General features: G+C 46.9%; 1 protein-coding gene across 1 annotated transcript; it reads left to right on the forward strand.

The window, feature by feature from the left end:
• The first annotated feature begins 3,044 nt into the window (after positions 1 to 3,044).
• Positions 3,045 to 45,589, forward strand: MARCO (macrophage receptor with collagenous structure). Its single transcript, XM_008062234.2, has 17 exons — positions 3,045 to 3,086; positions 18,315 to 18,416; positions 18,984 to 19,208; positions 20,405 to 20,440; positions 23,802 to 23,828; positions 23,972 to 24,016; positions 27,760 to 27,804; positions 28,107 to 28,214; positions 31,942 to 32,040; positions 32,144 to 32,179; positions 32,655 to 32,753; positions 32,846 to 32,908; positions 41,596 to 41,640; positions 42,593 to 42,691; positions 43,198 to 43,242; positions 43,800 to 43,976; positions 45,324 to 45,589. Exons 1-17 carry the CDS (start codon positions 3,065 to 3,067, stop codon positions 45,452 to 45,454), a joined length of 1,404 nt encoding a protein of 467 aa, XP_008060425.2. The 5' UTR covers positions 3,045 to 3,064; the 3' UTR covers positions 45,455 to 45,589.
• The last annotated feature ends 25,886 nt before the right edge of the window (positions 45,590 to 71,475 follow it).

Here is a 71,475-nt window from a genome sequence, read left to right on the forward strand (position 1 = left end):
CCTGCTATACATTAGAGCCACCCATGAGACTTTTATTAAGATCAGAACCTCAAACTGGGGGTGGGGAATTGGCATGTGTGTTTTCAGAAAACTCCTCTAGTGTGAACCTCTGTATTAGAGCCACTGGATTAAACCAGGCTATTGAGGCAGGGGGTCCTGGATTCAAATTCTAATGCCAGCACTTTCTAACCATGCAATCTGAGGCTAGTTGTGCAAATGTCTAATACATTGGCATAACGATAAATTCTGATTAAGAGATAATGATCTATGAGCTATATATTTATGCCGAGGCTCAGAAAAGTCAACCAAAGTCACATTTAGTGCATGTGGGGAAGGGATGAATATCAGTAATTTCACGTGGTTGAAAAGCCAGCCAGCAATTTAATGAAATAGTTGAGTTTGGGACCCAAGTCTGACTGACCCCATGATCAGAGCTGAAATGATTACACTTGACATCCACTAAATGCTCTCTCCAGAAACATGGGGCCCTCAGTAATTAGCCCCCAGTACTTTCTACTGCTCCCCCTTCTGACTCCCATGAGAATCAGAGCTGAGCTGACCAGACAGAGCCAGAACAAGGAGGCACAGCCAGCCTAAGTGAGCAGATTCCTTTGTGTGTGGAATTTCCTTCCCACTGGGGAAGCCCCTGACGCCTCTATTATCTGGCCCTGTCCACTCCCAAACTTCTGACTGGAGCTGTCACTGCCTTCACTTCCTCACTTCCAATTCTCTCCTTTATCTTTTTGGTCCTGGTTTCTACTCTTAGGCATCTGCTGAAACCAGTGAGTTCCTGAATGTTGAAACTGTGGGCGCCACAGGGGGACCTCTGTCTTGCAAAGTACTACCAGTAGCTCACTTTCTGGAGTTTCTTTCCCCTTTCACTTTCTACCACACCACAAGCCAAAGAAAGTGACTTAGCCTGACCCGGTCTCATCTCCATCCTTCCTCCACACCTCTTCTGTTCCAAATAGGCCAAAAGTCTTACAGTTGCCTGTATAGAGCTGTCCCACCTCCGCAAGGCTTTACTTGCTCCCCATCCTACCTGGAGGGCCCTCGCCTTATCTTGGTCTCTGGGTCAACCCCTATTCAGTTCCTTAAACCCAACTCTGGTGTTTCCTTCATTCAGATATTAAAGCTTTTCATGATATTCTCACCCCTGCGTCCCCTGCCCCCAAGCACATATGTCCTTTCGGGTGTATCAACCATCGCTGCATTTTTCACAGCAGTGTTCTGGAATGTAGTCGTATCCACATCCACTTGCACACTAGACTGTGAGCGTCTCTGAAGCAAAGGTCCGTTGTTCATCTCCCTGGCACTCAGCAACTCCACAGGGTCTCTAGTGATAACAATAGCAACATGATCACAGTGTTATTAATAGGGGGAGTACCCCAAACGTGGAATTTATTTATAAAAAATTGTGTATTTGTTCTTACATGTTTAAATTTCAGTCTCCTTCAGCCGCATACTCTGTTTTATGTAGCACATCTGTTGAGACGCTTTTTCCACTGCTCTAAAACAATTTTTGGATGTGTCGGTTTTGATGCCGTTTAGGGCTTCTGCTGATTTTTATTTCACCTCTTCCACATGGGCAAAATGTTTTTCTTTGAGGACTTTCTTCATCCAGGGAAACAAAAACAATTACTTGAAGTGAGATCAGGTAAACAGGGAAGGTGGGATATGGGGGTCATGCTGTTTTTGGTTCAAAACTGCAGAACATTCAGCATGGTATGGGCAGGTGTGCTCATAAATCACCCATCATGAAATGGGCAAATGCACTGAAAAAACCTCCCCCCCAAAATTCACTGAAGCTGAATGCAACCTCTTCCAACAATGCTAGCTGGTGCACTGATGCTGATGGGTTCCTAGAACAATTACTTAGTGAGGGAAGCCTATACTACAAAGGGTCTGCTCTCCAAAAATTAATTCTGGTTCTTTTTGAGTCTCCCTTGTACATATCAGCAGCATCCTAGCCACCTTACACAATCTGACTCATTTAAAACTCATTACAATTATTAGTATCTTTCTTATTTTGCAAACAGGAAAGTGAGGCATTCAAAGCTCACAGGACATGACTACACCCACACAGATCCTATGTGGAAGGGGTGAAATTGGAAGCCAGGTATTCTAGCTCCAAGTATCTATGTCTCAACCATCACACTGTACAGCATCCCTGGTGGGGATGCCTGACAGGAGGGAGAGAAGAAAGAGGTCGTTCCTCTCAAGGAACTCAGATCTCACTAGGGCCAAGGCAAACACACATGTGTACACACATGCATGCACACACACAGAGAACATGGGAAAACTATCAGGGAAAGTATCAAATGCTCAAATCTGTGGTATAGAACAGTGCTTTGCAAACTTTAATGGGTATGGGAATCCCCTGGGGATCAAATTAAACTGTAGATTTGGATTTCTACAGATCTACAATTTCTACAAATGGGATATGACCTGAGACCGCCATTTTCAACAAGTTCCCAGGTGATGGTGACATTGCTGGTCTATGGATGGTGCTTTGAGTACCAAGAATGAACTCGAAAGGTTGAAGTCGGTCAGAAGAGGGAGATTTCACTGTGAACCAGAGAGGTCCTGGGACTGTGAGCTGGGTCTGGGATGATGGAAAGGCTTGGACAGCCAGAGGGGAAGGAGAGAAATGTCCTCCCTGGAGTCATCCAGCTCTTAACTCTCAGTTCTCAGGGCCCCAGGAGCAGGGAGGTGGTTTCAGGATTCATAACTTATGCCCCAAATCCGCCTCTACCCACCTTAACAAGCAGGAACTCCACATGTGAATAGTTCGTTTTTGAAAAATGCCCAATCCTGATCACGCCAGGAAACATTTCATAAATTCAGAAATCAGAGCCAAAGGGAAGTACTGCCAGGTCTACAACTAGCAGAGCAGTTGAGTGGAAAGGCTCTTTCCCTGAGTGGTTCCTCTTAAGGGGAGTATTTCTGCTGGCTCTAGGACTTTGGCCATCTATAAAGCTCAGCAATGGAAAATAAGGAAATTCTTAAGGGGGAAGAGTTCTTGGATAGCACTCAAGAACAAGCAGCTTTTGACCAAACTGCGATGGAGACCTTCGAAATCAACGGTAAAGTACTTCTCCCCAGTAATGAAATTGCTCAGGAATATAGTCTTTCTGCTGGTGAGATATAAAAATAGACAAGTCAATAGAAAGTCTAGGTTTGTTCTACTGCTGCATTTTACACCTAACCCCCACTAGTACATGTCTAGGATGCTTCAATTTTGAATTTCTGGAATGCTAATAATAGGTGCTGTATTTTTAGCATATAAGTTTTTATATTTTTTGGCTTCACACTTCCTTTAAATGATATTTAAATATTTTCCCTTGGATAAATGCCAGTGCTTATTAAATGTTCCTTTTTTATGATTGTATTATTCTGACGTACAAGTTGGGTGATGAAATAACAATGAAAACGGGGCAATGAAAAAGTGCCACCAAACTGAAGATGAGTGCTAAATATTTTTTTAAATAGTTTTAAATTTTTTGGAAATGATTTAATGAGATTTCTGTTATAACTGATGTACTGGTCATCAGGGAACACTCTTTCCATTTCATGTTGACTGGAATATGTTCATAGCTTCATAATCAGTTTGTATTTGTTTAAACTCAGGTTTTAAAAATTAAGTCAATTCTATTGTCTTTATTTTCTCACTCAGTGTTAAACAAATGATGCATTTTTTTACATCTTCTAGAATTTATAGCATTTAAAGTCACGTGTGGGCTTGCATTCTACAAGTGAGCTCTGATTTTCCATTCTAGAACATTCTCTTGGAATCATCTTCCAAAATGATGAGTCATGCACACTCCCAGGCTTTACTGGAGGTTGTCAATGTAGGAACCATGGCAGCTCTGACCCCTGGTCTGCAGTCTCTCTTATTCAGCATCTGTCTGTGCAGCCCCTGCCTGGAATATATGGGGGGAAAAGACAAAGTATCCAGGGCTCTGCCTCTTGGAATTTATGGTGTGGTAGCAGAGAAAGGCTATAATTATCATTGGCTGTTCAGAACTTCTCAGAACGCAGCATTCTAGATACATGACTTTTTAAGGTATAGAAGACATCAAAGTCAGCTGATCAGACACACTCAGCATCTACTACTTGCTGGGCATTGCACTTAACCAGAGAAAATAGACATGAATACCCATGGCCTCTGGCCTCTGGTAGGAGGGTGACCATGTGGACCACCCATTAACTGACCATTTCTATATGTGGTAACTGAAATCCTCACAGGACATTATGGAAGGTTCTAACGTGGTATGGGGCCCTGGAGGTCAGATCTGACACCTCTTCTAAAGTTGAAAGCATAAAGGGGATTGTTAGAGAAAGAAGACAGTGCTTAGGGCAGAAGTGGGTGACGCATGTTTATATCGTACTCACAAGGAGTATGCCAATATGCTCTATACAGGTGGGCCAAAATTGCAAAGGGGAGGCCAGTGGGGGATTGAGGCTGGGTCTCAGTTCAGACTTCTCCCTGAGGGCTTATGTATGTGGGGCTGAAAGGCGCAGATGTGCGTGTGCGTTGCCCACTGTCCTAGATGGGGGAAGACTGGAGAAGGGAGCAGAGGACAGAGAGGAGCTTGGCAGCAAGAGGTGATGAGGGGCAGTGGCTGGAGGGAAGGAAAAGAGGGAATGCTCCAGAAAAGACAGGTCAAGGGGACTATAATGGTCGGTCAGGGCTGGGGAGGGAGATGCCAGAGTCAAGGGCAATCTCAGACTTCTGATGTGGATGGTGGGTGTCACGAACCAAAAATCCAACCAAAAAAGCAAAAACGTTCATGGAACGTTTTCCTAGAAGCAGTCACAACATTTGGCCTTCTGATACAAAGATCATGGAACACATGGAACTTTCTAAAGGAGTGCCCTTATGAAGGGTAGTCGCAGTGAGGCTCTGGAACACAGTAACCCCCCAGGGCGCACTGTAAGAGAACTCCCCTCAGCACTGAATGTGCCAGACCTCTTATTTACTTATTTTTCTGTTTACTGAATACTTATTTAGGCCATTATGACGTTGTCGCCTTTTGAAAAAATTCTATCTTAAACTTTTCACAGAAGGTTCACCAAAAACACCACTGGGGCACATCTGCAATGTCATTTTCCTCATGCATCTTTCTCTATTGTTGCTAGTATTGAAATATAAAATGCTGCCTTTCCCTGATGATAAGATATTAAATTTGGTTTTTTTTTCTTTTTGATTACCCAAGAATACCAGATTAGGATGTTTTAATTACACATTGCAGAAACTTTTAGAAGTGGTTCAAGTAACTTTTGGAATATGGCCACTTTTTAAAAATTAATCTAAAAAATGGTGTTGAGTTTACATTTCCCGGACTTTCTACCAGCGAAATAAACATTGCCTCCTTCCCTCTGTTCATGGCATTTCTCCACACCTTCATCCCATCCAGCCTTGCCCCCCGAGAGAAAAACCCCTTTATTCTGTTGTCTGGGGTCGAGGTCCTCTTTTCCTTCTTTCTTTTTCCAGCATATTAGAGTTATGATTAACAAATGAAAATTGCATACATTTATGATGCACATGTGAAAACTTGATGTATGTGTCCATTGTGAAATGTTTACCACGAAGACTGCTTTAGTTCCCTGAAGGGCCTCGACATACTCTTGACATCTGTGCCCCTCAGAGACCTGCAAATTCCCAGATCTTTCCTCTAGAACGTTCCGCCCCATCCTTCACCTCCACAATGGGGCGTTTGAACTTGAATGAGAGAATTTACATGTGTCCCCATTGACAATATCATTCTGGGAGGTGTTGTTTCTACCTTTCTGAAAATTAGGAGCATGCGTCTGGCATGAGTCTTCCTCTAATACTTCTGGTGTGTCTAGTTTCTCTAGGAGAACATGCCAGGCTGTGGGGTGTGTTCTGTCAGGAACTCTTACTCCAACTTAACTATTTCAGGCTTCACATCTTTCTTCATGATATTCTTTCCCACCAATTTCAGTCTCAAGGATGTTCTTCTTGACAGAGATGATCCAAACAAAATACAAGTAGAGAAGTTAAGGGCTTCTTTTTAGTCACTGTTTGTTTTAATGAACATTAATGATTGGCTCTCAGTAGGGAGCCTAACTGTCCCTTCTTCTCACTCTGAAGAGCCTTTAAAAGACCTTAACCCTCAAGTCCTATCAGATTTCAGTCTGGCTGCTGTGACTGTCATTGTTGTTGCGACTTCATTCATTGCATCATGCCCATGTTTTCAACATCTTTCAAATATCTGACTTTACTGTAGTCTTTTTAAAACTTTTTGTTGTGTAATAGTTATAGATTCACAGAAAGCTGCAAAAAAAATGTACAGAGAAGTCTTTCTCACCCTTGATCCACTTTCTCCCAGTGGTAACATCTTGCAAAGCCTTAGTATAATAGCACCAGCAGGAAATTGACATTGGTGCAATCCACAGAGCTTATTCGTTCATTTGACACATGTTCATCCGTGTATATGAATATAGTTCTATGCAGTTCTATGCTAAATTGCCCCACATGCCTCTCATTGCGGGCCACCCCTCCCCCCACCCCAGCCTGCCACAACCACTAACCCCTGGCAACCACTAATTAGTTCTCTGTCTCTGTAATTTTGCTATTTCAGGAATGTTATATAAAGGAATTGCACCGTATGCCACTTGTGAAAGATCTACTTTCTGTCGCATAGCATAATTCCCCTGAGAGCCATCCAAGGGATGCATTTCCATAGTTGGTTCTTATCGATGAGTAGCACTCCATGATATGAATGTACCATGGTTTAACCATTCACCCATTGAAGGGCAACTAGGTTGTTTCCAGTTTGGGAGCTTTTGCAAATAATACTCCTATGAACATCTATGTAAAGGTTTTTGGGTGAATTTAATTTTTCATTTCTCTGGGATAAACTCCAGAGAGTGCAATGGCTGGATTCTAAGTATATGCTTGGTTTTACAGGATGTAGTAGATCTATTTTCCAGTGTAACTGTACAATTTCACATTCCCATCACTAATGTACAGTGATCCAGTTTCTCTGCAACCTTGCCAGCATTTGGCATTATCACTATTTTTAATTTTAGCCATTTTCATAGGTGTGCAGTGATATCTCATGGTAGACTTAATTTGCATTTTTCTAATGGCTAATGAGGTGAATATTTTTTCATGTTCTTGTTGGCCATTTGTATACTCTCTTCAGTGAAATGTTTTTTCATGGGTTTTGTCCATGTTTTATTTTGATTTATTTTATTTTATTTTACTTTCAAGGAGTCCATGTGAAAGTTTGTTACATAAGTATATTGCATGATGGTGAGGTTTGAGCTTCTAATGAACCTGCCTCCACTTGGTGGTGAGCATGGTACTTGATGGGTGATTTGCAGCCATTATTCCCCCTCCCTCACCCTTCAAGTAGCCCCAATGTCTGTTGTTCTCCTCCTTATACCCGCGTGTGTCCGGTGCTTAGTTCTCACTTATGAGTGAGAACATGCTGTATTCAGTTTTCTGTTTCCTTCTTTCCTTCCTTCTTTCCTTCCTTCCTTCCTTCCTTCCTTCCTTCCTTCCTTCCTTCCTTCCTTCCTTTCTCTCTTCTTTAGAGTTGGAGTTTCACTCTGTCTCACAGGCTGCAGTGTAGTGGCATGATTACAGCTTACTGAATCTTCAACCTTTTGGGTGCAGGAGATCCTTCCACCTTAGCCTTCTGAGTAGTTGGGAGTACAGGCACGAGCTACCACACCCAGCTAATTTATTTATTTACCATAGAGATGAGGTCTTGCTATGTTGCATAGGCTAGTCTCCAGATCCTAAGATCAAGCAGTCCTCTTGTTTCAGTCTCCCAAAGTGCTGGAATTACAGGCGTGAGCCACTAAGCCTTGCATGCTTTTTGACTTTTGAATCATAGTTATTCTGACTAGTGTGATATGGTGTATCACTATAGTTTTAGTTGCATTTCTTTGATGAGGCTGACAATTATTCCACTTGTTTATTGGCTGCTTGTATGTCTCCCTTTGAGAAGTATATGATCATGTCCACTGCCCACTTTTTAATGGGATTGTTTATTTTTTTCCCTGTCAATTCATTGAGTTCCTTATAGATTCTAGATATTGGGCTTTTGTTAGATGCATAATTTGCAAATATTTTTTCCCATTCTGTGGGTTGTCTTTTACTCTGTTTATTTATTTATTTACTCATTTATTTTCTGTGCAGAAGTTTTTTAACTTGATAAGATTGATAAGGTCCCACTTGTCAACTGTAGATTTGACTGCCTTTGCTTTTGCGGACTTGGTCATGAATTTATTGCTTAGGTCAATATCCAGGAAGATGTTCCCTAGGCTCTCTTCTATGATTTTTATAGTTTGGGGTCCTTGCATATAAGTCTTTAATCATTTTGGGTTAATATTTTTATATGGTGATAGGTAGGGGTCCAGTTTCATTCTTCTGCTTACGGTTAGCCTGTTTATTTGGCACAATTTGTTGACTAGGGTGTCCTTTCCCCAGTGTTTGTTTTTGTTGACTTTGTCAAAGATGAGTTGGTCAGTGATTTTATTTCTGGGTTCTGTATTCTATTCCATTGGTCCATGTGTCTATTTTTGTACCAGTACCATGCTGCTTTGGTTACTGTAGCCTTGTAGTAAAGTTTGAAGTCTAGCAGTGTGATATCTCTGGCTTTGTTCTTTTTTTTTTTTTGAGTTCGAGTCTCACTCTGCCATCGAGGCTGGAGCGCAGTGGCACGCTTATGGCCATCGCACCCTTGACCTGCTGGGCTCAGGAAATCCTTCCATATTGCTGGGACTCCAGGTACCACTACCACACCCGGCTAATTTTTGATTTACTGTAGAGATGAGGTCTCGCCAAGTTGCCCAAGCGGGTCTCGAATCCCTAGACTCAGGCAATTCTCTCACCTCAGCTTCCCAGAATGCTGGGATTACAGGCTTGAGCCACTGCACCTAGCCTGTTCTTTTTTTTTATTTCTCTTTTTTGATCTTAAAGATGTGGGGTCCAATTCAGGATTGGGCGCCTAAGCGCTCATCATACGGGTGAAGTTTGGGCTTCCCGTTGATCCTCACGTCACCTATTTTGGGACCAGGTACACTTATTGATGTTATGTGCCCCCCACCCCACTCCATCCCCCACCTCCCCTGGCAGTGTCCTGCTACTGCCAATCCCTCTCTTGTAGTATGATGATGAATGTTCAGGATGCACTTATGAGTGAGATCATGTGGTACTCAGTTTTTTGTTTCTGTGATAGATCACTGAGTATGATAGACTCTAAATCCAAGTTGCCACAAAGTCCAGAATTGTGTCTTTCTTTATGGCTGTGTAATATGCCTCATGTATGCGTACCACGTTTTTTTTTTATCCAGTCCACTTTTGATGGGCAGTACAATTGATTCCACGTTTTTGCTGTGGTGAATAGTACTGCAATAAACATTTGTGTGTAGGTATCTTTTTATTCTTTTCACTTAGGATTGCTTTGGCTATTTGGGCTATTTTTTGCTTCCATGTGAGCATAAGCATCGTCTTTTCTAGGTCTGTGAAAAATGTCCTTAATAGTTTGATAAGGATTGTGCTGAATCTGTAGATTGCTTTAGATCATAGGGACATTTTGACAATATTGATTCTTCTAATCCATGAACATGGGATAGCTTTCCATTTGTTTGTGTCTGTTATTTCTTTCAGCAGCATTTTGCAGTTCTCATTGTAGAGATCTTTCACCTCTTTAGTTAGATACAGTGTAAGGTATTTTATTGTGCATGTGTTGCTTTTTTAATGGAATTGTGTTTTTTATTTGGTTCTCAGCTTGTTTGTTGTTGTTGTCTAGAAATACAACTGATTTTCAAGTGCTGATTTTGTATCCTGAGATTTCACTAAAGCCATTTATCAGTGCTAAGAGGTTTTTGGTAAAATATTTTGGGTTTTCTAGGTACAGAATCATATTATCTGAGAAGTGAGATAATTTAAATTCCTCTTTTCCTATTTGGATACCTCTAATCTCTTTCTTTTGCCTGATTGCTCTGGCTAGGACTTCCTATACTATGTTATTCCAATACTATGTACTTCCAATACTGTGCTTCTTATGGGGAATGCTTTCAGTTTCTACCCATTAAGTATGATGTTGGCTGAGGGTCTGTCATAGGATTTTTAGGAATAATCCTTCAGTGCCTTGCCCATGTTTTAACCAGATTTTTTCCCCTACTATTTAGTGAGTTCTTTATATATTCTAGGTACATGTCCTTTGCCAGATATGTGGTTTGCAAATATTTTATCCCAGTCTGTAGCCTGTGTTTTTATACTCATGTTCTTTTACAGAGCAAATCTTTTAATTCTGATGAGATAAAGCCTAACATTTTTTTTCTTTGATGGACTGTGCTTTTAATGTCAAGTCTAAGAACTCTTCACCTAGTTTCAGGTGCTAAAGTTTTTCTCCTATGTCTTATTCTAAATTTTTTATTGTTTCATATTTTACAATTGTTTATAATTTTTCCCAATTTTTATTTTTTAGAGACAGCATCTCACTATGTTGCCCATGCTGGAGTGCAGTGACTATTCACAGGTGCAATCACAGCACACTCCTGAGATCAAATAACCCTCCCACCTCCGCCTCTTGCCTGGCCTATGATCTGTTTTGAATTGATTTTTGTATAAGATATAAAGTTTAGACCAAGGATTTTGTTTTGTTTCGTTTTATTTGTTGCCCATGGACACCCATTTACCTCAAAACTATTAGCTGAAAAAGCTATCCATTTTCCCAGTGAATTGCTTTTGCCAAAAATCTGTTGCACAAATTTGTGTGGGTATGCTTCTTGGTTCTTTATTTTATTCCATTGATCTGTGTGATTAACCCTTCACCAATACTACAGTGTTTTGATTACCATGGCTACATTGTATCAGGTAGAGTTATTTCTCACATTTTATTCTTCTTTTCAAGATCGTTTTAGCACCTCTAGGACCTTTGCCTTTTCATATAAATTTTAGTATCAGGTTGTCTATGCTTACAAAAAATTCTTGCTGAAATTGTAATAGGAATTGAATTTCACCTATAGATAAATGTAGAGAGAACAGACATCTTTACTCTATTCAGAGTTACAATCCATGGAACAAAGTATGTCCCCCCATTTATTTACGTCTTCATTTTTTTAAATCAGAAATTTGAAATTTTCAGCATACAGATTCTGTACATGTTTTATTAGATTTATATCTAAATATTTTATATTACTTGGAGTAACTGCCAATACTATTATGCTTTTAATTTTCACTTCCACTTGTTTGTTGTTTATATAAATAAATGTGATTTATTTTTATGTGTTTATCTGATATCCTGCAACTTTGGTAAATTTATCTATTAGTTCTAGTTGGTTTTTTGTTGTTTTTTTTGAAAACTTTCAGTGCTTTCTATGTTGACAATCCATGTCCCCTGCAAATAGAAACATTTTTATTTTTTACTTTCTAGTCTGCCTTTTATTTATTTTTCTTGACTTATTGCACTGACCAGAACTTTCCAGCATTATATTGAATAAGAAAGCAAGAACAGACATTCTTCTCTTGTTTCCAGTCATAAGGAAAATGCATTCTTTCATTGTTAAGAATGATGTCAGTTTTAGATAGTTTGTATATGCTTTTTTTTAAGTTGAAAAAGTTTTCCTCTATTTCTAGTTTACTGAAAGCTTGTACTGTGAGCTCATTATTTATTATAAGTTATAATAGTAAATTATGAGAGTTTTTTAAGTTATGAATTGGATTTTGCAAAGTGCTTTTCTACATTAACTATATGAATTTTCTTCTTTAATTAATTGATCTGGTAGACAGTATTGATTGATTTTTAAAAAGTGAACCATATTTTCATATCTGGAATAAATCCCGCTCATGACTCATTATTATTTGTATACATTAGTTGATATGATTTACCAATTTTTTTTTTGCTGAAGATTTTTGTGCCAAAGTTCATGAGAGATACAATCTTTTTCTTTCTTTTTTTTTTTTTTTACTACCTGGTTTTCATATTAGGATAATACTGACCTCATAAAATTAATTTAAAAGCATTTTCTTCTCTTTTATTTCCTACAAGAAATTATGAACAATTGGTACTAATTATTATTTAAATGTTCATTGGAATACCCTAGTAAACTACCAGGGCATGAATATTTTATTTGGGGGAGTTTCTAAATTAAAAACTAAATTTATTTAATGGGTATAGATATTCAAATTATTTCATCTGTGTTGATTTTGGTTGTTTGTGGTTTTTCAGGAACTGGCTTATTTCCTTTACATTGTCAGTAATAAAATTAGTAATAATATTTTCTTATTTTCTTTTTAATAGCTGCAGGATCTGTAGTAATATCCTGTCTTATTCTTGATATTGGTGATTTGTATCTTATTTCTTTTTTATCTGTTTCAGTCTTGTTAGAGATTTATCAATTTTATTTATTTTATTCAAAGAACTCGTTTTTCATTTCATTGATTTTTCTCTTGTCTTCCTATTTTAAACTTCTGTTCTCATCTTTTTTATTTCTTTTTTCCTAGCTGCTTATAATTTATATTGTTCTTTTTTCTAACTTCTAGAGGTAGAAACTTAATTTGTTGATGTAAAGCCTTTTTATTTGTAGTGTAAGCAGTTAGTGCTATTAATTTTCTGCTCAGTGAAGCTTTAGTTATACCCCATAAATTTTGATATGTTATATTTTTATTTGCAGTCAGTTCTATTTAAAAAACAATTGAGACTTTTTCAATGACCCATACATTATTTAGAAGTACTTTTTTAAAATATTCAGGCATTTGAAGTTTTTTGTTATCTATTTACTATTGATTTTTATTTTATTTTTATTGTCAAAGGACATATTCTATATGACCTCATTTCTTGTACACCTTGTTGAGATTTGTTTTACGACCCAGAAGATTGTCTGTTTGGATAAATGTTTCCAGTGTTCTTGAAAAGAATGTATATTCTTCTATTGTTGCATGAAGTATTCTACAAGGGTTCATTAGATTCTGTTAGTTGATAGTGTTGCTTAGTTTCTCTGGTTTGTTGATTTTCTATCAATTCCTGAGAATAGAGTGTTAAAGTTCCCAATTATAATGTGGATTTACCTACTTTTTCTTTCAGTTATATCAATTTAGGCTTCATGTATTTTGAAGTTCTATTGCCTGATTTCTTGTAGATAGCATATAGTTAGATCTTATTTTTTAACCCAGTTTGGATCTGATCTCTGATTAGTACATTTAGACCATTTACATTTAAAGTGATTATTGATATTTTAGGGTTTAAATCTTGATTTCTCTTTTCTTGCCATCCCATGTATTATTTAAACACTTTTTAGAATTCTATTTTTATTTATATATGTGTTTTTGAGTCCATAACACTGAATATTTCTCTTAATAGTCTATCTGGATATTGCAATATACATACAGAATTTATCACAGTCTATGATATTAATATTTTACCACTTAGAATCAAGTGCCAAAAACTTGCTTTCATTTATATCCTTTACCTTCTTCACTTTTAAAATATCATCTTAAATATTCCTCTACATACACTGAAAAACAATCAAATGTGATTTTAAAAACTCATGAGAGAAAGATTGTCTGATATACATCCTTATTTTTACTCATTTTATTTTGGAATTCTAGCCTACTTCTTTTATTATTTCCTTTTTGTTTGGGGAACTTCTTTTAGTTATTCTTTAAAGTCAGGTCTCCCAGCAATAAATTCTCTTCATTTTTCTTCATCTGAGAATATCTTTACTTTCTGTTCATTCCTGAAGGATATTTTTATTGGTGATAGAATTCATGATTGACAACTCTTTTCTTTCAGTACACAAAATATGTTATGCCACTTACATCTGGTCTCTATGGTTCCAGAAGAGAACTATGCTGTCATTTACATCAGTATTCCTTTATAAGTAGTGTGTAATTTCTCTCTGGCTGTTTTCAAAATTTTTCCTTTTTCTTTAGATTTTTCACTTTTTGTCTTAAGATCTTTTTTAGACTTTACATTTTAATATGTCTAGTACTAATTTCTTTGAGTTGTTATGTTTGAGATTTACTCGGTATTCTGTAGACCTGTGTCTTTCACAAAATTGGGGAAATTTTTAGCTATTATTTCTTTTTTTAATTTAATTTAATTTTATTTTATTATAGAGATGTGGGGTACAAGTGAAGTCACTATTTCTTTGAATTTTTTTTAGCCTCACGCTCTTTCTAGAACTTCAATGGTATGAATGCTAGGTGTTTTGTTGCTGACCCATAAGTCTCTTGCTCTGTTTATGTTTTCTCAGTTGATTTTCTCTGTTTTTCAGATTAGGTAATTTCTATTGTTCTGTCATTGAGTTCATTGGTTCTTTCCTCTGTCACATTTGTCACATGTATTATACCACGCAGCTCATCTAGTGAGTTTTTTTTTTTTTTTTAATGTGGCTTTTTTATTCCTATAGTTTCCATTTGGTTCTTTCTTTTATATCTTCAACTTTTTTGGTGAGTTCTTTTATTTGTCTTAAGATGATTTGTAATTACTTATTAAAGTATTTTTGCTACAGTTGCTTTTAAATTCTTGTTGAATAATTCCAACACCTATGTCCATCCCAATGCTGTTGGCATCTGTTGATTGTCTCTTCTTGTTCATGGTTGATTTTATCTGTTCTTGGTATGGTGGGTGATTTTCCATGGAATACCAGATGTTTTTGTACAGTGTGTTAGGAGACTCTGGATCTTATTTGAATCTTCTATTTTAGTAGACAGTCATACCGTTTAGGTTAATTGTATAGGTTCTAGACTTCTTTTGCGGGCTGTGGTTACAACGACGCTTTGGTTTTCAGAGCCCTGTCTGTGATTTTCTGGCCTGCTTTGTTCACTTGGTACCACTGATGTTCTTGCTTGCCCTATCCTGGTCCTGCCTGCAGGGCAGAAGGCACTTTCCCATATTGCCTAATACTACTAGGTGGGAAGTGGTATATGTCAGGCCCACAGGGCAGGCGCCACTTCTCTGGTTCTGCTCACCAGGCAGCCCAGTGATGGAGCAAGGACAGAGGAACTCCTGCTCTATGTTCATGAGTGTTATGGCAGGAGAGGAGAACACCTACCAAAGTGACCTTCTGCCCCTGGGAGATGGCAGACTAGAAATTGTGTGTAGTCTTTTTTCTCTGTTGGAATCTTTTATGGAATTGAAACATCATCATTTTTATTTCCCTCTGGAGCCATGTATTCATGGTGAGTCAGACAACAGAGCTGTCAAATTTCGGAAACCTGCTTTCCTAAAATCTTTGCCCAGACTCACCATGGTTTACTCCAGGGACTCTCACTCTTATTTACCAGAGGATCTTTTTATTCTTTCATCTCAAACAGTTCTATCTCATTGGTCAAAGTTGATCCAGAATAGCTGTTTTCTTCGTAGTTTCTTCTACCCTCTAAAAGACGAAATGACTGATGGTAAAGACTTCATCAGATCTTCCACTTGGCACAGAGTGAGCTAGATATGCCTGTGGGCTCAAAGTTCCCGTTCTCTAAAATACTTTTCCACTATGCCAGGTGGTAACTCTGAACTTAAAAAACATTCTGGGCTTAGATGATCATCCATGAACTATTCCCACAGTGCTACCGTATTTCGTGTCTTCTCACTTTATCTTTATTCAAAGTCTTTGACCATGCTCCTATCATCTGGTTTTAGAAGAGCTATACTTTCAATGCTTGGCCACATCCCCACCTGCAAGCTCTGTAATGCCTGTATATCTGAAGCACGGTTTGCCTTTCTAACCAACCACATACTACGTTTCATCAAATTTAGTGCTGTCTATTTAACACCCCTTGTGTTAAATGTGAGACCTCCCTCATCTGTTACCATCCTCACCATGATGGTTGCACAGACACGAGAGGCCCTGAGCTGCGTTCCTGATGTTCTTTCAAAACTTCCAAACTGGCAGTGTTCAACTCTGCACATGTTCAGCCTCTCATTTATTCATCCGTTCGGTCATCATCTTCCTGGCACATATGGAGAGCTGAAGACCTTGTGAGTGCTGGAATACAGCCCTAGAAGTTTCCAGGACATTTGAGGAGACTGAGACATAAATGGACAGGTAATCAGTGCCACAGCAGAGGGAAACGGAGTGAGGTGGGGGAGCAGAGGGGGTTCCACCCAGTCCAGGGGAGCGAGAGAAGTTATCCCACAGCAGGAAACTCTCGACTGCGCTCTCAGGGGATGAGGAGAAATTAGCCATATGGAAGCGAGAGGGAGAACATTGTATTCAGGGGACATACATTGCCCCAAGTCACAGGGCGTAGCCATTTGTCCTCTGGTCTGGCCCTAGATCAGGTGTGGAGCTATCTGGAAGGGCACCCACAGGTGAGCCAAGGGGGCCCCAGGTGTCAGGTGTAGAGTTGTTAGCTGAGAAAAGTGATCAGCCACTGAAGAACTGTCTGGGGCAGGAAGTGACTTGGCCAGGTTGTATGTTGGGGATCTCACTCAGGCTGCTGTTTGAACTTGGATTCTAGGGACACACTCTATACTAGACTGAACATAACCAAGTGCCACTAGCTAAAAACCAACCCACCAACAAAACCACTCCTCTCGGTGTTGCCAGAGCTATGCCTAGACCAGTGTGGACTGGGGTGATGCTCAAGCCAGGGCACCTTGCTGCAGGTGACTGGAAGACATGTCAGGTCCCCAACGTGACGGAAAACACATCTTTCAGAGCAGTCAGGTGAAAACCTACCTTCACCTACCAAAAGAAGAAACAATGTTCATCATCACCCTCCCACCTCCCTCCCTTAGGCTGCTCACTTGTGATCCCTCTCCCCTTCAGATCCACCACAGTGGCCCATTTCAACTGGAATTCTCCAGGGGCAGCGGTTCAGTGCAGACTAGTGAGGCAAACTCAGGCCTTAGAATTAGACAGGCAAAAAATTAGCCAGGTGCGGTATCGCATGCCTGTAGTTCTGGGTACCTGGAAGGCTGAGGCGGAAGGATCGCCAGAGCCCAGCAGGTCGACGTTGAGGTGGCTGTGAGCCTGCCACTGTGCTCCAGCCTGGGCGACAGAGTGAGGCTCTGAGTCAAAAAAAGAATTAGACAGGCCGGCAGTCATGTGCCCACTGTGTCACCTTAGCTTCTCTGTACCCCAACTCCCTCCTCTGCAGAAGGGGATGACCACACCTACCTTGCAGGGTTGCTGCAAAAATCAGAGATGATGTTGATAAATGCCTGGTGCAGAATAGGAGCTCAATTAATGTGAACATCTATTAACTGCTCCCACGTAATTAGGGTCCTCTGCAGGCCAGGACCCTCCTTTCACTACCCCTAAACCAAACAGACAGGCAGCTGACATAAGCCTGGAGTCAGGACCTCCAGGAAAGACTTACGGCAGCCTCTTTTGTAATGCCGTGACTGGAAACAGTTTACCAGGAGGGAAATATTTGCACGAACTGTGGTTTTTTTCTTGAAGGAATATTAGGCAGCTATTAAAAAGAGCACTTACAGCTTTCTCTATAAAGAAAACTAGAGGAATGTCCATAGAAATTATTCATTGCAAAAAATAATGTGCAGTATAATATGTACTATGATGTCATTTTTGTAAGATTAAAAACAAATCAAGACTGATTAAGACTATATGGGTCTTTTGGATTCCACAGGAAGGAGGGATGGGAGGAAGAACATGTCTTAGCATGCTAATAGAGATTCCCTCAGCCAGTGAAGACCTGGAAGTGGGGAGGGAGGAGGGTGAAGGAAGAGGATGAACCCTTGTCATACCCTCTATATTGTTTGATAAACAGTATCAAGCATGTTTTACTTTTATCATTTAAAAATCTAGAGAAAAAGGAAACACAGACCTGGACATGAATTTCAGATCTGCATCTTATAACCTAATACGGTTATAAGGTTATTGTTCAACTCCTCCAAGTTGTATTTGTAAGATGGAAACAATCCTCTTCCTCCTTCCAGAGTTTTGACACTTGAACATATTAATTCATTCCATAAACACAGATTGAGAACCCAATATGGGCCAGGCATCATGCTGGGGTTTCAATAGTGACCAGGGTTGATGTAATACCTCAAAGGCTCAGGGACTGCTGATTCGTTTTATTTTATTTTATTTTATTTTATTTTATTTTGTGACATGACATGACATGTTTGTTTGCCTGACCATGCAAATGAGTGGCCAACAGTAAGATTTCTTGCTTTATGGCAAGAAGAAGGATCAGAGGAAGATTTTGAGGTCATGAACTTTTGTGGTCTTTCCCACGTGATCTCCTAAGGAGTTCCCTGTTCATGTGGAGGGGCCCTGACATAAGGGACCAGCTGGGCCTCTCTGCTCTGTGCCCTCTCCTGTAGTGAGTGCCTGCTCTCTGGCTTGTATTTCAGATCCAAAACCCAAGAAGAGAAGTATGGTGAACTGTTCCATAGCTATGGTGGTCATCTACCTGATTCTGCTCACTGTGGGTGCTGGGCTGCTGGTGGTCCAAGGTAAGGTAGGCTCGGTTCTCTGTGGTCCCTTCTGGGGTGACTGAACTGGGGCCCGATGATGCAGGGATCCAGTTGAGTGGAGGGCCTGGGGTCACTGCTCTCACCTGCTAGGAGAGAGTCCTTGGCCCCTTACAGTCCCAGTGAGCGAGGAGTAGAGAGAGAAGTGTATGTTATGTGTATGTGTGTGAAACACATGTCATGTACAACTTAAGGTCCCTCATGAATGCCACTTGCACACATTTAGGTCACACCAGCATATCAGTCATACTGTATTCACACTAGACTACACAGGAAGGTCTAAACATGAAGGCTGATGATTGGTTTTGGATACAGTGGGCACAGGGTTAGGCCTTGCATGAATGTTCTACGAACACATAATGTCATGCCTGAGCATGGAGTACATGTGATCAAGGTGTAGAAAAATCTCTGTGCTCACACTCAGTTCTGATGGCACATGGGGTTTGCGTTTACAAATTCTGGGCTCACAGAAACAAGAATGTCAGAGTTATGCTCAGATGCCTCGGACTTTCGTGAGGTCTCTGAAGATGGTGTGTGGGTGGGGTCCAGTTCTGAATCTGCAGGAGCGACTCCGGGACCTGGAGATGTACTTCCCCAATGACACGCTGGCCGTGCAGGACAGCCCATCCTTCTCCTTGCTGCAGTCGGAGCACCCTGGGACACACCGGGCTTGGGGCTCATCGGGGCTGAAAGCCTTGCAGGCCCAGCTCAACCGGGTCTGTGTCAGCCAGGAGTATCTGCAGCAGTGGGTGGACAACTTCACTCGGAACCCAGGTTTGGCTTCTGCCCCTGTGAGCTGGGACTCATCAGAGGAGGACGGGGATGCTGATTGTTCATGGGACAGAGCTTGAATTCCCTTCCCCAGCAAGGAGGGTTTCTAGAAGTCTGGCCTGCTCTGGGACTCTGGGGGGCAGGTAGGGAGTATGACCAGATGGCGTGGACATGAAGCCACAGATCCCCCGGGAGGCTACAGACAGCGCTCTGGGAGATGACGAGTTCAGGAACCAAGAGCCCCATCCATGCAAAGTGAGACTTCCAAGAACCAGGGACTGGGGCAACCAACCCAAGGCCAGTTCTGACTCACAAAGTCCCTCGATGGATTCAGAATGTCTAGGAGGGAGGATACGACGCAGAACCCAGGACCACTTCCCTGCAGCCAACTTGCATTGGCCTGCAGTTAGGGAGAAAGCATTTGAGGGCACCAAACTCATCTAGACAATGTAGGGACCATGGAGGGGAGAGGACAGCCAGACCTGATAGGGAAAATCTGATGGCTTGGGTGATAGGGCTGCAGGCAGGAGAAAATGGGGCCAATGGTGGAAACGCGAGGGGTTCCCCTTTCCTCGGTGCTCTCAGAGACTTGTGGCTACACCCACTATTCCCTCAAGCTGCACAAGTAGGGGAAGCGTTTTGCCCTAAGCCAGCCTGGGCAAAACCGGCTCTTAGGTGTGACCTGGCTGTCATAGGGTTAACCCTGTGACATGAACCTCTGACCCAAGCAAGGCTCGTGAACTCACCCTGGCCCCTGTGTCCAGGGTAAGCTGGGGCTTAGGAAGATGATCTGATGGCTGGGTCTTGCAACAAAGGGGGTACATCCTACACTGGGGCCAGGAAGGAAAATCTCTCCAGAGGCTGTGGCCACCCCCGTGAGCAAAGGTGAAGACTGAGGAGAGGCCATAGCTGTGGGTAGATAGATAGAGTCCAGGCTCAGACACTCTGTGGCTCCCAGGAATCTACAGCTCTCAGGGTGCAGTCCACTAGTTACAGCTAAACAATTGGCTCTTTCCAAAGACTCTTTTCTGAAAAATACCCAAGTATTTGGCTCCCTTTGTCCAAAGACCCCAACTCTGACCATAACCTCTCCTCACGGGGGGCAAGCCCAGCATTCCTTGGAGCTCTCAGGGCAGGGGAAGGGCAAAGCCGAGGTGCCCCTACAACTCAGCCTATAGCCCACTCTCCTTCCCTTGCAGAGCTATTCGGAATCAAAAGTGAACAAGGCGCCCCAGGTAGGTTTGTTTCCACTCTGACCCATCCTGCCCTCTCTCAAAACCCTCTCCCAAGGGCCATGGCCTGGGCCATTCTGGGACTTGACATCTGACACATGCTTAGCTTCCACTGCCTCCCCTGCAAACTCACTGATCCTTATTTGGGTCTCCCCTCTGTCCTCTGCCCTTGCTTGGACTCTTAGACCCTGAGCTCTTACCCTATTCTTTGCCTAGAATGATACCCCCTCCACTGTACCCATCCATCTTCCTAGGCCAGAGCAGGTGGCAACCCAGCTACAAGCACAAGCCTCTTTCCTTATCTCCCATAAGCACTCTTTCCAGGTAACTCTTAACTGTCACTTAGCACTCATTACCTGGGGGTGCTATGATCATCTTTCTTGGAGAGCTCAAATGATGGATGGGAGGGCAGTTAACATCATGGAGGAACAGGCTGTATGGTCAGGCTGACCTGAGTTCTAGGCCTAGGTCTGATGCTTACTAGCTGGGGAGGTAACTTTGAGCCAGTTACAGTAAGTCTCCTACATACGAACCTTCAAGTTGCAAACTTTCAACGATGTGAATGTGCATGCCCAATCATATGTTAGTTCATGTGTCTGGCATACATTGTGCATCCTCTCCAAGTGGTTGTGCTTTTGTGTACTTTACAGTACTGTAAAGAGTACAATAGTACAGTATCTTTATTTCAAGTCCATGATGTCCAGAGCAAGGGTAAAATCAGCAGTGATATAGCCGGTACCGTATAGTTGATTGTGTCAGTTGGGAATCTAGGCTAACTTTGTCGAACTTGTGAAAAAACTGTACTTCCAAACATGCTCTCAGAATAGAAGTCATTTGTATGTAGGGGTCTAACTGTACTTAATTTTTCTGGAGTCTCAGCTGCTTGCCTGTTTAGGCGACAATGGTGATAACTTGACTCACCCCGCAGGGTTACTGTAAGCCTCAAGTGAGATGATGTGCAAAAAGATGTCTGACAATAGCACGTGCTTTTGGGACAAGGCCTGTGGTTTGTTTGCCTTTTCTTCCTCCACCCACGTGTGTGTTGTGCTGCACACAGGCATACACACTTCACTCACAGCCCTGTTCCATTCCATCAGCTGAGTGGTTGAAATTTCCCCTGAAGATAAACACGCATGCCATTCTTGGGTCAGAATCCTTTGGCTTCATGATTTCACAAGGATGTCCTGGATCACATCACTGGCCCAGGGAGAGTTTTGAGGCAGCCTTGCACAGTAGTGGGGAATGGACTTGGATGACTGGCAGACCTCGGGAAAAACCCTAGACCTGTCCCTGTCGACCGGGTAGCCTTGAGCAAATCATTTAACATTTCTGAACTCTGTGTCTTCCCCTATAAGATGGGAATATTGACAGGACCTAGATAAGTACAAGGCACTTTCCTCTGCTTTGCAAACTCCTCACACTACCCCCAAGCACCTGTTGCCATGATCCCCATTTCACAGATGAGGAAACTGAGGCTCAGAGATACATTCATTGACTTGCTCAAGATGATACAGGCAGGTTTGGTGAAGCCAAGAAGACTCCTGAGCCTGAACCCCATCCCGGCCCCGGGGGCCAGGCCACCACAGTGCACCGGGGACAGCTTGTACCACCTTGCCTGAGAGACAGTCTGGGAGAACCACACTGATGGGCACAGGATCCTAGGGGTTTGCCCTGAAAAGTCCCTCTGAGGGCCTGTGCTCATCCTGTCAGGATGTGGGGTACTTTCCCTGGAAATGCCAGGGTAGAAGCTTCCCACCTTGATCCACCAGGAGGAGGGCCAGCTCTGTAAAGAAGGGGGCTTATCTCCTGTGCCTGTGGGGTCCTGAGGTTCTTGCCTCTTCCCTTTGGCTAACAGGATAGCAAGATCCCCTTTCTTTCTTTCTTTTCTTTCTTTCTTTCTTTTTTATAGATGTAACTTTTTAACAGCTACAAGAAAAGATTGACAGGTTTGATCACTTAGAAACTAAAACAAAATTAATGGATATGGAAATATATTTGCAATACATATGATCAATAAATACTTAATATCCCTAACAGACAAGAGCACCTACAAATTGATAGAGAAAAAGAAATTATCTAAAATAAAAAAAGGCAAAAGCAAGGACCAGGCAGTTCAAAGAAGAAGATATATAAGTAGCCCATAAGTATATGAAAACTTGTTCAACTTCACTGGCAAGGAACTTCTTTGTTTCCTTCTTTCCTTTCATTCTTTCCCTCTCCCTCCCTTCCCTTTCTTTCCTTCTTTCTTTCCTTCTTTCTTTCCTTCCTTCCCTCCCTCCCTCTTTCTTTCTTTCTTTCTTTCTTTCTTTCTTTCTTTCTTTCTTTCTTTCTTTCTTTCTTTCTTTCACCCTTTCTTTATTTCAAGAGCCTCTTTCGCTGGGTTTCTCCCGTGTCCCATAACCTCATTTAGTCCTGAGGACCTTGGAGGGTGGGTGTTGCTATTGTCATGTACAAATAGGGAAAGTGGGGCAAGGTCAAGGGAAGTCCTATATTCTGGTCACCAAGCTGGGCTGTGGGAGCCCGCTGTCAAACTCTGAGCCAGTTCTCGCTCCTGAAAATCATCTAACAGGACTCCACACTAAAGGGTGAGATTCTAGTCCCCAGTTCTGATTCCATCCTTCTGGGCTTCGGTCTTGTATCATCGGTCTTGTATCATAAAATGCTAGGATGCTGTAGGTGCTGGGGCTGGATTCTACTGAAACAGGAAGTGCCTCAGGGATTCCTCTGTCCTGGGGTCTTGACAGGGGAGCTTTGCCCTTGGGAGACTGGAATCTGTCAGCCCCTTTCTAAATGCGTGGGCTCAAGCAAGACCCGGGCTTCTGGGAAGTCACTCCCCTCCTCTAGGAAACAAGGACGGAAAACTCTGTCCTGCCCACTGGGGCTGTTATGCCACTCGAGTGAGTCCCCCTGTTCATAGTGGTATTTGGAAGTGGTGGAAGATCATGTGTGTTGCAGAAATAATAGCCTCCGTTTATCCAGAGCTTGCCTCTTGTGTTTTCCATGACGAGGCTCTGCATGGTGACCTCCGGACAGCCCTGTGTCACTAGTTCACTGACCCCATTTTATAGATGAAGGAGCTGAGGCTCAAAATGATAACGCAATTTACACAAGCTCACCTAACTAAAGGGACAGTGCTAATCCTTGAACCCCGGTCTGTCTGACTCAGCGTCTCTCATTTTTATTTCTTGCTTTCCAGGCCATGAGCTTCTTGCAAGAGGAGCTCTGTCTTCTTTCCCTCTTTCCACAAAGTTGGCTCATCCTTGGTGCTCAGTGAATGTTTGTTGAATGAATAACTATGTGAGTTAGTGTTGTGTTGCCCCACGCTGTTGGCTGACTCTTTGGTATCTCTGCTCCTCTTCCTCAGGTCTTCCAGGTCAAAGAGAGGTCCCAGGTATGCCTAGCACCTGTTGAGAAGGGAGTCAAGGGGGTTGTAGGATGCGACGGAGCCACAAGTTCTGGGCCCTGTCTCCTGGCTCCAGAATCTTTCTTCTTCTCCTTTTCCAGGCTTCACTCTGCATTCTCTTTCCCTTCCAGGACCCCCAGGACCTCGGGGCCCACCAGGAATCAAGGGAGAGGCAGGTGAGTAGGCACTGGGTGTGTGCACAGGATACATGACCTTTCTCAGAGTGATTGCCTCAGGCTACCGACGCAGCCCCACTCCAGTGTCTGGACACCCAGAGGATCTGAAAGTGAGAGAAGGTTTTCCTGGTGTGAGGCCCCAGGTGGACTGGGAGGCTGTGGAGTGCCCCACCTGGTTGTGGGGGCAGTGCCGGACAGCAGTCCTCAGAGAGAGTCACAGCCAGAGACACCTCAGCCTGGCAGGGCACCTGGGTGTGGCTCCAGGCCCCTCCTCTATGCAGGAGCCCAGGCCTGCGAGCTCCCTTGGGGAGGTCAGGCTTTTTGGTCCACTGGGGACCAAAGAGTCTGACACATCCGCCTCCATCATGGACTAGCTCTGCACCCTTGGGACACTCCTTTACTTTTCTGAGCCTCAGAAAAGTTTCTTCGTCAGGGATGAGAGTGCTGCAGAGTGTTGCTAGTGGGATTAGAGACAGTGATTCAAAGTCTATGATTTTTGCTGAGAAAGTATATTAATTTCCATGTTTTAGGCTGATTCTGCCCAGCCGTCTTAAAAACTGGCTCCCACTGCCCAGCCAGAGAGTGGGAGACCCAGTGCCATCCCTCCTGGGGAAAGACCCAAACAGCAAAGTCCACCACTCAGTTCTGCTCTGTCCATTCTCCTCTTAGACTCTCAACTTCCAGATTCCCAGAGGGGCTGAGGCTGCTTGAGATATACAGATGCAAAGACAGTAAGACCTTTGCTAGACAAAGAGCAGATGAGAGGATTTGCAAGGAAGGGTGAGTTGGCAAAGCAAGCCTCTAAGCGTCCAGGCCACTGAGGCAGAAAGAAAACACCGCCAGTTACAGGGGGGAAACTTGTTAGGAGGGAGAATCTTCTTCCAGAAACTGATTTGGGGAAGGGATTTCGTAGAAGGGATCCCAGAGAGCCTATTTTTTTAAGTGTCTAGCAGGGGCTTTTCTGAGGAGGTTTTAAGGGTATGGGAGTAGGAAGACAATACAGAAGATTTAGGGAGCAGTGAAAGACACAAGCACACATGCCCATCACACACCCACATGTTCGCACACACACAGAAGCACGAGCACACTCATGACACACATGTGCTCACATATGAGAAGGAACCCCCCAAAATGGAGTTTGTTTATTTATAAAAAATTGTGTGGCTGGGCTCGGTGGCTATAATCCCAGCCCTTTGGGAGGACAAGCCGAGTGGATTGCCTGAGCCCGTGGGTTCGAGATCAGCCCAGGCAACTTGACAAGACCTCGTCTCTACAATAAAACAAAAAATTAGCCAGATGTGGTAGCACGCACCTGTAGTTCTGGCTACTTGGAAGGCTGAGGTGGAAGGATCGCCAGAGCCCAGCAGGTCAATGCTAGGGTGGCCGTGAGTGTGCCACTGCACTCCAGCCTGGGCAACCAAGTGAGACTCTAACTCAGAAAAAAAAATTGTGTTTATTCTTACATGTTTACACTTTAGTCACCTTCAAAGTACTCTTCGTTTGATGCAATACACTTATCAAGATGCATTTTCCACTGCTCAAAACAGTTTGCAAACTCTTCGATTTTGATGTTTCTTAGTGCTTCTGCCTTTTTTGTTTCACCTCTTCCACATTGGCAAAATGTTTCCCGTTGGGGACTTTCTTTATCTAAAGGGAAAAAAACAAGACAAAAAAGGCATTCAGGGCAGGACTGGGTGAATAGGCAGGGTGGCGGCATGAGGGTCATGCCTGGTTTGGTCAAAAACTGCTGAATACTCAGCTTGGTGCTGTCAGGTGTGCTCACAAATCACCCACCATGAAATGGGCAAACACCTTGAAAGAATCTCCAAAAAACAAAAATTCACTGAAGCCTAACACAGCCTCTCACAACGTCGCTAGCTGGTATAATGATGCTGAAGGGTTCCTAGAACACTTACCTAGTGGGGGAGTCTGTGCTACAAGGGGTTACCCTCCAAAAGATAATCCCTGGGTTTTAGGGTCCCCCTTGTACACCATACAGTCTCACACACTGATGTTTAAGCACACATTTGTGCATATGCCTGCATTCTCACATTCATACAAGCATGAATGCACTCCTATACACACATGCACTCACATACACCCTATACTCACACACTCACACACCCTCCTGTGTGAGCACACATCTGTGCATAGACACATTCTCACACTCACATTAGAACAGTCACACTTGTGCACGTGGATGCATACACTCACACACAAAGGCTCACACGCACGCACATACATCGACACGTCCCGTATACAAACACCCACACACATTCACCTTCAGCCTGTGGGGGCTTGAAGTCAGGCCGGCTGACTCAGAGGCCAGTGGGTCTCCCTACCTCTTCTTTTCTCTGAGGGAAAGGGACTTGGTTGGGTCCCCGGGACTCTCCAGAGTAGAGTCACTGAAGCCTGCTTGAAAGGACAAGCCAGAAGCCCAAGGACCTCAGTCATGCCCTTCGAGAGGAAATGATACCAGAGTCCGCCCTTCTCTGTCGGGCTCTAACACCATGCACATCACCCCAACTCTGACAGAGGGCTCAGAGTAGGACTGTGCAATCTTATTAAAAGCCAGGGGACCCTTTCTTCAGCCTGAATCCTCCGTGGAATCCACATACATCCAATAGATCCACAAGCAGGCTGCAGTGGTTTCACAGGTACTGTGTGTCCCAGAATCCACCTGGCACCACTGACATCTCCAGGAAAAGCTCTTACAATTCAGCAGCTCACTCAGGGCCTTTCTATATATCCCCTCCATCTGTCCCCTTTCTCCCTCCCCTCCTCTCCCACTCTTCCTGGTGGATTATTCATTTCCCGTCATACTCTCACCCTCCCATTCCTCTGAGGGGTCCTCCCTCCCTCCCTCCTTCCCCTGGAACCATCATCGCTCAATTCTATTTTTTTTTTTTTCCTTAGAGCATTTAGTTATGCATCGTCTGAGGACCAGGTGGTCATTCTACCTGCCCCATTTTACAGATGAGAAAATTGAGGTGCAAAATACTTAAGTGATTTATCCAAACTCATCCAGCCTGTCAAGTGGCAGAGCTACAATTCAAACAGACGTGCCTGCCTTTCTGGCACTGCCTCAGGAGACACATCCCTAGGCACTCTTCCACCCTTTGGGAAGAAAACTGTCTCCGTCTGTTTTGTGTTGTGCAAGAGAATGCCTGAGACTGGGGAACTGACACAGAAAAGAGTCCAATTTAGCTCACAGTTCTGTAGACCGGGAAGTTCAAGATTGGGTGACTGACTCTGGCGGTTTCTGGTAAGGGCCTTGTGCTGTGACACAACATGGTGAAGACATGGAACTTACTTGAATGGTAACTTAACAGCTCTTGCAAGAGTGAGAACCCCCTCCCTTCCCCCCTCCCTCCCTCCGATGGCATTAATCTCTTCATGAGGAATCTGACCCCATGCCCCAGACACCTCCCATAAGCCCTACCTCCCAACACTGGTGCATTGAGGAGCAGACTTGCAAACCATGAACTTTTAAGAAAAATACAAACCATAGCAAGAGTAAATATTGCTTGGAGCCATCAGAGACTCTGTCATATAATCCATGCATGTGTGTGTGTGTGTGTGTGTGTGTGTGTGTGTGTGTGTGTGTGTGAAAGAGAGAGAGAGAGAGAGAGAGAGAAAGAGAATTCTCTCTCCGGTGTGCACCTCGCCCATCTCAGGGGCTCTAGAATGTCATATGATGAGCCCAGGCCACAGCAACTGAGCTCTTCTTTCCGTCTTTGCAGGCCTTCAAGGACCTCAGGGTGCACCAGGGAAGCAAGGAGCCACTGGTAACTTGTACTTGCTCTGCTTGGGATCCATGATGCATTGCCTGAGGCACTGAAGCAGCTGCCTCCTCAACCCCTCTCTGCAGCCCACCCCAGCCCCAGAGGACTGCTGCCCCCTCTACAGTTCTCTTCTCTTGAGTCTTATGATACCTCATGCGGGCCACCCAAGAGATGAGCTGACACATCACCAGACTTCCTCTGGGCACCCCTTTCCTTTCTCTGCCAAATGCTCCCTGCCCCTTTACTTCATAGCCTGTCCCCAGGAAGACGGTGGGAGCCCATCCTACTGGCCATTCTCTTTGCAGGCTTCCCAGGACCCCAAGGAGAGAAGGGCAGCAAAGGCAATGGGGGGCTTGTTGGCCTGAAAGGAGAAGCTGGAGTGAAGGGAGACAAAGGAGACCAGGGCTTGCCAGGTGAGGGCTATATTGGGGGTGTCAGTGCCCATCAGGGCATCCTAGAGAGCCAGACTCTGCAACCGGGTCTCTTCGGGGCAGGGTTGTACTCTGCCTGTGGACACCCTTTACTGCTCCTATTTATTTTCCATTTACTTCTAGTTTGTGGTCTCTTCTTTCCAGGTGAGCAAAGGGATTCAATGTGAGAGGGAAAATAATGCCATTCCAAGCAAAACTTTGGCAAGTGGGGCAGAGGCAGTGCGAGGGGCGCTATGTCTGCCACACTGCAAACACCCAATAAACAAGAGAGGAAGGCAAGGGTCTTGGGAGGCAGGACAGGCTGAATCAGAGAGTAGGGCAAGGGCGTTGATTCCAAGAGAGGGACCCCAGGTGGCTGGAATCCTCCACCGATAGAGGGCGCTGTCTCTAGAGCAGTAGTCCTCAAGTCACAGTCATGTACATTTGAATGCATGGCCATATGAGCAAGCAACCACTTGGGTGCTTGCTCACAATGTAGGAAGGGCTCAAGGTCTGTTTTCCATGCCCCGGATGATTCTGACCTTGAAGATCCAGGCGCCACACTTAGAGAAACACTGGCCCGGGGCTCTGGACATACCAAAGCACCACATGTTTCCCACCTCTCAGCCCCCTGAAGCCCACGGGGGGAGGCTTTGTGGTGCCATCGGGGGAGTGAGGGCTGGGAGGCCAAGCAGCTTGGTTCCCGTCCCCGCGCTGCACCTGTTCACCAGTGAGCCTAGCACATGACTTCACCCTCTTCAGCTTTTATTTCCACATTTCAGAAAAGAATAGTAATGAAATTATTATACATTAAATTATACTTACCTTGCAGAACAGTTATAAGGGTTAGAGGTCATGTTTTCCAACTGTCTGCCACATAGAACTAAATGAATAATACGTATTATAATTATTATTATTTTTGAGTTGGAGTCTCACTCTGTCGCCCAGACTGGAGTGCAGTGGCCGCTCCCGGCCACCGCAGCCTCGACCTGCTGAGCTCCGGCAATCCTTCCACCTCAGCCTTCCAAGGAGCTGGAACTACAGGCTCGCGCTATCACACCCGGCTAATTTTTTTTTTTTTATAGAGATGAGGTCTCGCCAAGTTGCCCAGGCGGGTCTCGAACCCTCAGGCTCTGGCAATCCACTCATCTCAGTCTCCCAAAGTGCGAGATTATAGGCTGAGCCACCGAGCCCGGCTATAATTATTATTAATAGTTATCCTGTAAGGTATAAAAAGAAGGACTTCGGTTCCAAGATCAGTCAGACCTGGGTTCTGCTATGACTTACTAGCTGTGCAACCTTGGGCAAATGACTTACCCTCTCTGAGCCTCAATTTAGTCACCTAGAAAAGAGAGATGATAATAATATTGACCTTTAATGAGCATTCATTACAACAGGAATATGAGACACAAAGGGTGTGTAGCGCATACCTGGTACATAGGAATTATTTACATTATAACAAAACGGAAATGCTTGCTCTCAAAAAGGGAGCCCTTAGGGACATGTCAGCCATTTCAAATCTTTGAATGGCACTTGCAGGAGAGAAAATTGACTTGCTCTGGGTGGTGTCCAGCAGAAAAATGAAGACCTGAAGGCCAATTGTGCTGAGGCAAGGGAGAAAGAATAATTCAGAATTTGGGACTGACCAGCGATGAAACAGGCGAGGGGGGTCTTAGTGGGCAGCTGAATGCTGGAAGAGACAGAAGAGTTCCAGAATTCTCCTTCTGGGACCGAAACGGGGAGCTTTGCACCAGGCAGATGGTTGGACGGTTGGCTTCCGAGGATCGTTTCAAAGCTGGCACTCCACAGTTCCCTCTGCAGATGATAAAGGGAGACCCAGACTTTCTCATGGTGACCCCAGCCGCTCCAGAGAAGGGTCTGCATCCAGGCCTCTGCTGGTGGAGTCTGAGGCGTGCTGGTTCCCCTCCCACGCTCACACACAGCCCCATAGAATAACATCGAGTCCATACCAGACTCACGCTGCTGTGGGCAAGGGGGGAGACAGCAGTTTCAGTTCTTCAGAAATCAGGACAGCAGCCCACCCTTCCTCTTCCCAGATTTCCTCTCCCGAAGTTACGAGATCACTCTTACTCGCTGCTTGCTCAATCTACCGCCAGTGAATGGGGCTGTGCAAGCCGAGTGAGACTGAGGTTTTACTTATACCCCTCACCCCAGCAGATGGGAACGCCACCGTTGTGAGGCTCCAGGGGACATGCCTACCTTCCTCTCTCTGCCAATTAGCTATGACTGGAAAGTTCTGGAGTCAGAAGCCGCCGTGCTTCCTTGCTTGGTTGCTTGGAGCCAGAGTCTGGTCCTCTCGCGGATGTGATACTGCCCTGCTTCCTGGTGCTGTCCCCTCTGCTGGGGACGTGGAAGTTAAGGCGATGCAGGTGCAGACCCTGACCATTCCGAAGCAATCCTGGAGGGCCCGGCAACCGCCGTGACTCGATGGTCCTGGCCCCCGCCAGCAACAGCCCCCGACAAATTCCCCCAGGGAAACAATTCCCGGTGCCTTGTAACAAGTGCCTTTGGACCCTTCTCCAAAGTGGACACCCTGGATGGCCGAAAACAGGCTTCTCTGCTGTTTGAACCTTTGGCTGTTGCAAGAGATCTCAGCTATGACCTCAATGCTTTACAGTTGTTTTGCCTTCCTCAAGGAATAGTCATGCTTCAAGTGTCCAACCGTCTCAAAGAGTCTAACTCATGAGCCTTGCACCTAGCTTCACCCAACATCTAGACCCAGAAAGTTTCCCATCTTCCTCTTCTCTTCAGAGCATTCTGTCCCAATACGCTGGAGAGAAGACCAGTATCATGCCCGAGTCCTCCCCAGCTTCAATCTTACCAAAGTCACAGAATGAAGCAATACATGCTTTTTAACAAAATTCCATCCCAACAAGCCTATCTGGGGGCCTAAAAGATTGCTTTGAGGTAAGATATTCCTCTTGAGACCTTCACCTCTTTGGGCACTCACCTCCTACCGTAGATGGTGGGACTTCAGTGGTTTCCTTAGGACCAGGTCCCGGAGAGGTCACTGAGGAACAAGCCCCACATGGCGTGCCTGGTAAGCCCGTGCAACCCACCCCGTCCACACTCGCAGCTTGGGAAGAAGTCCCAGAGCCCTGCCCCTGGGAGGAGCCTCCTTCAATTGATATGCACCGAGCACCACAGGGAAGGAGGAGGCAGCGACGGAGGACTCAGGAGAGGACAATCTGGGATGAGTCCCGAATGCTGATGACAAGTGGAAAATTTGAAATCTTGGATACCAGGAAAGCCTGTGTCTGAACGTCCAGCAGGCACGTGAGCTGCTGCAGTGTTTTTGTCTCTATCGATGCCTCCAAGTTGCTATTCTCAGTATTCAAGATCTGCTTTCTGGAACATTAGGGTTTCTGTTTGAGAGGTCTTAAAAAATAATTTCCAAAATGCAGACACTAAAATGAGTCAGACAGTGCCGGTTGAGCCTAGGTCATGATCTCTCCTGAGGGGACCAGGGCTTTCCCTGGTTGCCCGTGCCAGGTCACCTTGCCAACTTTTCATGAGTTTAAGTCTTGTCTCTGGGGCCAAGCGGTGTGCTCCTTGAGGGCAGTGAGCACATCCTCTACTTCTGGGCACCAAACACAAGCTCAAGGAGTTTTGGGTGTGAAATTCCTATGGGACAGGAAGTGACTGAGTACAACCTGGTGGCTGAGTTCACCCTCCCCCCACGCCTAACCGCATATCCTTGGTTTTTCAGGAAGCAAAGGGGACGTGGGCATGAAAGGAGATACAGGGGTCATGGGGCCCCCTGGAGCCCAGGGGAGGAAAGGTGATCCTGGGAAACCAGGCCCTCCAGGTAAGAGGCCACGAGGTCGCGTCCATTGACTTGTAAGCATTCCTTTTTTTTCTGATAGGCAGAGCCAAAGGGGGGAAAGATTCTTAAAAGTCCTTCATTCTAGGTTTAGCTGGTGTTCCAGGAGCCAGAGGAGATCAAGGTAAGCATTGTGGAATCTGGGCATCATCCCGGTTACCACTGTCCCTGGGCAGAGTTAAGTTGGGGACCAGATTCCACTACTTTTTAATTCACTATAACATTAACCCAGATCACCTGGGGTCCTGAAAAACCTGGTCCCTTCCAAGGGGCAAGGCTTAACTGACATCCTTCTTCAGTCCTTCACCCCACTTCCCCATTCAGGGTGTGGAGTTGGGATATTTGTTCCCAAAGTTTCTAGTAAGGCCCCATGTCCCAAACCCTGCAGCAGTGAGTAGAACTGGCTAATAATTAGCTAAGACTCATTTTCCTCCTACAAATGGACTAGTTCATGGCTTCTAAAGAGAGATGGTGAAGGCTGCCCAGGGACTATAGGGTGTTGAAAGGGACATGTCTCACTGCTGAGAACAGAGGTGGGATGGGGGCAGTCAGACCCTCTGCCAGCTACCCCAGCCTTGAAGTCACCACTTACCTTTCAGGACAACCTGGAGTGCAGGGTGATCCAGGCCCTCCTGGTGCAGTGGGACACCCAGGTGCCAAGGGTGAGCCTGGCAGTGCTGGCTCTCCCGGGCTGAAAGGTGAGGTACTGGGTCCTGCCTGGGCATGGGCAGCGATGTCTGAAGATCCGGCTAGCCCAGCCCTCATAACTTCTGTGGGATCTGTTGTCCAGGTTCCCCAGGAGGTCCCGGGAGTCCAGGAGCCATGGGCCTGAAAGGAAGCAAGGGAGACTCAGGTAACAGAGGGTATGGGTAGGTGGGTGAGTGGGATTTCTAGGTGGCTGGATATACCAAAGAAGGACTGGGCCCAGGTCCCTGGGGCTCCTTGATTAATGAGGGTAGTTTACCCTGTCAGGACCCCTTGAGCCAAGGGTCTAGAGATTTTTTTTTCTTTGTTCTGCATTTCTGAAATGCTTTGAATGCCATGACCAAACTTTCAGATCAAGGAGGAGAGCAAAGCACTTCTTCCATACCTTCTCCCTGTCTGCCTTTCAGCTATGTGAGTAATTTCCATTCCCTCCCACTGACCGTCAGTGGGATGCCCAGGGTCAGGACTCTGGATTTGGGCTGAAGGGTCAAGAAAAAAAAAGTTCTTACGTATTCTCTTTGGTGGGAAGGCTGAAAGCACCAGCCCACATTAACCAAATTCAGAAACTGGTTTATAAATCAACTTAGTTAGGTCGTATGCTGTGATATCAACTCCGACTAGGTTATAACCCATTGTATTAATATAGCCACTTTATAAACCACAGTGCTAGTTTTTCTAGTCACTAAGTAAGTTCGGGCACCTACAGGGTACTCAACTGGTCTAGAAAGTCCAGGCCACTGTATTGGGTGCTAAACCCCCAGGGTGCACAAAACCCAGTTCCTGAGCTCAGACTCACAGGGAAGCGCCAGACACTGAGAGCCTGTGGGCAGACGGTGCAGGCATACTCGGATTGGACATTTGTGTGGAAACCTGCCACATGCCACTTGGAAAGCCGGGGCAGGCAGGAGGTGCTGTGGGAGCCCAGGGTTGTAACCCAGGGCTGCGTGTCTGCCGGGGATGTCGAGGGACAGTCCGCCTCTGTCCCCTCTTCTGCCTGAGCAGAAGGTCATGTTTGTGTCAGACAACCTGGACACCCCCATCCCTGGCCATGCCATAGGTCCACAGCCTGGTGTGGGTCTTCACAGTTCTATTGATCGATTCATTCATTCATCACCACTTCCTGGCAAGTCTTGGACTCCAGGCCTGTGAGCTTTGGGGTTTTCCTGAAGGTTGTCAGGAGTTATGGAAAAGGCAGCTTCTACATCCTCTCTGTCCTTCTAAACTAGCCTCAGAGCCGTTTAATTTTTCACATATTGTGTATTGGTGTGGGTGGGGCCTTGCTACCTGATCCCAGGTAGATGCCACCTGAAGGCCACTAGCAAGGTTTCATCCTGGAAAAAGTTCTATATGGGCATAGTGGTCAGGTCTCCCTGACTTGATGGCTGTCCTTTCTGATCGTATAAGTCCCTCTACTCTGGGCTCTGACCTCAGGATCCATATAACTTTGGCATCTGAAGCTCTCTTGACTCTGAGTCTTCTGCTTGACTTTACAGAGATGAGTGCTTCATCCCTTGGTTAGAAATAGCAGTCCCCCTCACCCCACACCCCCACTGCCAGACTAGTGGTTCTTTGAAAGAAAAGCAAGAGTACTGGAGATAAAACTTGAGTGTACCCACAAGAGCACTGTGTCCACTCCCCTAGTCCCAGCTGGTTCCTTCCACAGTCTGAGAGTAATGAACCTTGCCTTGCACTCTGTACCCTGGGAAGGTTTGCATAACAAGAGAAGCTCTGCTAATGAGCATTTCGTGACAACCCAGTGGGATAAACACTCTTGTTAGTGCTATTTTGCAGTGAGTTGCCCAAAGTCAGACAGCCAGTAAGAGACGCAGCTAGAGTTCAAACCTAGGCTTGACCCAAAGCTTGGGGTCATATTTACCGCACTCTATCATGGGTTCTTTCTCCCCAGCAATCCTTGTCATGGTACTCTGCTGAGTGACATCTTCTCCCTTCACTCCAGTCCAGAAAGGATCAGAGCAGAAGGTAGCAGTTTCTTCTACTCTTAGGAGGAAACTGGAAAGTCCCAGACCCTGTAATGGTTATTTACCCAAGACTCTGCACTCTGTGCTGTTTTAGCACAGAGACCCCTGGCTCATAATCTGGGGGTCATTTTAATTCCTTAGTCATGGAGACCTTGTATATCTGTTGAGCACCTTATGGGGTTCTCTATTAATCGAGTCCAGTGTTGAATACCAGCCAGTCTAATTTTAGGGGTTACCCCTTAATTCTGGCCACTCAAGTAAATGTGATGAATTAGATTTTTACATTTGGGACATGTGATCATTACTATTTATGTAAAACGACATGGGTTGCTCACACAAGTTCAAATGCTTGCCATGATCCAGTAGCTGATGGGCCACAAGGACATCTCTGAGGGGAATTCCGAAAGAGCCATAATCTAATCTAGCCAGCTCTGTGTATTGTCCTGGAGTCAGAAGCTAATTAACTTCTAGAGAAATTAGAGCTGACAATTTCTGAAGTGGGAGAAGGAAGGTTGGGGGGTGGGTGGGGACCAGATCTTCCCATCATAGAGGACAATGGATACTTGTCAATGTCAGGATGTTGGTATTCCCCAAACTGAAGCTACTATAATAGTTGTCCAGTTTTGATATATCAAGCCAGGTTTTCAAATTGATGCATTTCCCATTTTGTAAATAAAATCATCAATCTCTCAAGAGACTATCTAGCCACTTCAAATGAAGACAGAAAAATTGCAGTGTGTTGGCTTACCCTAAGTGACAGCTAATTTCATTACTGTGTATTCATTATTTTAAAAATGGGAGATCTGTTTATTTTCACCTGTGCCTATGGGCCAGACACTATGCTTGGGGCTTGGCTCCCACAACCTTAGTTTATCTTCCCACACACCTAAGCTTTATTATTCCTACTTTATAGTCAAGGAGGCAGAGGCTCAGGGAGGGTAAACATTTTGTGGTCTCATGGGTAGTATACACTGAATCTGGGAGTTAATCTCAAAGTCTGATTCCAAAGTTGTGCTTTTTCAGATTGTGTCATCTAGAAGAACACAGAGTGTATGATTCACCCTTATCCTTTACCATCCCCCACCTCCCACCCCTATAATAGACAGGTAAGTCCTGACTGGGTCACCAAGCCCTCTTATTTCCAGTTGACCTCATTTAGATGGAATGAGTCCCCTTGTTTGCATGAGGAATGCAGTCTTCACATATTAAGAGAGGCTGGGAGAGGGGTGAGGGTTGAGGAATTACCTATTGGGTACAAAGTACACAGTTCAGGTGATGAGTACACTAAAAGCCTAGACTTCTCCACTAGGCAGTGCATGCATGTAAGAAATCTAAATATACAAAAATTTTTTAAAAATTAAAGGAAAAAAAGAAAATAATTTTTAAAAAAAAGATAAAGAGGCTATCCCTCCCATTGTGCTGGGAAGATCATCTCCACATTTCATCCAGTTAGACATTTAACTCCACAGAACCTTCTCTAAGGGTAATTTTCTCACCTGTTGGAAACAGGCTTCTTTTGTTCAACAGGTATCACTTAGTTTTTCTAACATTTTTTTTTTCTTTCAAAGCTTGCAAAAGAACAACTGCATTTTAGCACTACTTCCCTTAACTACTGTTCCCAATGTTTGTTTGGAAATAAAGAAGGATCACATCAGTTGGTGATCATGACTTTCCTTTTTTTTTTAAACCAGTTCACTTCATGAAATGATGTTAGAAACAAACAAAATAGTTCAACTCTAAGACACCAATCTGATCAGAGATTCTTTCTCTCAATGTCCTTTATGTCTAAGCTATAATAATTTGAATTGTCTATGTCCTTTTATCTTCCTCTTGGAGCAAAACCAAAGTGCAAATAAATTGAAATCTATTTTCTTATCTGTAACTGAAGACGTTTTACTTTAAAGATAAGCAACAAAGATAATCCACAATAACAGTGAAGTTCCATAACAGTGAAGTCCCATATCATGAATATAATTTCTCAGTTATTTCCATTCCCAATATCTAAGTACTGAGGTCACCCAGGAATTTGGTAAATTCCACCAAGTCAGATAACTAAATCATCATTTTCAAAACTCTTCCTCAGCTGGGTGGGTGCGATGACTCATGCCTATAATGCCAGCACTTTGGGACGCCAAGGCGGGAGGATTGTTTGAGCCCAGTCATTTGAGAACAGCCTGGGCATTATAGTGAGATCTCATCTCTACAAAAATAAAATAAAAACATTAGCCAGGTGTGGTAACACACACCTGTAGTCTCAGCTACTCAAGAGACTAAAGTAGGAAGATCACTTGAGCACAGGAGTTTGAGGCTGCAGTGAACTATGATTGTGCCACCACACTTCAGCCTGAACAACAGAACAAGACCCTGTCTTCAAAAGAAAAACATATACTCTTCCTCATTTTCCTCTAAGTTTCTTATAAACCTTGTGGAAGTCTGCATACATCCCAATTTTGAGTCCCTTCTCCTCCATCTTCTTGGAGTCAGTTATTAGATTAATCTTAAATTTGCCAGGCTGTTCCTAGCCTGTAGGTTGGGGTGGTATTGAAGGAGTTTCCTAATTTATTGGAAATTTATATATTTAAGTCAGACACAGGAGACCTGAGCCAGAACTCAGACTTGCCACCGACTAGCTGGGTGACCATGAGCCAGTACCTGCCTCTGCTGAGCCGTGGCTCTCTCTTCTGTGGCATGTGAGCTGAGTGAAAGAAAATCCAGGTCTCTGACAGCTTGGCAGCTCTCCAGGTCTAAAATAAGCAATTTCCCCTCAGAGCAGGAACAATCTAAGATTTTGGTCAGAACAACTCAATGCAAAACAATAGGAAAGCATGTGCTTTCTAAATGAACAAATTATTTTGTTGGGGGAAAATTATTTCCGCAAAAACATCTTGCAAGTACATTTTTTGGCCCTCTCAGCTTGCTAAGTTTGTAATACCGAGGGAAAAACTTTGCGGGTGGTTAAGAAGAAAAACCCAGTATCCATTTGCTCCCCAATGTAGTTTTACAACATGCAGGTCTCGATCTTATTTTTCAGCCATTTCTCCCTCTAAGGTGCAGGAGCTGATCCAATCGGAACGCTGTCTTGATTTATAGTGAAGTAATTTCTAGTCCCTTCATCGATTAGTCAATGCACAGCCACTCAACCAGCATCATTTTAGGATCCAGTGAGACTTGGAGAGAATTCACACAAACCTCAAATCTAATTTCTTCCTCATGAAGAGGGAAATTTTGAAGGCAAACCCGACACCCTTTAAACACATATCAAAAGGTGTTTCATCAAGGCCAACCTCTGTCATGTGAGCTGTGATTCTAGGAAAGCTCAGATGTGGGAGGGGGCTGTGAGTTCCCACAGAGACAGGAAGGCTGCTTGGAGGAGGTGGGCTGTGAGCTGGTCCCTGAAGAAAATGAGTTTTTTTTAGGGTAGTGCTCCTCAAAGTGTGATCCCTGAGCCAAAAGCATCAGCATCCCCTGGGAACTTGTTGGAAATGCGGGTTCTCAGAATCCACCCCAGTCCCAGTGAATCAGCAACTCAAAGGAGGGCCTGGCAAGTTGTTCTTCCACAAGTCAAGTCCCACCTAGGCGATTCTGATGCACCCTCTAGTTTGGCTACTCCTTTTTTAGAAAAAAGAGATGACCCAACGGAGACTGGAGATGTCTTTGAGGTCAAGTGGACAGCCCAAGTGAAACACCAGGGAGGAGTGAGCCTGGCAGGCTGATGGCACAAAGAAGCCCACAGGGCACAGTGGGACACCAAGCCTGGCTTCCCCATCCACGCCAGTGTGTCCTTGGATAACTCACCTGGCATCTCAGACTGTGAATTGCCTCTTCTGCAGAGGAGGGAAATTGCCCTGCCTTGCAGGGTGGCTGAAAGATGGAGTGAGGTAGTATATGAAGATCTCTGGCACAGAAAATGTTGAGTCCCCGGGATGGGCAGGCTCAGGGCCATGGGCTTGGTAAGCAGGGTCTTGCCTAGGTTTTCCGTCTTCTCTAGAGGGTGCTTATCGTTCTGTGCTTTAGGGGACTTTGAAAAGGTGCACCTGTTTGGGTGGTAACGATAAAAGGAGGTTACAGTGTCCCACGGTTCCTGAATCTTGCTTCTAGGGACAGGATCTTAAGGTAGAAATTTCTGCAACATTAGACCCTCTAGGATACAGACAGAGATGGCCAAGAGGCTAGATCACCACCACAGACATATTTCTGAGTGTGGTCTTCTCCCCTGCCAGCTTGACATGCTATTCAGATGCAAGTCAGCAGAAAGGAGAAACTTCTACTGCTTCTTCTAGGTAATCTTGACTAAGCTTCTTCAGGTCGGGAGCAAACATTTACCAGGAGTTTGCTGACCAGCCGGCCCAGAGCTCATGCAGGAGCTCTGCACGAGTGTCCACGATGCTTCCTACCTGGCAGGAAGACAGACATGTGCAAACAGGGTTCACGGGGTCCCTGTGGCACTATTTATTCGGCATGGTCAGTCATGGGCTCAGCACTGGATGGGCACACAGGACTTTATTTCAGTCTCACAAGTGCCTTAAGAGGCAACAAGGAGGAAACTGAGGCTCAGAGCAGGGACACCTGGCCCAAGGTCACAAAACCAGTAGAAGACAGAGGTAGACTCAAGCCCGGGCTGTGTGATTCTAAAGCCGCTTTGCTCTACTGCCTGGGGAGAAAGGACATCATCCACTGGGCAAAGCCAGAGGTGATGTCATCTGACATCACAGTCAGCGACATCTGACTTCTTTGCAGGGTTTATAGGTTAAATCCGAGCTCTTTAAGTGGACCAATGGGGTAAGGCTTTCTAATCAGAGGGACCAGTGCATGCGCAAATGGCCCTGGGTAAGTTGGGGCCTGTTTGCCAGGGCCTGACCTCTAAGGCACCTCCAACTCTTAGAAGAACCTGACCAGCCTCAGGTCTGTCCCCATCCTGAAAATGAAAAACAGAAATGGTTATCCTCTCAGAATCTTCCAGTGTTTCCAGCTTCTCTTTTCACTCTGACCTGCGGTAGCAGCTGCAGGTACTTGGCTCTCTGACCCTCCTCCCCAGGTGGCACCAAGCCCCAGAGGTGTCATCTGAATTGTGGCCAGGAGTTAAGAATGTTTTTGCTCACTAATTCTAAGAAGGGGCCCTGAAGAGGTCAGCCCGGGCCCTTGTCTCACCCTCCACTAATCAGTGCACTGTAGATGCTCAGGAAATCCAGGGATTGGAGTGGGAGGCAGGGGCAGGTCAGGTAGGAATGTCCCCCAGGCAACTGTAATGAGGATGACTGAGCTCCCTGAAGTTTCCAGTAATTATTAAAACAGTGGTATGGCCGGGTGCGGTGGCTCACACCTGTAATCCTAGCACTTTGGGAGGCCAAAATGGAAGGATCGCTTGAGCCCAAGAGCTTGAGATCAGCCTGGGCAACATAGCAAGATCCTGTCTCTACAAAAATATAAAAAGTAATTGGGCGTGGTGGCACATGCCTATAATCCCAGCATTTTGGAAGGCTGAGGTGAGGAGAATCGCTTGAGCCCAGCAGTTTGAGGCTGCAATGAGCTATGATCGTGCCATTGCACTCCAGCTTGGACAATAGAGACCCTGTCCCTGGCCAGGCGTGCTGGCTCATGTCTGTAATCCTAGCACTTTGGGAGATCCAGGTGGGAGGATTGCTTGAGGCTAGGAGTTCGAGGCCAGTCTAAACAACACTTTACAAAAAAATCAAAGATTTAGCCAGGCATGGTGGCATGTGCCTGTAGTCCCAGCTACTTGGGATGCTGAGGTGGCAGGATAGCCTGAACCCAGGAGGTTGAGGCTGTAGTGAGCTGTGATCGTGCCGCTGCACTCCAGCCTGGGTGACAGAGGAAGACTCCGACTCCAAAAAAAAAAGGTGGATCTTTGGTCAAGGTCGGCCTTGTGTTTGAGGAGGGAAACTCGTCAAGGTCTTGGACATGAGCTATTTACATTCCCCTCGTTACCTTCTAACAACTGTTACTTGATGGTCAATAATGAGCTTGCATTTTTCCAAGTGTGTGTAACTGTCTCGGGGAGTCCTATTTCCCTGAAACAAAATCAATATTGTCACTTAAAGTTGAGAGACCACGATGTTGCTAAAGCAACAAATTATTATCCCACAGTGACCCAGCAGGGTGCTGCGGACAGTGGGTCTTCCATGAAAGTTTACTGAATAAAGGGATGAATAGGAGTGTGCTTTTGTGTGCCTGTAGTCCCAGCTACTCGGAGGCTGAGGAAGGAGGATTGCTTGAGCCCAGTGAAGCCTGGACAATGTAGTGAGTCCCTCATTGGGGACGAGTGGGTGGAAAGAAGGAAATAAAGAAGGAAGGGAGGGTCATCACCAATGATTGCAGTTATCATTATGCCATTTTCTGGACATGAGCTCCTTTATCCACACTGGGGGCCACAAAGAAACAAACCAACAAATACTTACAGGGCACCTACTGTGGGTGAGGACCCCAAAGCTCCCGGTGGCCACTGGGTCTCCTCCACAGTCTTTTGGAAATCATAATAACTCTATTTTCAAAATATCAATCAATATTCTCTTCCAATAAAATGTAACAGCAAGGAATGGGGTTGGATTTAGATACCAAGTCAGGCTACCGGTGGACAAGGAAGGGCAACCGAGCCTGGGATCTGTCTAACCTGCCTTTTATCCGGCACGTGTCTGCTTTCCCCCAACTCATCCACGTCCATCCATCTGCAGACTGTCTCCCTTTATGCTCTGCTGAAGAGGCTTTAAACAATTGTGGAGAACCAATGTATCTTTCTGTCTGTATTCATCAGACAAAAGGTAGAGGTTGTCTAAGATTAAAAGTGTCTAATATCTAGGTTTTATTATCTCCTCCCCCCCTTTTTTTGTTTTGATCTTAGGACTTCAAGGACAGAAGGGAACAAAAGGAGAATCAGGAGTTCCAGGTAAAGGGCCAGCTTCATTTTAATCTTTCAGCCTGATGACAGGAGGACTGCCTGCTCGGAGGGCAGGGCGTGTTGACTTTGAACACACAGCCGTGGTGACCTTCCCCCAGAGTTGAGGCTAAGATTCCCGGGCCCTGTCACTCCAACCTCGCATTTCTCCCCAGGAAAACCTGGAGAATGATGGGAGCTCAGCATCTCAGGGTTGTAGGGTGTGGGGGCTGGGGGCTCAGGATGGCAAAGGTTGAAAGCATCAGGGGAATCGGCGCAGGTGGGGTTTCCAGGCTGTGTAGCTACCATGGAGCTGGGCACCTTCCTCTCCCACCTGGGGAGGGCACGCCTCATCTCTGCTGTGGCCCACTTACCTCTTGGCCTCCAGCCCCTGCTCTCGGCCTCCGCTGCCTCTCACTAGGCTTTCTCATTGTCTGTCTTGCCTCCAAAGTTCTGCATACAGTCACCCCCTAAGCCCTGCATACAGTCAGCCCCAGAGTTCTGCATACAGTTGCCCGTGCATACAGTTGACTACTGAGCTCTCTCCCCAACAGCCCTGCCAGGGGAGCCCTAAAGCAAAGTTTCAGAGACACATGTCTTGAACAACTCAGTCTACCTCACAGTCAGAGGTTTTATTGCTATTTTAATGTGCTAACTGGAGACATTGAGGCTAAGAAACATTCCAGCAAATTCTCCCAGAATGGCTAGCCCTTCCACACAGTTATGAAGGACCGACAATTGGAGTCCCATCAGCTATGTCCACCTGTGTGCCCTCAACAGCATTTATGTGGGAGTCAGGCAATCGGAGCAACCCCCAGTTGGATCAAAGGCAGAACATTCCCTTGGCCTATTCACAGGGGAGACCTGGTAGTTTGGGACAGCTCATTTATTGAGTGCAAAGGCCCTTGGGTCCCCCTGGGAAAGCAGAACTGGTCATCTGACGGGGTGATCCTCCTTCTCTCAGGCCCTGCAGGCATGAAGGGAGAACAGGGGAGCCCCGGGCTGGCAGGCCCCAAGGGAGCGCCTGGACCAGCTGGCCAAAAGGGAGACCCAGGAGGGCCAGGTAAGGCCTCTGTTTCTGGTTTGTGGGTTCTTAAGAGAGATCCTATTTTGAGAGGTTCGGGGTAGGGTAGGGATTTATTTATTCGGTCGACAAGCCTTGTGCTGGGCATCGTCCTGGGCGTCGAGGGTCCAGCAGCGAACAAGGCACAGCACAGCCTCTGGGAGGCAGATGTGTGAACCTACATGTAGCCATGGGCATCCATGCTCCAACCCCCAGAGAGTTCCCATGAAGGAGATGCTCCCATCCCATTCCATGTCTCTGACCTGTCAAAAGTCCCTCACCAGTCTAGCTGCTGTAGCCCTTTCTGCTGTAGCTCAGGCCTATTTCCTGGTGCTCCACTGGTTCCCAGGGCAATTCTGTCCTTGTGAGGCCAGGTTACAGGCAAGGCCAAGCGGAGAGTCTGACAGCCTCCCCGCCCCCTTCACCCGTTGCCCCCTCCCTGGCCAATGAGGGCGAGGGCGTCCTGGCTGGGTTTCCTTCACATGATGTGGTTCTTCTCACAACAGGATCTTCTGGGCAGCAAGGAGAAAAGGGACAAAAAGGTGAAAGAGGTCATCGCTATTTCTATTCTCTTTAGTCTGTGCTTTCGAGTCAATTTTGTAGATGAAAATTGTGTATGTGCTGGGGAAAGACCTTGGTTCTCAGACAAGTTTCTCATTTTTGGGAAAAGTTGATGGACCCATCAGCTTTTATAAGCCACCCATGGCACACAGGAAGAGTGCCCCAGTTTCCTTCTCTCCCTCTCTTCAACCCTCCCCTCCCTCCTTCTTTCCTCTGTCCTTCCATTCTTTCCTCCCTTCCTTTCTTCAACCTTTCTTTTATTCCCTCTGCAGCACATGACAAGGTGTGGTCTGTGGAATTTGCAAACAAGCCACAGAGGCCTCTGCTCCTATGGCCTGACGCCTGCAGGTCTAGATGCATGGAGGCTGCCTGCCAGGTTGCATTGGTGCAGTCAAGTGACACCAGGCTTCTTCCAGGTTCCAGTGACAGCCAAATTGGGGACGCCTTTTCTACAACTATAGAACTTCCAAAAATGAAAAAGAAGAGCCTGCATTTACAGAAAGCCCTGGGTGCTTTCCTTGCCTCTCTCATGTGTGTTTTTTCTCAGGTGAAACCCTAATGCACGTCAGGATTAATGGCGGTGGCTATCGAGGCCGGGCTGAAATTTACTATAACAGAACCTGGGGGACAATTTGCGATGACAGCTGGGACAATGCCGATGCCACCGTCTTCTGCCGCATGCTGGGTTATTCCAGGGGAAAGGCCCTGCATGGAGTGGGAGCTGGTAAGTGAATCATCAGCCAGAGGCCTCTACCCCAGAAGTGTGAAGATGGCTCTCTCTCACTGGTGGAGAGTTCATACTCTTTGGTTGCCAGTGAGTGAGTTGGTTTGGGTTAAAAGAAAAGTGTTGGTTCAAGCCATTGAAAAGTCCTTCAGCTCAGGGATCCAGGATTGCATCCTTCCACCTTGACATCCCCAGCAGGAAGGTCGCCCGTCTGCTCCAACAGCAACAGGGAAGGCTTGACCAGGGCTCTGACTGGGCTGGCTTGGGTCAGTGTCTGTCCAGCCCTGGAGTCAGAATGCAACATGGCCAAGGGTGTCTGTGGGGGGTGGCTCTCCGGGGGGACGGCTGAGTTGCTGGAACTGGAGCGAAGACACAAGGCAGGGGACACAGATGTTCTCTCCACTGTCGGAACCAGCAGCTTGGATTGTCTAGCAGTCTTGGCTGTGATCAGCCTTAAAGGGAAGGTGAGAAGGAAAGAGAAAATGAATGGAGGCGTGACTTACTAAAATCAGTTTGGAGACAATGCCCTGGATGCTAAAGACTCAGCCCATGTCTTTCAGCCAAAAGTTCAAACTTTGAGCAAAGGAGTTAAGTCTCTGAGCTGAGCCCTTTCTTCCTAAGAGCTGACCCAGCAGAGTTTCTCTTGCTCCCCACCCCGAATGTTCTTTGTCTCTATCCCACCCCTGCTTTTTATTTTTTATTTTGAATTTCTTTTTTCATGAAGATGAGATCTCACTAAATTGCCCAGGCTGGTCTTGAACTCTTGGCCTCAAGTGATCCTCGCGCTTCAGCCTCCCAAAGTTCTGGGATTGCAGGCATAAGCCACAAACCTGGCAAATACCTGCTTTTTAATCTGAAAATTGGACTGTGATGCTCTTCTAAAATGCACCTTTTCTTTGTGCAGAATAAGCCTCTATAGATGAAGTCATGTTGTCATATAAATGTCTGCAATCAAATAATCCAACTATTTGTAATTCTGTCCGAAGGAAGGAGGTTTGGGAGAGGTGGCTTGCTTTAGAGTAGATTAAAGAGGGCTGTGAGGAGGGTGGGTGCAGAAGTAGTGAACTAGAAGGGAAGAGGCCAAACGCTGGGACATACCCCGGGAGGAGATTTCAAATCACGCGTGTATTAAGTATCAAATAATTGCATGACACTTTTGTCGAAGGGTAGAGAACAGAACAGAGACGGAGTCTTTATGAAAGACCAGACTAGCCATTAGCACATGGACCTGATTGGATGTGGGAGAATTTGGCAGCCTGCTCCAGATAGGAGCTCCCAGCCATGAATGTGCCTGCTTTGCTTTGGTTCTAATTCTCCTCTCCTTCTCTCCCCCATCTCCCAATCAAGGCACTGGGGAGATCTGGCTGGATGATGTTGAATGTCAAGGGTCAGAAAGCACCCTGTGGAGCTGCAGGAAGAATAACTGGGGCTCTCACAACTGCGGCCACAGCGAAGACGCAGGCGTGGAGTGCAGGTGACCTGGAAGCTCTTCCTCGGCTCTGCTCGCAAGACATCCTCTGGGTTATACGTGAGGAGGCAGAGGCTCTCTGAGGGCCTCCCTGAGCAGCCTCTGGAGAGGTGTCATTAATAAAGCTCAAATCACTACCTGGTAACCTCATTGTCTGTGGCTAGCATCACTGCATTGCACCTCCCACCCCTACCAATGTGCCACTCAGCACAGCCAATGCTCCCTCGAATTCTCCTAAGCCCGGGATGGTAGAGTTTCAATGTACAGCCTGGGGGAGGGTGGGATGAGGGTTGAGTTCAGAAGGTGAATGTCGCCTGTCGTCAAAACTAGTCTTGACCACTTCGTCAATCCTTCAGACATAGCATCTCTCATGGAGATGCCCACCATGTCTTGGGCTGCATTGTCGGTGAAGAGGTTGGTTTGCAGAGGTTGGTACCATCTTGCACGATAAATAGGAATTGTGCCTTTAAGCTTAAAAATTAGTTCATATTAGGATATGAGTTTCACAAATGCAGGGACCTTTGTCTGTTTGATCTACTCCTGTAGGTGCTCAGGAAATATTGGTTGAATGAATGACTGAATTAAACCAAGAATGTGGCAGAGCTTACTGTCTCTGAGAGACCTGGCTCCCCTCTTTCTTGTCAGTGTTTGCCTGAGATATATACTCTCTGAGTGGAATCACATGACTTCTCTCTCTCTCTCTCTCTCTCACTCTCTCTCACCCCCCCCCCACCGCCACCCTGCCGCCCCACCCCGGGTTGTGTAAATGGTTCATGGTTCAGTTGAATGTTGAATCTGGGAAAGTGAGATGCATATGTGGTGGGACTCCATGGTGCCACCATTCCCTCTTGACTGGTAAAGGAGCTCACCCTTAGAACATTAGGGAAACTGCACAGACCTATCTGTAAACAGCAGAGCCAAGGTTAGAACCCACAGAGGAGCAGATGGAAGGGCTAGAGATGAAGTGGCCAGAGTTTCCGGCCACTTCTCAGCCCACTGGCACAGAGTGGGAAAGCACCTCCCATAGAATACCTTGGGATTCTTTCCCTTGAAACTTCATTCAACCACCCAGAACCCAACACACACTTCCAGAGGCAGCAATCAGGAGCAAGTGTCAGAATTGCAGGGAACTGAAGGGCTCTGGCCCTTGAGGGAAAGGGAGTTTCCTTTAGCAGAAGTCACTATAATGGTGTACTTTTTTCTGGCTTGTGGAATGAGGGAATGGTCGCACAGAGAGGAAGAAGGATATTTTAAGCCATATTTAAATGGTTCTGGGATTATTATATATTTGCAAGTGTGTAGCTAATGCATCTTATCAGCAGCCCCTTCCTCCTTAAATCTTGTTGCTTATTTCCAATCTTCCAAGAAGTTTGGTTCTTTCTTTCTTTCTTTCTTTCTTCCTTTCTTTCTTTCTTTCCTTCTTTCTCTCTTTCTTCCTTTCTTCCTTTCTTCCTTTCTTTCTTTCTTCCCTCCCAAGGGAAGGAAAGGGCAGGAACTGTCCGAAACAAAGATTTTGTCTCCCTATCTCAATCTCAAAGTTGACTTCCCGAACCTCTTTCGGAAGACAAGAACTAGAAAAGAGAGTAGAAAGGCAGGAACAATTTTCTAAGATTTTTTCACTTGACTTATCAAAGCCAAGCCTGACTGACTTGATTCTCGCAGTTTCAAATAAAGGAGGTCTGAGCTGAGCAAACAGGAAGGGCATGGAGGGATGGTGGGAAAGGGAAGTGAGGAGGCAGGAACAGAGTGGAGGGTCCTTCCTGGCAGCCCCAGGCCCAGCTCTGTCACCCTCATTTCTGATCCCAGGACCTGCCTTCTCAGCAGGGGGCTCTGGTTCCTGCCTGGGGAAACCCCTTCCTTCATCTCTAGGGAGGCTGACTCACCCAAGAACACCGGCCCACATGAATCCACCATAGTGCCTCCTAGGGGACTTCATTCTTGCAGCTGTTGGCTACGAGCTGCCGGACCCCACACTGAATTACAGGCTCAAGCCGTGGCGTTTTCGTGGTTTCTTCTTCACTAACTCTTTTACTCAGCAAATGTTTATTGAGTCTCAGTTTTGTGCCAGGCACTGTACTAAGCTTTGGAAATAAGTAGAAAGTTAATATAGACATGGTGTCTGTCTTTATTGAACTTGCAGAGTAGTGCGGAAGCTACATTCATCAGATAATTAAAAATAAATATAAACAAATAAAAGTGGTAACTGCTATGAAGGAGAGACAAACAGCACGTTGAGAGCATATGATAGAAGAGTTGACTTGGTCAGAGGAGATCAGAGAAGGAAGGGTAGGAGTTAACTAGATGAAGAGAGTGGGAGAAACTCTCCCAGGCATAGAAGACGTCATGTGCAAAGTTCCTGTGGTAGGAGGAATAGGGCAAGCAATGAGGGACCAAAGAATGGCTTGTGTGGCTGAAGCTGTGATGTGAGGTAAGCACAAAGGGAAGCTAGACTGGTTTCCTGGATATGCTGGGGCCACATCATGCAGTGTCTTATAACACTTAGAGATGTTTCATCTTAATCCTAAGAGCAAGGGAAAAACACCACAGTAAGGGGAACAGGATAATATGTTAAGAAGTATAGACCAGCTGGACTCGGTGACTCAACCTGTAATCCCGTGCCTTTGGGAGGCCAAGGTGAGTGAATTGCCTGAGCCCCCAGGTTCAAGAACAGCTCAGGCAGCAAGACCTCATCTCTACAATAAATAAAAAAATCAGCCGGGTGTGGTAGCGCATGCCTGTAATTCCGGCTACTCGGAAGGCTGAGGTGGAAGGATCGCCAGGGCCCAGCAGGTCGAGGCTGCGGTGGCCGGGAGCGGCCACTGCACTCCAGTCTGGGCAACAGCTAAAAAAAAAGAAAGAAAAAAAAAAGAAGAAGTATAGATCATGACGGCGGGTCCTTCCAGAAGGTATACCTCCTCATCTCTTCTCCAAGATATGCTGTTCTCTCCCTCTCTCCCTCCCACACACACATAGACACACCCATCTTCCCACCAGAACAAACAACAGTTTTCAGGCACAGAAGAGTCGTGTGCCAAGCCTGAGTCAGCCGACCCATCACTGTGGTGAAGCTCCCAGACAGACGGGCTCAGGCACACCCAACACTCGCTTCCTCGGCCTCTGTCTTCGTCTCTGAGCTGGTGACTTTCCAGCCCACACTTCCAGCACAGGCCTCTGTCCTGACCTCCCGTCACATATGCCCAACTGTCCACCAACGGTCTCCACACAGAACCCGATTTATTGTGTTAAGACAAAACGTAAGACAAATGGAATTGAACAGAGTTTAACTAAGCAAAGGACGATTTGCGAATTGGATAGCCTTCCGAAACAGAGCAGTCTCGGAGGGACTCCAGGGCAGCCACGTGATGGAAGAAAACTTACGAACAGAGAAAGAACAGTGAGTACTGTATAGAAAAAGGAACCAGGCTCGGTGGCTCAGCCTGTAATCCCGCGCCTTTGGGAGGCTGAGGTGAGTGGATTGCCTGAGCCCGTGGGTTCGAGACCCACCTGGGCAACTTGGCGAGACCTCATCTCTATAATCAAAAAATCAGCCGGGCGTGGTAGTGCATGCCTGTAATTCCGGCTACTTGGAAGGCTGAGGCGGAAGGATCGCCGGAGTCCAGTAGGTCGAGGCTGCAGTGGCCGGGAACGGCCACTGCACTCCAGTCTGGGCTCCAACTCAAAAAAAGAAAAAAGAAAGAAAAAGGAAGTCAAGCACAGAAGCAGCCAGATTGGTCTAAATAATTGCTCACTTTTGATTGGCCAAACTCTGTGATGGGCACACCACAGGTTAGTCTGTCTACATATCCAGTTAGGTTACAGTTCTCTGTGTGAAAGGCTATGAAGAAACCTCTAGGTCAAATCCTGAATATGCAAGCATAAGCCCAATACAGGCTAAACTTAATTTAACAATTATCTAAGCCAAGCACGGTGGCTTAAGCCTGTAATCCCAGCCCTTTGGGAGGTGGAAGCATGAGGATCGCCTGAGTCTAGGAGTTCGAGACCAGCCTGGGCAACTTGGTGAGATCTCATCTCTACAATAAACCAAAAAATTAGCCGAACTTGGTGGTGCATGCCTGTAGTTCCAGCTACTTGGGAGGCTGAGGCGGAAGGATCACCTGAGTCCAGCAGGTCAAGGTTGCGGTGGCCATGAATGTCTGGGTGACAGAGTGAGACTCCAACTCAAAAACAAAAACAAAATAATTATCTTTCCCTCTCGTGCTTCCCAGACCAGCCAGCGGTTCCATCCACACCGTGCCAAGGCAGAAATGGAATGTTAAATACCATACCTCACCTTCCCGTAACTCTCAGCCCACCAGGCAGACACCAAGTCCTACCAGTTCTACCTACCAAATATCTCTCCGTCCATCAGTTCTCTCCATCTCTGCCACCACGATGGCCCAAGCCACAATACCCGCAGCCTGGATTCCTGGAGTATCTCCTAACCCGCCTCTAGTCTCTTCCCATCACACCCCACCAGTCACCTGTGCATTCTCCACATGGTAGCATGAGGGATCTTCAAAAATTACAAAGTCAGCCATGCCAGAAACCTCTGATGGCTCCCCATCCCCCTAGGCAGTGGGTCAAACTCATGACCACGGCTTGCGTGGACGTGCCCTTGATGAGTTACCTCACTCAGGCCTCCAGCAACCAGAAATGTTTCATTTCCTTTTACATCCACTCCTTGGTTCATACAATTTCTCTCATGCAATGTCTCTCACACAAGAAGCTCTTGATAAATATTTTTTTTTCTTTTTATATGTTTAGGACATATAAGTGCAGATTTCTTCATCGCATCTATTGTGTAGGGGTGAAGTCTGGGCTTTTGGTGAACCCATCACCCGACTGGTGAACACTGTACCCAACAGGTCATTTTCCAAACCTCAGTACCTTTCACTCTCCCTTGATAAATATTTTCTGATTGACCCTCTGAATACATGAATAACTGAAAGAATAAATGAAAGAATGAATGAGCTGAGCACTTAGCTTCTCTATGTTGGGATTCTCTAATGGCCTTTCTTATTTTTTAATTAATTTTGTTTGTATTTTAAAGAAGCAGGATACAGTTCAGGATTAGGTACAGAAGTGGTCATCATAAGGTGAAGCTTGGTCCTCCCATGGGTCCTCATTTCGCCTGATTTGGGATCAGGTACGCTTACTGATGTTATGTGCGCCCCCCCGGCAGTGTCCCACTACTGTCAATCCCTTTCTTGTAGTATCATGATAAATGTTCAGGATCCACTTATGAGTAAGAATATGTGGTACTCAGTTGCTTGTTTCTGTGATAGATCCCTGGAAATGATACTCTAAATCCATCCTGGTTTTTGCAAAGTCCATAAATTTTTTCTTCTTTAGAGCTGCATAGTATTCCATCGTGTATAATGTACCACTTTTTCTTAGTCCACTTTCAATGGGACCCACGGTTGGTTCCATGTTTTTGCTATTGTGAATAGTTCTGCAATAAACATGCATGCACAGGTATCTTTTTTGTAGAATGATTTGAGTCTTCCTGGGTATATTCTCCGAAGGGAGATTGCTGGGTTGTACGGAAGGTTGATTTTTCAAGATGGTCATCATTAATAGTTCAAAAAACAGCAGATGCTGGAGAGAATGCAGAGAAAAGGGAACGCTTCTATACTGTTGGTGGGAGTGGAAACGAGTAGAACCTCTGTGGAAAACAGTGTGGCAATTTTAAAAGATCATAGTCTTTCCAGGACTGCAGGTTACACCTCCCAGAATGAATGGATGCTAATGAATGACGGGAGGGGAGGCCTTGTCCCACACCATAACCTTTCCATTTATGTGACTAACGGCCCCCACTCAAAGTTTCCCAGATGGAAGGAGCAGCCTTCTCCAGAGGCAAGTCTGGTCCTTTTGTAGATTGCTTTCAAAACAAAATGCCCAGGCTCAAGTTTCTTCAGGTGTATTGTAAATTTTAAAACATCCTATGTTCCTGCTGCCTCATGGACTCACAACTGGCTATGAGCACTCTGCTAGGGTGACAAGTCCACGGGAGTGGAAAGGATGGCTTCTGCCCAAATCCCTCTTCTTGCTCCCTTCGCTGTGACCTGGCAACATTCAAGCACACTCACGAAATTCCCTCGTGTGCTTGCTGTGTACTCTGCCGCAGCTCCACTTCTCACTGGTCTTCACCCTTTCACCCCCTCCCGTGGGACTCCTCTCGGCATCAGTGACTCCGCCTCTCTAGGACCTGTAAGTATCATAAACTTTATTTTCCCGAGCCTCCCCTGCGTCCCCTCTTGTGACCATACCTGACTGGTCATCTCCTAAAATAACACAGAACACTAGGGCATCACATGGTACAAATAATATTATCCCCATTGTAGTCTCAGAGAGGTGAAGCAATATGGTTTGCCAGCTTCGCTTCACCACCCTTATACCCATGGCCATTGCTACGCGACTTTGTGACTCCTCTCCTCTGAAGCTGGGTCTGTTTTCCACACCTTGACTTTGGGGTGGTCTTAGGACTTGCTTTGGCCAACAGCAAGTGGCAGAAGTCCTGAGAAGCAGTTCCAAGCCTGGGTCTCCAGGGTCTTGCATCCTCTGGCGCTCTCTCGCTCTCTCTCTCTCTCTCTCTCTCTCTCTCTCTCTCTCTCTCTCTCTCTCTCTCTCTCTGTCTCTTGTCCCTGAAACAAGCTTGGCTAGCCCCCTGGAGGAGGATTGAATGCATGGAGGTGGGGTCCAGTTGCTCCAGTGGAGACCATCACCTACCAGCCTGCCCACAGCTAACCACAACTGCATTAGTGAGCCCAGCTGACATGTCTAGCTCGCATCAGAAGAACTAGCTGTTCAACCAACCCATGAATTCCCGAGAAATCAGAAATGGTCGTGTCTTAATGCCATTAGGTTCGGGGGTAGCTTGTTGTGCAGAAGCAGATACAATTGACTTAACCGAGGACACCCAGCAGGAAGGGGCAGAGCTGGGCTTCCTACCCCGGTCTGTGAGGACACCACAAGACTGGAAGAAGGAAGAAGGGCTGCCACTGCTGGAATCTCTGCCAGGCGGCGCCTCTAAGGAGCTCCAGGCTGTGCTAACAGGGGAAATTTCCCTTTCAGATCTGCAGGGGCCGTCCCCCACGGTCGCAGTGTCAGCCGGCTGTTTTGTGGCTAATGGTGGGGCTGAAGGGGAACTGGGTAAAATTAGCACCACAGCATTCTCAAACACCACAGAGCAAGGCCGTGACCACAGAATGTGGGGCATGGCCTCTGCGTGACACTGCGGCAGGAGGCTTGGCTTTGCTGTCCACTTGCAATGTGTCCTCTCTCCTGCTCCACTTCCTGGCCGCCGCCTGCAGTGCTGGGCAGACTGGCTGGGCAGAACAGAAATGGCCAGGCCCTCGAAGGCTCCTCTGTGCACAAGCCCTCCTGCTGCTCCCCTGCCCAGCAGGGCTCTACCAGCAGCAGATCATAGAGGGGTGGCTAAGAAGGAAAGGTCTGGAGCCAGAGGGCCCGGGTTAGAATCCTGATGCTGCTGAGAAACAAACGGCTCTGCCACCTGGACAATAAAGTCATGGAGCCTTCCTGGGCCCTGGTCTCCTTGTCTGTGAAATAAATAGAAGTTTCTGCCTCATGAGGATTAATGGAAGCACTAGGTTAAAAGACAGCATTGGAAATGGTGCTTGGTTCGTGTAGGCCCATGGCCTTCTCACTTTTATCCTTCAAGACCTTCCCAGCCCACCCTACCCCCAATGTCGCCTTCACAGACTCCCCTGCATACCGTAGATGATCTTTTCTTCTTCATCTTCTTTTTTTTTGAGTTGGAGTCTCACTCTGTCACCCTGACTGGTGTGCAGTGGCCGCTCCCGACCACCGCAGCCTCGACCTGCTGGGCTCCAGCGATCCTTCCGCCTCAGCATTCTGAGTAGCTGGAACTACAGGCATGCACTACATCACTCAACTGATTTTTTGATTTATTGTAGAGATGAGGTCTTGCCAAGTTGCCCAGGGGGGTCTCAAACCTGCGGGCTCGGGCAATTCACTCACCTCAGCCTCCCGAAGCGCTGGATTACAGGCTGAGCCACCAAGCCCGGCAGCATAGATGGTCTTGTCGGGTCTCTCATCTGTGCCAGGCTTGGGAGGCTTAGGGTGGTGAGGCCATGGGTCCTCTAGAAGCCGACAGAGATGGAGTTAGAAGCAAAAATAGTTTATCAGGGGTTTGTTGCCTGTGAAAGAGAAAGGTGGAAGGTGCAGGACTGGGCCATGACAAGACATGACACCGCCTCGGCCAACTCTATGGGGACATCCAGAGCAAGGCTCCTCCTTCAGAGGAGTCCTGGGTAGGCAGGAGTAGCCAGACTCTCGGACCCTGTCCTCTTCAGTCTAGGAAGTGCATGGCCTTGCCTGGGAGGCGGAAGGGGGTCCTGAATGTGCTGCGAGGGACTGGGGCTCCCATGTTCCCCACTGCCCGAGAGCAGGCTCTTTGTGGAAGCCGAGATTCTGAAAGATCCAGAGAATCCCTGGCTGCCGGCGATGGTTTACTGAAGAGTGTGGGATTTGGAGTCAGATTCAAATCCCAGCACCCACAGCCAGCAGTGTGGCTTTGGGGATGTCACAAAACCTCCCTGTGTTTCTGCTTCCTCATCTGTAAAGTTGGGATGATGATGATAACAAAATATTGCCTTCGGCAATGATTTATGCACTCTTAGCACATACGGGACTGAAAACAGCTATACTATTGATCAGATTAACTGCTGACTCCAAGCCTCATTCTTACCACCCAGAATTTCTTTCATCCACCACCCTGGGATCCTCCCCACACTTTAAGGTCCAGTTCAACGTGTGTTTCCTTCCCTTTTAGATTGCTCTCACTCCAGGAAAATTGTTCCTTTCTTGTACTCCCTATGGCTCATCCATGTAGGGAAAAAAAGAGCAGGGCAGAATCTGAGGTTTTTTCCTGGACTTACTATGTGGTCTGCTGCATGTGAGCTGCATCACGTTTGGTGATGGACACCCAGGATGTTATTTATTCTTTACAGCAACACTGAGTGGAAAATCCCATGATTATCTTCATTTCACAGATGGAAAGGCTAAGGCTGGGAGAAAGGAAATGACTTTTCTTTGGTCTTGAGAATTCGTTTCCAGGTCTTCCAGTTCTGAATACTTTCTTTTTTTTCTTTTCTTTTTTTTTTTTTTTTTTGAGCTGGAGTCTCACTCCGTCGCCCAGACTGGAGTGCAGTGGCCGCTCCCGGCCACCACAGCCTCAACCTGCTGGGGCTCCGGCGATCCTTCCGCCTCAGCCTTCCAAGTAGCTGGAACTACAGGTGTGCGCTACCACACCCGGCTAATTTTTTTTTATTATTTATTGTAGAGATGAGGTCTCACCAAGTTGCCCAGGTGAGTCTCGAACCCGCGGGCTCAGGCAATCCACTCACCTCAGCCTCCCAAGGCGTGGGATTACAGGCTGAGCCACCGAGCCTGGCTTGAATACTTTCTTATTTGTACCTTGCTGAACTCAAGAGGAATTCAGAAGATGTGTATTGTTCAAAATGAATCAGACAGCACATAAGGATCTTTATTATTAAAACTGTACACAAACAGCATTCACTTGGTAAGGATATAAGCCTGTGGGGTTGAGCAGGTGATTAGAACTCAAGAAGTTATTCAAACACTCTTCAATTCCCTTTGTGGTAGGGTATTCAGAAGTGAATACAGCCAGGTTTTAATCCACAAAAAGAGACACTACAGGCTAGCAAAAATATTTAAAAACCTGCTCCTCCTCACTTACAATGCAAAATATAAAATATGCAAAAAGAGAGAATATTTATTTACATGCCAAATTTATAATTTAAAAAATAAAAATTTCAGTGTTGGTATTGGTTAGAGAAGAAGGAAACAAGCCCTGGTTCTCACTGTAAATAAAAATGGAGATGAATTTTTGGTGGGAGAGGAAGGCAGTTTGGCAAGATGCAACTCCCACTTTTTTTGGCTATCTTTTTTTTAATCGATATGTAATTATTATATACATTTTGGGGATGCATGTGATATTTTGATACCTATATACAATGGGTAATGACCAAATCGGGCTAACTGTAATCTAAACTTTTGAGACAGAAAAAGAAACTAACCAGAAATGCCCACAGTATTGGTCAGCTATTGCCGCATAACAAATCACACAAGATTTGGTAAGTTATAAAGACTATTTATGATCCCTCACACATCTGCAGATTGGCTGGGGATTGGCTGATCTGGGCTGGCTCAACCAGGCAACTCAGCCTCAAGCCACAGGACCAGCTGGGTTAGGCCTTGCTGGGGCTGGGGCTGGGACTGGGGCTCAGACCTGCTGCATGTGTCCACCCTCTGCAGCTGTTCTCCTGGTGAAGATAGCAGATAAGACGGTGAGCGGGGACTCATTAATTTCTCCTAAGGTCTAGACTCAGAAGTGGCGCATTTCACTAGGCAAAGCAAGGCCTGTGGTCAGGCCCGAAGTCACGGGATGGGAAGTCCACTCTACCGCTGGGGAGGACAGTGAAGCCATGTAACAAAGGTGTGTATGGGCAGGGGGCGAGGTCCATGAGACAATCTGCCAGCACACAGACGTACGTCTGAGTTCTCCGGAGTATTGTGTAGAGATTGTGCAGTCACACAACTGTGCCTTTAACCTATGCAAATTCAACTACCTTGATCAGAACAAATAAAAGAAAAAGGCAATTTACACAATGTCCTAAAGTGATACTTTGCCTGTCTCTTCTTTATTGCAGAATTTGCACATATACTTTCATATACATGCTGTGTGTTTACAAAACGATGAACACTGTACTTCATGAGTAACTTGAAAGGTTTACAAAGGTATTTTGACTGTGTGATTTCCCCTAGATGAGCTGAGATTTCCTTCTATTATAGAGAAAACTCGGAAATAGCCAGTGGCTAACAGCAGAAGTTCGGTTAGTTACATGACAACATATAAAATGCAACTACAGATCACCAACCATCGTAAACTATATTCCAGAGGATATCTAGGAATGTGGGGAAATGGCTGTGATGTGCTTATTTTAAGAGAAAACATGTTATAAAGCAGTATGTGCAGAAGGACCACAATCAAAGAAAGACAGTCTCCTCCTTCTTCCTCACCATCCCCACCCTGGATTCAACCAACACCAAAGACCTGTGAATCTCCCTCGATGCTTCTAGGGTCTGTCTTCTAATCCCATACCTCCCCACCCCGTGCTCAAGTCACACCATCCATGCCTTAGACGACTGTGGGAGCTCCTAACTGGTCTGTCTCCCTTCATTCTCTCTCTCTCCTATCCACTAGCTCAAAACAGCCAGAGTGACCTCAGATTGAGTCCCTTTCCTTGTCTGAAACTGGGAGCACCCATAAGGGGGAGGTGGAGATGGGTTGAGGGTTTAGAAATGACTTATGGGTTACGATATTCATTCTCTGGAGAATGGGCCACCAAATATATATATTTAATAAATAAATATTTTAAAATGTACATGCTTAAAGAAAAAATTACAAAGGAATGGGGGAAAAAACCCAAAATGTTTCTTTTCGGTGATAGGACTGCAATTGACTTTTATTTTATATGTTTTCCATGACTTGGGGGTTGTCTGCCATGAGTATTTATTTATGAGCAGAAATTAATGATCAGTTAAAGAAAACAATAAAAGTACAATATACATCATCGAAGAGCCCAGACACTTTCCCCTCCTGAGCTCAGATGTGTCCTGGTCGCCCTGGGTCTGCTGTGTGTTGCTGATGTGTGGAATCCTTCCAGGGCAGGAGGTTAAGGGTTCAGAGAACGCCCGCTCTGAGTAGGCTGAGGAACCCAATGGGGCCCGGCCAGGTGCAGAGGAAGACTTGATGTTTTACAGTAAGACGGAACGCCCTGTTTGTATGCTGATGGGGATGACCCAGTAGAGAGGGAGAAATTAATAATTCAGGAGAGAGGGCATGATTTCAGGAGCAGAGTCCTTACGAGGACGAGAGGGCAAAGGATTCTGAGCAATCGGTGGGCGCAGGAAGAGTTCTTCCTTTACAGCAGGAAGGAAGGCGAAAATATGAATTAAGATGCAGTCGCCAGTGGAGCTGGTGATGGGAAGGTGAGGGGCGAGGGAGTTCTCATCTGATTGCTTCTGTTTTCTCAGAGGGCACGAGCCAAGGTCAGCGGCTGAGTGGAGAAGGAGGGACAGGTCCTGAAGGGCTGTCGAGGGAGAAGCCATCCCACTCTGGGGTGGGGAGGACGGGCTGCTGGCCTTCTGGAAATGTCAGGCATAGTCAGGAGGCCCTGTGTTGAGGGCTCGCCCTGTGCCAGGCACACATTCTGTCATTTGATCTGCAGAACAACCTGCAAGGTGGATACTGTGGAGCCATCGTACAGAAACGTAGCTGCGCGTTCACGGTCACACAGCTGGTAGGAAGCCGAGGCAGGATTTGAACCCAGGTTCTTCACTCACCCTGCAGAAGACTCCTTTGCAGCCCATTCACGCTCTTCTTCCCCTTCCGGCCCTGAGGGGCATCACTTCGTGCCAGGGCTAATCTCCCACTCGAGATCCGTTTCCCAAGAGCGACACATTTGGAGGCTCGAATGCACCCACCGCTCAACGCCCCGCCCAAGCATTCCTCCCCGCTTAATCCTGTGCCACACGGTTGTTTTCCTCTGCGCCTGCCACAACCCTGTCTCCAACCTCGCCATCCCGCACTTGCATTCCCCTCTGTGATTTAGCGCTGGTGGACGTATGCCTGCTGCACACGAGGCGCTGGGCTGAGCGCCCCGGCACAGAGCAAAGACCCGGTTCCTGGGCCGGAGGGAGCGCGATCTCAGCGCAGAGGGATGGGCTGGGCTGGCCCGGGAATGTGGGGGCCAGCGTGATCTCGGATCCGCTCCCCACCCTCCAATCCCAGAACCAGACTGGGATTCCTTCCCCCGTCCCACTCCCCGGTCCTGCCTGGCAAAATCTTGTACAAACGTGCTTTTCGGTGTCTTCTCAAAATGACGCTCAAGACAAGACGCGAAGATGTGCAGGTTTCTTTAGATGCGCGTCCAAAAAGCATTTTTCTGGGTTTTCTGATGGCAAGAGGTAGAAGCTGGAGGGAGCTTGGAGGAGCTGGAGGGAGCTCTTGTCTGTTTCTCTGCTCCTGTGGGCGGGGCTTGGGAAGGATGGAACAGGTGCACCGTGGCTCACAGCAGCCCTTGGTACCTACAGGTCCTTGGGGACCCCGCGAGAACTGGGCAAACCCTGGGCGGGTGACTGGCCCTCACGGGTAGCGGCAGGGCTGGCTACTCAAGAACAGTCTGGGGGAGGGTGGGTTTCAGGCCGCCCCTCCCCAGCAAACATACCCTGGGCTGGACCCCGCTTTTACGCAGGGCAGAAAGCCCGGGAGGCTCCATTCGGCGGCAGACCCCGGGCGGCGGGAGGGGCGCCTTCTCTCTCCGGCCACGTGGGGGCGCTGCAGGCCGCGCTCAGCCCGCCAGGAGCCGGTCTCGTCCGTCCCGGCTCGCGGGCTAGCGCTGGGCCCCAGCGAGGCCGAAGGTCCCCTAGGGCCCCGGTCGGTACCACCTGGACCACCTGCTTCGGAGGAAACACACCCCATTCGTCCGTGCCCGGCCCTGGCCTCTGCCAACCCCCTCCTCGACCTCTTCTGACCGATGACCCGTCGACCGCTGGCCCTGGACAGGTGGCATTCGGAAGGTCATCTTAAAACTCCCACTTATTAAGCACCCACTGTGAACTGGGACTTGGCGAGGTGTTTATGCATGTTAATTTCTCAGGCAGTCTCATGAGATTCCACAACTCCCCCCGCCTATTTTTTTTTTTTTTTTTGAGTTGGAGTCTCACCCTGTCGCCCAGACTGGAGGGCAGTGGCCGCTCCGGGCCACCGCAGCCTCGACCTGCTGGGCTCTGGCGATCCTCCTGCCTCAGCCTTCCGAGGAGCCGGAATTACAGGCACGCACTACCACGCCCGGCTCATTTTTTGATTTATTGCAGAGATGAGGTCTCGGCCCAGGCGGGTCTCGAACCCGCGGGCTCAGGCCATCCACTCACCTCAGCCTCCCAAAGGCGCGGGATGACAGGCTGAGCCACCGAGCCCCTTTTACTAAGGAGAAAACCAAAGCTCTGAGCGGTGTGGTCGTTTTTCTGGGGCCAGGTAGTGAGCTGGTAAGCTGCAGAACTGGTGGTCTGAACCCAAGACTGACCTCGAAGGCCACATCTTTCCCTATATCGGTCGCCCTCGTCTCATGTCCAGGGCAAAGAATTTGACCAGCAGGTTTGATAGAGGGACTTCTGGGGAGCTTGGGGAGACTGGGGGTTTTGTCGTGAGAAAACACCAAAGTAGTCAGGGGGACTGAGTTCTAGACTCTGTTCTGCTGAATATTGGTGTTTGCCCTTGGACGGAGGCCTTCTCCTCCAAGGTCATTTCAAGACGCCCCCCTTCCCCACCTCGGACAGTCTGTGAATGGTTTCTTTCAAGGCTGGTCAGTGAGGATGGCAGAGAGAGGGCATTTGTGTAACACGTCTCGGGGCTTTGCCATCTGTGAAGTTGGGTCAGTGGATACCAGGGGACCAGGACCCTTGAAAAGTGCCCCCGGCCACAGGCCTGCCTTGGCAGACAGGGCAGCAAATGCCCACACCAGCAGGGGCCCACCCGTGGTCTGAGGGCACCCACATCTGCGAGCTATGTCTCAGACCCTCTGGCATCAGGAGACACCCCGGCATGCTACAGCCCACCCTTTCGTCTTCCGGAAGCTGCCTCTCTCCTCTCTGACTCTTTCCTGGAGCTCTTTCCCCAGGAGTGCTTCTGGCTTAATTCTGTTTCAGCAAACCTACCTGGGCACCCTAGATGATCCAATATGGGGTCCTGGGACCCAGAGGAGGACAAGGAACCCACAGGGGCTGGTGAGAGAGTCCCTTGTGAGCTGGGAGAGAGAGACGCCATAGGACGAGAGAGTTACACGAGCCAGTGTGGGGGCAGACATTTAGGGGCCAGGACCCCAAGGAGGCCAATCCCCACAGCTTAGGTCAGGGGGCAAAGGCAGACGGGGCCCCAATGCACAGAGTGGAGGGCATAGTCATGGCTGACTCCTGGGTTCCACTTTAAAAGAATGGAAGAAAATACACTAACATGTTTCAATTTGGCAGTAGGATTGTAATTTTTCAAAAATATTTTTTAGCCGGGCTCGGTGGCTCAGCCTGTAATCCCACGCCTTTGGGAGGCTGGGGTGAGTGGATTGCCTGAGCCCGCGGGTTCGAGACCCGCCGGGCAGCAAGACCTCATCTCTACAATAAATCAAAAAATCAGCCGGGCGTGGTAGCGCGCACCTGTAATTCCAGCTACTGGGAAGGCTGAGGCGGAAGGATCACCGGAGCCCAGCAGGTCGAGGCTGCGGTGGCCGGGAGCGGCCACTGCACTCCAGTCTGGGCGACCGAGTGAGGCTCCAACTCAAAAAAATATTTTTTTTTTCATGACTTAGGGGTTGCCTACTGTGAGTACACATTTATAAGCAAAAAAATTATTAATTGTCAGTTAAAGCCAATAATAAAAGTACAATATATATTGTCGAAGAGCCCAGAAACTCCTCCTCATGAGCTCAGACTTGTCCTGGTCGCCCTGGGTCTGTTGTGCGTCTCTGGTGTGAGGGATCCTTCCAGGCCGGGAGGCTCGGGGTCCAGCGATCACCCACTCTGGGTGGGCTGAGGAGGAAAATGGGGCTGCAGCTAGGGGAGCTCGGTCAGAGAATGTGGGAGGAGGGTGGAGCGAGGGGCAGACAAGCTTGGGTTTTACCTGCGGGACCTGAGAAGAGCTGTCCGATGGGCATGGTCAGAAGGGACCCAGGGCTACCTGGGCCTGCTGAGAGGGCCCTCCCTGGGCACCCCAAGTGTGGAGAGTTCTCAGAGGCAATTAAAGCGATCTGGTGGCACTGGTTGTGGCCTCTGCTGTCATTGATAAAAGAAGCTGCAGTTAATTAAAGATGAGCCTCCTACCCTGGTGAGCCACGTCTGCAGATATTCCCAGCTCAGCACCTGATGGCTCTTCATCTCCTGGATGAATGGACTTGACTCTCTGAGAGGCTGACAGCCCAGCAGCTTCAGGCTGAATCCCCATTGGGCGAGGGGATCGAGGGGTTACTGCTTACATCAGTATTTTCAGAGAGCCCTCCCCATTCCCGTCCATACAGGGAACCCTCGTGGGAGAGTTGATTCCATCAGAGCCGAGACGTGGGCCACATGGCAGCTCGGCCCAAAGACAAAACTACCCTCCAAAGCCTGCAGACCCCTCAGACCTGTCTGTGGCAGGAAGCCACAGGGATGCACTCACTTAACCAAGGTACCCATCACCGTTCAAGGGACTGAAGATCCAGGGATGAAAGCCAGAATCCAGGCCCCTTGGGAGTTCACAGTCTAGTAGATGTCCAACAATTCCAGTGGGGTATGACACATGACACATACAGATAAAGGATGGTGACGTAAGTGCCCGGAGGAAGGGCATTTCAGAAAACGTGAAGGAGGGTGGGAAGCAGGGCTGTCCTATCATAGTTTCTGGAGCAATCATTGGAATTTCCCTTTTTATTGAGCATCTACTATAGCTAGATTCCCAGGACGAAGACTTGCTAATCTGTAGTACCACCTAGAAGGCATTTTATAGAAGGAGAGACCAAGCCTCAGGAAGGATCCTTGGTTTGTTCTAGGCCACAGAGTAGGCGAGAAGCAGAAGTGGGGTTCAAATCCAGGGGTACCTGACTCCAAGACCCAAACTTTCCATTCCATAGTGCCATCTACTCCAGCCCTCTGCAGATTCAGCCCTACAAGAACCACTGTGGTAAAGTAGGGGAATGGAAGAATATGCAACCAAGGCTTGGGCTAGGGTCCAGGAAGAAATGTAGAAAGAATATCTGGCCTGAGAAGATTATTAAACATCAACTTGAGCGGGTTTCCTTCATTTTAAAGAGAATGGAGATCCAGAGTGACGACGAAATTGATCCCAGGACACAGCTGGTTCACTGCTCAGCTGGATTAAAAATTAGGTCTCCTGTTTCCCTATTCAGGGCTCCTTCCACTCACTGAACTGTGCTGCTTTTCTTAGGACACACACATACACAGTTGTCCAAATCAATGATTCCTTTTGTCTTTGAACAATGCTTTGATGTTTGGGGCTCATAATGAAATGGAAATAGCTCAGAACAAAGTCCCACCTTGGCTGTATCTTGGGGCAAGATGGCAGGGGCTGGTGGAGGACAGGAAGCATCTCGGGCACCTTGGAGGAGATTTATTTGGGGAGGAGGATGCGTGTGACACCAGTAACCATTTCTGGCTTGAGACACTATGTGAATGGCTATTCCATCAAGTGAGATAAGAAATGCAGGGGCAGAGTCTTAAAAGAAGGGTAGGAGGCCGGGCTCGGTAGCTCAGCCTGTAATCCCAGTACTTTGAGAGGCCGAGGCGAGTGGATTGCCTGAGCCCATGGGTTCAAGACCCGCCTGGGCAACTTGGTGAGACTTCATCTCTACAATAAATTTTTTAAAATTAGCCGGGCATGGTAGTGTGCGCCTATAGTTTCAGCTACTTGGAAGACTGAGCCAGAAGGATCGCCTGAACCCAGCAGGTCGAGGCTGTGGTGGCCGGGAGTGTGCCACTGCACTCCAGCCTGGATGACAGAGTGAGACTCCAACTCAAAAAAAAAAAAGGAGAGTAGGAGAAGATCTTTGGGTGGAAATAATGAATCTGGCTTTTGACTGTTGAGTTTAAAGTCCATCTGGGAGGAGGACCGAGTGAGGCTCGCTTGGGTGAACACACCTTGATGAACAAGATACAGTGTCAAAAGGGCTTCACAAACTAGAGAAGTGGCCGGGTGCAGTGGCTCACACACCTATAATCCCTGCACTTTGGGAGGCTGAAGAGGGAGGATAGATTGAGGACAGGAGTTTGAGACCAGCCTAGGCAACATAGCAAGACCTCATCTCTATAAGATAATCAAAAAATAAGCTGGGTGTGGTGGCTTGTGTCTATAGTCCCAGCTATTTGAGAGGCTGATTGGGAGATCACCTGAATCTGGGAGGTCAAGGCTGTGGTGAACCATGATCACGCCACTGCACTCCAGCCTGGGCAACAGAGTGAGACCCCTGAATCAAAAAACAAGAGAGAAGTAACTTGATACAGAGGTGTTGCAACAGAGGTGTGAGCAGAGAGACTCCCTGTCCTGGCCCTTGTTGGCTGAATGATTCCATGATATTTCTCTTGTCTTAATATAGAATTTTATTTAAAATTTATTATAAGATAATAATATGTTTACATGGCATAAAAGTTCAAATGGTGCTCTAAAAGTTCAAATGCTCTCCTGCATTTCTTATCTCACTTGATGGAACAACCAATCACATAGTGTCTCAAGCCATAAATGGTTCCTGGTGTCACATGCATCCTCCCCAAAATAATTTCATATAATCCGTATATGATTCTCTCTCTCGTATAAGTGGCGTAATGCTAAAAAACACTGTTTGCTGGTCAACTGGCTTTGCTCATGCCTCACCCTTCCTTATGGCTACATGACATTCCATGGTACAGATGCAACATAACTCGCTCACTCATCTTTCACTGGTGGCATTAGATTTGCAGTCTTGGCCACTCCCAACAGTGCTGCCAGGAGCACCTTCCTGGTGCCTCTTGACAGATATCTATAAGGGCAGCTACAGGGCTCATTCCTGGTGGTGGAATTGCTGGGGTAAATGGTATAGGCACTTTCAATGCTGGGGTAAATGGTATATGCACTTTCAACATTTCTAAGTTGTCTTCCAGAAAGACAGTGCCAGTTGACTCCCACCAGCAGTAAGAGGGTGCCTGCTCCCCACACCTGTGCCAGTGCTGGGTGATAATGAGCATTTGAATATTTGCCCATTTGAGATGTGACTGATGAAATTTCATTGTTGTTTTGAATTGCATCTCTTCAATTATGAGTTAGGATGAGAATATTTTTCTCCCAGCTTTCATTTTTAGGAACTTCCTGTTCCCATCTGCTCATCTGGGGTCTTTTTCTCAAGGATTCTTCCAACGTAAATTAAGGAAATTAGTCTTCTGTCTGTCATATGCATTGCAAATACCTTTAGTTTTTTCCTAAAGTTTTCTTTCTCTCCTCTGTACTAGAGCTTTTCATTTTTTGTGTAGTCAAATTTACCAGTCTCTTCCCTTTTGGCTTTGGGGTTAAGCTGTTATTTAAACACGTTAGGGCTCATTTCAGTTTTCAACCAAAAAAGTGTAAGCAGCTTAGAGTATTGCCTGCAGATTCTACCACAATACCTTGTGTTTGGTAGGCAGGGCTTAAAGTGTTTACTAATTAGGTAGGTAGATAGGTAGATCACTAGATAGATAGATAGATAAATAGATAGATTAGATCAATGATAGATGGATAGACAGATGTATACATAGATAAATAATTACAAAGATGAATTGATAGGTCGGTGAAAGAAAGAAAGAAAGAAAAAAAGAAAGAAAGAAAAAAAGAAAAAGGTATTTGACAGTGTTAACCACTGCCTTCTCTCCAAAGTATATGTATATTTTCGAACGAAAAGCAGTAGTTAGCCGGGCTCAGTGGCTCAGTCTGTAATCCCGCCCTTTGGGAGGCTGAGGTGAGTGAATTGCCTGAGCCCGCAGGTTCGAGACCTGCCTGGGCAACTTGGTGAGACCTCATCTCTACAATAAATAAAAAATTAGCCAGGCGTGGTAGTGTGCGCCTGTAGTTCCAGCTACTTGGAAGGCTGAGGCGGAAGGATCGCCGGAGCCCAGCAGGTCGAGGCTGCGGTGGCCGGGAGCGGCCACTGCACTCCAGTCTAGGTGACAGAGACTCCAACTCAAAAAAAATAAAAAAAAAGAAAAGCAGTAGTTGCTTTTAAAACATTCCTTCCCCTCGGTTCTCCATCTCTCTCGAGGCTCACCCGCTTGTCTCTGCCCCTCCCTCAGCCTTCCTCCCTGGCTCTTCACGCTCTGCAGGCCCCTTAAAAATTGACATCACCTCCATCTTTTTTCACCGTTCACACTTTCCCCAGCAGGGATGACGCCAAGGGATGGTCGGGGGTGGTTATCCCAACTCCACCTGCTTCTCCTCAAAGCAGATAAACAAGAAAGAGGAGGAAGAAGAGAAAAAAGAAGCAAAGTGTGCTTTCTCATTCTCAAGTAAAGCTTGAGAGAAAACATCTTCTGAAGGCTTTGCCATCCTATTGGCATCATCTAGGCAAGAACAGGGTTCTGTACGTGCACACACAGCCCCGAGCCAAGCCAGGCCCTGCAGCATCACTGGTGCTGCCTCTCTCTCCTGAGTGCCAGCCTCACTGCCCGGGCCACCTTGCCCACCGTGGTGGCCTCATCACCCTCCAAATGCCTCAGGAGTGCCTTCAGCTCAAGAGTCCCCTAGGGCCACTGCTATCCACACAACCACGTTCTGTCTCTCCCTGGAAGTTGCCATGCATGCAGCCCTCTGAAAGGACACAAAGGGGCTCACTCCAGCTCCCCCTGTTCTTCCAGTTCTGCCTCCAAGTCGTCCTCAGAACCTTCCTTTTGCCCAGAAACCATCGTCTTCCTCCAGATTTCCATCCCTTCTCACCTGAACCAACCTCCAGCTTGTCCCCGCCTCAGTTCTTACCCCTTCCACCAATCTCTGTGTTCCCTTGTAGAACAAGATTTGCTTGTTTGTTTGCTTATCTAAATCAAATATAACTCCATCATTCCTGGGGCAAAAACCCAGCCCCGTGCCAGGCAAAGGGTGAGTGCCCGACAAATGCTTGTGGGTCTGAAATGAGCCAGGGGGACCTTGAGAGATGAGGGCCCTCCTGAGCGCCCCTCTGGGATATCTCCAAGCCCTGTCTCGCAGGCCCTGCCTGACACAGCCCTGCACCTAGTGGCTTCCCATGGACATTTGTTGCATGAATGAATGCCTGGCTGTTTTCTGACTGGACCACTTCCCTCAGATGCCACCTTGGTGCTCTGCGGGCTGTCCCTGCCTCGGGGTTCCGGCACCGTGGGTCTCTTGGCAGCCCCCCAGCATGGGACATCTGCTGCTTTAGGACCATCCCACCCTGCACTTTGGGCACCTGAGAGGGGCGGTCATGTAGGAAGAGAATCTGGGCAGGGTCTTTGGGAAGTGATAGTGCTGCAGTTGAGACACGGAAGGCCTCATTTCTTTTTTTTTTGAGTTGAAGTCTCACTCTGTCACCCAGACTGGAGGGCAGTGGCCGCTCCCGGCCACCGCAGCCTTGACCTGCTGAGCTCCAGCGACCCTTCCGCCTCAGCCTTCCGAGTAGCCAGAATTACAGGCGCGCGCTACCACGCCCGGCTGATTTTTTGATTTATTGTAGAGATGAGGTCTCGTTGCCCAGGCGGGTCTCGAACCTGTGGGCTCAGGCCATCCACTCGCCTCAGCCTCCCAAAGGCGCGGGATGACAGGCTGAGCCACCGAACCCGGCAAGGCCTCATTTCTAACTCATAGAAAAAGCGATTCTCACTCACGGCAAAAATGAAGGCAATAGACCAGGATATAAGGTGAAAAGTGAGTCTCACCTTGACTCAAACTCCCAGTTCTCATCCCAGTCTCTGTGAACAGTTTATGTGTGTGTCGTTCCAAATACCTTCTATAAAGACAAAAGCACAAGTAGCCGAGAGTGGTGGCTCGCGCCTGTAATCAGGACATTGAAAGGTTGAGGTGGGAGGATTGCCTGAAGCCAGGAGTTTGAGAGCAGACCGGGCGACATATGAGGACCCCATCGCTATAAAAACATTTAAAATTTAAAGAAGGAGAAGGAGAAGGGGAAGGGGAAGGGGAGGAAGAAGGAGAAGGAGGAGGGGGAGAAGGAAGGGGAGGAGGGGGAGGGGGGACGTGGAAGAAGAAAAAAAGTGTGCTTATCTTTCCACAAGCGTAAGCCTAGTCCTCATCCTGCTCTTCACAGCACTTTTTCACTTCACAAAGTACCTGGGAGAGGGAGCCCTCTGACCGCGTACCTCTCTACCATGTCCAGAGCCTAGGCAGCCTGGTATTCCAACGAATGGGTGTGTCATCACCCGTTTAACTAGTTTCCTATTAAAGGACAGTCAGAGCCGGGCTCAGTGGCTCAACCTGTAATCCCATGCCTTTGGAAGGCTGAGGCGAGTGGATTGCCTGAGCCCACAGGTTCGCAACCTGCCTGGGCAACTTGGCGAGACCTCATCTCTACAATCAATCAAAAATGAGCCAGGCGTGGTAGCGTGCGCCTGTAATTCCAGCTACTCGGAAGGCTGAAGCGGAAGGATCGCCAGAGCCCAGCAGGTCGAGGCTGTGGTGGCCGGGAGCGGCCACTGCGCTCCGGTCTGGGCGACAGAGTGAGACTCCAACTCAAAAAAAAAAAGGACAGTCAGGATTTTCAAGTTCTTTGTTGTTAACAAATAATGCCGCCATGAACATCCTTTTATACCAGCATCACTAGAATATTAAGTCCATGAAATGGTGTAGTAGACAGAATTATGGACCCCCTAAAGATGTCCACATCTTAATAACCCGGCCTGTGAATGTGTTAGCTTACTTGGCAAAGAGACCTAGTAAATGTAATTAGATTGATCTTGAGGTGGAAAGATGGCCTTGGGTTATCTGGGTGGGCATGATGTAATCCCAGGGTCCCAATAAGAGGGACACAGGAGGTCAGAGTCAGAGAAAGGGGCCCACAGCCAAGGGATGCTAGCAGCCTCTGGAAGCTGGAAAAGGCGATGAAACATTCTTCCAGAAGCCTTGGAAAGGGATGCAACCCCACTGACACTTTCACTGTAGGACTTCTGGCCTCTAGAACTGTAAGATAATGAACGTGTGTTGTTGTTGTTTTTATTCTTTATTTTCTGAGTCAGAGTTTCACTCTGTCGCCCAGGCTGGAGTGCATTGGCACAATCACAGCTCACCGCAGCCTCGACCGCCTGGGCTCAGGCAATCCTTCCACCTCAGCCTCCCGAGTAGCTGGGACTACAGGCGCATGCCACCATGCCCAGCTAATTTTTTGATTAGTGTGTGTTGTTTTAAGTCACTCTGTGGTGATTTGTTACAGCGGCCATAGGCAGCTAATACAAACATACGTGTGTTTTGCTACCTCCACATTGAGTTCCCGATGCCAAGAGCAGTGGCCCGGCATAGAGCAGAAGCTCACTACAGATTTGTTGAATGAACAGAGGGGTGTGTGTGTGACGACCGTAAAATAGCTCTTACCAGCGGCATCGCCCTCCCAAAGGGGATACACACTTAAAACATCGACAAATGTTGCCAAATCACCGTCCAAGAAGCTGCACTGATTTACATTCCCATAAGCAGCACACGATTGCGCCTCCCTCCTCACCCTCTGGCTTCGCGCTGCATATTGTCATCATTATTTTGCCCATATAATTGTGAAAAATGGCATCTCATGGTTTGGATGTGCCCTTTTTTTTAATGATGGGCGAGTCTGAGCTTCTCTTCGCGTGTCTATTGACCACGTGTGCTTGCCCATTTGTGAGCTGCCTGTGCGTGTTCAAACGCGGTTTCTAAAAGATGGAGTTATGGCTCTTTCCCACTAATTTGTAAAGAGCTCTTCAGAGTGCACGGATATGAATATGTGAATATATTCCCTTGGTCTGTCCTTTTGCTTCCTTCGAGGTGTTTTTGCCACGGAGAAAATTTTAATTTGACAGAGGCGTGAATGAGGCGCTCATCCTCGTTTGGCAGAGAGGAGAGGGGAGATCCGTCAGTCGCACCTGACAGGAGCAAAGGCTCGCAGACAAGAAAGAACAAGGAAGATTAATATGACTGGAGCAGTTAGGAGAGAGAAGGGTTGATGAGGTGTGTGTTGTCAGGGCGGTGGCGGGGGTGGGGAAGCAGGAAAGCGGCAGCGGAGACAGCTAAAAGCTGGTTGGGGGATTTGGATCCTGCTTATAGGCAAGCGAGCAATCCTGATTTGTCAAAAATTTTTAAAAATTGCTTATGATCCTATTCTGTCCTCACAGCCCTGAGAGGCAATATTCACTTAAAAACGAGAGAACTGAAGGATCAGAGAGATTAGGGAGCTATTCCGAGGTCACACAGCCAGCAAAGCACAGAAGAACATCTGCCTGACCTCCAAGTCCATGGTTTTCATCACTGTACTCATGGCAGTCCTATGAGGCTCAAGTATCCCACTGACAGAGGAAGGAATTGAATCTCAGAGAGGTTAATTGACTTGTTCAAGGTCACACCGCTTATAAAGGGAGGAATTGGAATTTGAACTCAGGCCTACTGACCCCAAAGCCCTTGCTGTTCTTATTCCTTCTTCTCGTCCATTTTCTGGGCACAGAAGGCCCCAAAGAGTCTGATTTAACTGGTCTGGGAAGAACTTCAGTTAATCTACCACCAAGTTAAGAATCACTGCCCTGGCACAGGTAGGCAAGGCCCAGGGAGAAGCACCAGCCCACTGAGTTATCCTCTGCAAGCGGCGACCTTCTTCAAGAAGCTGGGTCGTCACTTCTCAAGCCAAGCCCATTTGCCAGCTGTAGTCCCGCCAGACCCATAGCAATCAGGCTGAAGAGGGCAGAGAAATCCTTAAGCAATTCCATTTTTTATTAATCTTAGATTTAAAAGCTCTTTTAGCACTTTCTTTCAAAGTACCTCCTTTAGACCCAGGCAAGAAGGTTCTGCCCTGGCCTTGTGCCTCAAGCATTCACGCTTTGGAATGACTTCCTTGAAATGCTCTTATGCCCTATGCACCTGGGGACAACAGGGGTGGGGAGTTGCGCCCAGCCAGGGGACCCTAGGCCCAGACCAGGTCCCACATAGGTCCCAGATTCCAATGCCCCCCCACCTTGGAATTTTCTAAGGTCCCTCTGGGACCTGAGACCCTCTAGGACTGGCAGAGTCATCTATGCAGGGTACCCCCAGGCAGCCTAGATCTGGATAGGCATGGCTGTCCCCTTCCAGGTGCTTCCAGACCCACTGCCCTGCATGTGAGATCTACAAGACAATTGAAGGAGTTCCAGGACTCATGCCTGGGGGATTGTACCAGGGCCCTGAGGCCAAGCCATAGTTCCAGAAGGGTGGTCTACTGAGTGGATTGCAAATGTTAGCCAATATGCTATTTCTTTCACTGGATAGCACAAGCCTGGGCTTCCAGAATAGGGCTGATGTGCTGATTTGGGGTAACCCTCACTCAGGCCAGACAGAGGAAGACTTTGGGGCTCTGAGCTACTTACAAGCCTCCCTCAAACCCTTGGACTTAACCCTTCTTTATAGGCCCGTGTGCTGGTTCTCACTGGGTGTGTTTCCACCTCAGTGCTGTCTCAGGTCTATGGCACTCACGGGGGGTGAGGGTAGCTGCAGGCATCCTTTACCCCAGGTGCCACTTCCCACCACTGGCATGCAAGATGGTGTCCTGTCCCTTCTCTGCAGGTTCCAGGTCAGACAGCCACTGGGGGTGACCACATCCATCTCCTCTGAGGGCTTTGGAGACAATGCCAATGGATCTTTCCAATGGACACATTCTCCTACAGTGATGAGTATGAGAAAGGATGTCATGCTCCTTGGCCCATCTTAAGATAGACGTCCTCCTGCAAATGTACCAGTCTTCCCACGTCCCACACCCCTGGCCTATCCTCTGTGCTGGTAGCAGTGTGTGGAAGGCAGGAGCGTGAGCCACACAGAGAGCAGTCACTTTCTGGGGACAGAGTGATTACAGCCTAATGAGTTCAAGGGAAGATGTGGGCAGAAGATGTGCTGTTTTACTTTTAGGCTACAGAATTCCAAAAAAGTAAATTTCACACGACCGGAAGAAGATTTCCCTGCCTTCTTTGAGCAAGATTTGCACCTGGGGCCACCAATCACAAAACACAGTTACAGCTCAGAGAGAGTCACCGAAGTCAGCATGGGTGGCACAATGTTGAGTAAAGATGTAACCAGCAGAAAATCAGGAAACCACAGCAACAGAAAGATGGCCATGTTTCGATATGTGCAGGCTCCCAGAAGCTGTGGCATTGGGAATTACAACGGCATTGCCACCTTTTTCTTGCAGTGGGAAATCCAAATCCACTAGGCATGTGGGCTTGCTAGGGAGATGGCGCTTGGATTCAAGCAGGGAAACA

The sequence above is a fragment of the Carlito syrichta genome, unplaced genomic scaffold (assembly GCF_000164805.1).
Source record: "Carlito syrichta isolate Samal-C Ts95f unplaced genomic scaffold, Tarsius_syrichta-2.0.1 Scaffold305680, whole genome shotgun sequence".
NCBI classification, from domain to species: domain Eukaryota; kingdom Metazoa; phylum Chordata; class Mammalia; order Primates; family Tarsiidae; genus Carlito; species Carlito syrichta.

Bases quoted from the DNA above. Each gene is read 5' to 3' on its own strand.
- MARCO (XM_008062234.2), top strand. From the start codon at position 3,065: ATGGAGACCTTCGAAATCAACG. The intron at 19,209-20,404 runs GTTTGGCTTCTG...CTTCCCTTGCAG, and splicing joins CAACTTCACTCGGAACCCAG to AGCTATTCGGAATCAAAAGT. The intron at 32,754-32,845 runs GTGAGGTACTGG...TCTGTTGTCCAG, and splicing joins TGGCTCTCCCGGGCTGAAAG to GTTCCCCAGGAGGTCCCGGG.